Raw genomic sequence first — 69,813 nt, forward strand, 5'->3', positions numbered from 1 at the left:
TGTCCAGCACCTCAGTAATGCTGCTCTCTTGTTTATAACTCCACTTTCTTCGCAGATGAATAATTTAGTAGGGGTCCATTTAGTTTAGATGCTGTGTCAGCCTTTCACAAGGAACTAGCCAGGCATTGGCCCAGTTTGACTCATGGCATTAGAGCTTTGATTACTTGATGTTTCTCCTGCACTTCAGGATAATGGACGGAAAGCTGGACGATCAAGAGAGAAGCTGATGCACTGCGGTGCTAAAACAAACTGATGGACTGATGAATAGGTGTATTTGAAGAAGGTGCTTGGTTCTTAATGCTGCAGTTATTTGTATATCACAGCTCCTTTGTACCTTATTGTTCTCACAGAGGGAGTGTGAGTTATTGAGGCGGTGCAGGTCTATGGAGCAGCAGAGAGTTGTAGCTCCCTGTGGAGGGCTTATTCTAATGAAAGCTCTGTGCTAACTTTTTCATACCCTGCAGCTCAACTAGTTATACACTTATACTTATAATCAACGTCGGAAAGACTTCGAATACCTTCATGCTGATTTTGTTAATGTCATTTTTCTAAATTTCTGGCCATGTATTGATTTTAGGGCCCTGTCTGACGGTGTGATGTCCCTTGCGGATGCGTCGAGCATAAATCACGCTTTAGCCTGTGGTCTTACAACCTGGCACCCTCGCAAAATGTGGGTTCAAATATGTCATCAGATTGCATAGAATGTGCAAAAATGTAGATACATTTATGTTGTTTTCAAATGGTGATGGTGGCACTACAAGCATATTGTAAAGTAAGCTTACACATGTCTCTGTCTGGGTGACTGCAGGGAGACTTGTTAATTGGGACATGCGTTATGAGTTTTTATCAGATTTTCTTTTTGTATTTTACTGTTTTATTTGTGCTTATTTATTGTGTGCAAATTTAAATCGGATGAACTGATCTGAGGTGGACTGTAATTGTCTCTGGTTTAGTTGTGAAATCATGTAGAGCAGATGTCAACAACTTCACGTGGATGAAATGGTGTCTTTTGGTGTGACTGGTGAAGAAAAAGAGAATAGGTTATATACAGTATGTTGGTTTTAATGCAGCTACAGTAGCAAACAAAACAAGCAAATTTGGGTTTTATGCAAAAAGTCTTTTGATAGTGTTTGATGGCTACAGAAAGTGAGTTCCCTGATGCATTATATGATGTATTTTTATTCCATTCCATTCATTTTCTTAATGTTTCTCAAACTGGTCCGTTTCTCTGCGGAGCTCATCCGTGTCAACATACAACAAATGATGCTTGTGGCAAATGAAACACCAGGGAAGCCCTATGTTATGTCCTATTTCATCAGCGCCCCTTTCTCAGTGCATTACTCTCTAATCATTCTTCCACTCCTCTTTCTCACACTCCTTCTTTAATACGAGCCTTCCTTTGACTTGCACTCATTTCTCTTTTGACTCCTGTCCTCAGTTTTAACCTCAGCTCTGCCTCTGCAGCTGGTACTGTAAAGGATAAACTGCAAATGTGGAGAGGTCCAGAGTGACCCTGCCCTTTTCTTTTCTGCTGTACGTGACTCATATTGGTTGTCTTATGCTTGTCTTAGAGTTTGATGTAAAGTAAACCCAAATACCAAGAGGCTGCTAGTTAGTTGTCCAGAGACTGTTATCCCTTTATCCCTCTAATCTACAGCGTAACGGTTTGATTTCCTCTCTGTGTGTCTGTTCGCTGCCCTGAGGCTCCCAGAGGCTCAGCAGCAAATGGCCTGTTACTCTTATCAGCACCTCACTCTGCCTCCCCCCCATCTTCCTCCTCCTCTTCTTCCCCCTACACCCCTTCACCCTTCTCTCCCTGTCATCAGTAGCCGTCTGCTACTTAATCCAATTATTCTTTTAAGCTGACACGCTCTGTAACTCGCCACAAACTCTACGGATGACGCCGCTGTGCATCACGTACACACATCTACACAAAACACAGACACACGCTCTCCCCTCTACATGCACAGACAGTGTTACTGAGCATTTGATACTGCAAATATGTCTCACAGGTGAAAGTCATGCAAAGTGCACAATTATGCTTAGGAAGTAAAAAAAAACTCAAATGTAGCATAGTACTTTCTGGTTGTACATTGTAGTTGCCCCCGTCTGCTTGTTTTGTCTATTTCCAGGTGTCCCAACAGAGGACTTTGGCCTCTTCTGTCACCCTCTGATTCACTGTACCCTTGAGGTGACTGTTTCTGTGTCTGTGTGCTGTCCTCCACTTCCCTGCTATGTGTTTAGCAGCTAATGCATCTGTCTTCACATACTGACACAGAAGGTCCTGCTCTGTGTGTGTGTGTGTGTGTGTGTGTCTCTGTCCTTTTGGGGATCACTTGTTCTCACAAGCATATAGAAAGATGAGGAATTATTCCTCCCTTTTTTAAAGGCATGTAGAAGGTTCTTAATAGTACAGCATTACATAAACATGTGGGTGTGAATGGTTGGATGCCTGTACATCTACACATTTCTCTCATAGTGTTCTGTGTTAAAGAGGAAATCTACAGTTTTCTCCTTCGGTCAACAGTTGTGTGCTAAATGGCCCTTCAGTCTAAAATAAATGATATTTTGCCGTGTCATGATATGACAGCCTGCATCACTGCATCTTAAAAAAAACAACTCTGGTACCGTAAAATTGCTGGCGTAACGTAAATAGTAAATGTACAGTAGCAGCCATGACAGGATAATTAATTCCCTGCATTCTGCGATTTCACCCCAGTGTAAATCTTGACAAGTAATTCTGCCGCAAAGGGGTCGTGAGCGTCACAAAAGGAGCTGCGCTCGGTTGTTTTTTTGGTGCTGATGCGACAACAGTCAAGAGTAACAGATGGGGTTTGTTGTGTGTGTGTGTGTGTGTGTGTGTGTGTGTATGTGTGTTTCAGGGTGACCGGGATTAGAGCTGGCTACAGTATGTGTTTGATCTGAATCTCAACAGAGGGAGCGTGAGCAGGACTGATCTGCAACCTTCTCTCCGTCTGTTTGTCTGTCAGGAGGAAGACGTTTTGGAGATTTCTCTGTTTCCCTGAGAGGAGCAGACAGTCTTTGTGCTTTTTTTTGGGAAAGGAACAGGTGCTATCTGGTTACTGTGTGGAGATTGTTGAGTTTTTTATGAATTACTGTTTGAACCATTCTAGCTGTTTTTTCACACTATCTGGCAGTCTACATACATATTGTGAAGAATGTGTCTTTGCTATAAAAGAATGCTAAAATATAATATTATGCACACTGTTTCTCTCAGTCAGAGGCCAGACTTGGCCTTATTGTATGTTTTTCTCTGCCTGTGTTGTTATGTTCAACATATTTTTTGTGGTGTCTTTTGTACTGCACAAATGGGGTTGCACACTTATGTGAATTCTGGGTAAGTACACTACATTTAGTGTCCAGGTGCCACTTGCACAAGCGTGATTGTAAAGGAATCCCGGCCCCCTCCAATGTGTAGGTTGCAGCTGATCCATCTGTGAACCATAAACCATCAACACCCGATCCTCCTCCATCGCCATCAGTGTAGCGTTGTCCAGCGCTCATCACTGTATGTGTGATATCCTTGTGTGTCGTGCTTTTCACACTCATACCACTCATCTTAACCTGACCTGTTTCCCACGGGGAGAGTTTTTGTTTTTCGGGAGGGAGGGTTTGGGCAAGCAAGGTGGGATGGGACAGGGTGGGATGGGGTGGTTCCTCTTCCTGTTCTCTTCCTCCTATCCCTCCCGTCCTCCACCTTGTTTTCTACCTGTGTCTCAATATAATGTTCACCTGTTCCTCTTTGAATCCTTCTCATTTTCCTGCCATTGTTTTCTGTCCGCTCTGCTTCTCTTCTCTCCCTTCCCTCTCCTCTTCTGTCTCTCCGTCTCTCTGCTGCTCCCTGTTGCGATTAACTGGGCTCTGTCTTTATGTCGTATGTCCTTTTAGGCCCACGCCGTGCATCGCTGGCTAATCGATCAGGACAGTAGTGTGAGCTCTGAGATGCCGGATGGCCAAGGAGTATGGCACTTTGATGATGAAGTAAATATCTGCAACACGTATATCTGGTTTTTCCTATTTCTATATATCTATATGTATATATATCAATATATATATTCTGTATTTATGACCATCTTGTATCTGTCACTTAAAGTTTGTGTCACTGTTGTTGCTCTGCTGTTGTTGTTGTTTTTTATCTTTATCTTTGTTGTGTGTTGCTTATGGTATTGTAGTTCTGGTTCCTTTGACTTTCTAGTGTTGCTGTTGTGGTGTGAGCTGATTTACTCAGGTGTCGTGGGGTCAGGCTGGAGCTTTTTCTTTGTTCCCGTCCTTGCTTGACGTATTGTACTAACTTGCTGATTTTAATTTTTTCATTTGGTTGTTTTTCTTTTCTTTTAGTCTCACATATTGATATATAACATTAGTGTGTATCTGTTTCTATATTCACATCTATATCAGTGTCTGTGATTTCTCTGAAGTTAATGTTCTCAAGCAGCATATTACATGGCAAGAGTCCACGGGCAAAATATAGATTTGACTCATTTCCTATCAACTGGATACAAGTTTTTATTACGTCTGCTTGTGCTTCTACACAAAATACTACACACAACACAGATTCACAGTAGTGATAACAGAAAACAGTCCGAAGTATTTTTCCTGTGGGTTCTTCTGATTTATAGAATATGCTTGTGTCATTTGTACCACTGTGGTCGTCTTTAGGGTAAAATCAAAACACGTGCAGTGTTTGTGTGTGTGTGTGTGTGTGTGTGTGTGTGTGTGTGTGAGTGTGAGAGAGAGTGAGGGAAATAGAGGAAGTGTGTGAGGGATATGTGAGTGTGTTTTTAGGGGACGACCTCTTTATTCTTATCAGTGTGTTTGTGTGCATGCTTTATTTCCGTCTGTGCATGGCTTCAGACTGTGTATTAGTATTTGATTTGAATGTCCGTCTGTGTCCCCGTCTGTGTTGTGTCTGTGCTTCGGTCTGTGTGTTGTCCACTGTGGTGTTTCTGTTGAAGACATTGTGCCTGTCTTTACCGGTTCCTTTGATGTGTTGTGTTTGTGTATTGTGGCTGTTGTGTATTGGTCTTGTGCTGTGCCTGTGTTTTTTCAGGTTTTATCTGTTTTAAACAGTCAGGGACGGGTTTGCCAAAGGTTTTATTGCACCGATCTACTAGATGATCTTGAGTCCATTTCCACTCTCTGGAGGAGAGATCATCTAAGTGCAATACGGCTGCTGGGAAACTTGTTCCAGACGACCTTTGCCCATGATGATTTCCCTTCAAATCCTACCTCCCCCCCCTTGCTCTCACGTCAAATTCCCAAACCTACTCTCATGATCTCCATATTGATCCCAAACGCTCTGGCGCATTATTGGCTTGACATTTTAATGAACCTCAATAAGGCTGTTTTCAGCTGACAAAGTAAAACATTTGGACATAGGAAGGAAACACATTGGGTGAACACATTTAACACAGAACGGAGGAAACGCATAGTGTACTCTGGCCATTGGCCCAACCCACAACAATATGGAGTACTGTCTTTCCCTCGGTGATGCTCATGAATGCGTGTGCATTGGCCAGTTGCATTTTCCCTTTTTTCTTTCAAATTGTTTTTCACCTTTTGTGTGAATGAAGTGAGTGAAAGAAGATATTTCTATTTGTTTGTCTTTATCTGTCAGTTAGGACTATTTACAGCATCCTGTTGGAAGTAAAGACTAAATGCAGTTGAGACAATTTAATGCTCTGCAGGTTTCCAGACAATACCAACCCGGTAAGCAAGTGGGACTCACTGGTGGATTAAACATGACAAGAAGTGAGGAAAGGGAATATATGTTACAGTGCATACAGAGGGAGTATAGTGAAACATACATCTTGCATGTCCCAGAGTACAGAGACTGAGAAAAAGAGTGGCGCAGTGATACATCGTCCTGAAGAGCCATGCCCCCCTCACTGGCCCGTAGCCAACACAGCAGTGGAAAACAACAGCAGCTTAATCTAAATCCCTGCAACAGGGTGTCTGCTTCCTAAACTAGTGTTTACTAGAGAGTGATACAGTGCGCCTACCCTGCCCCAGTCCTGCATCTTAAAGGAAAACTGCAGTTTATTTCAACTTTTAAATTAGTAAAACAACTTTTAAATGTGTGTAATGTGTGTAATGTGTAGGTCCAGCGATCTGTTCAATCTATGAGAGCACATTGTAGACAGAAAATGTGTCAGAATAAGTAAAAATAGGTAAAGGATGGCAAAAAACACAGGTGTAAACTAGCTGATATTTAAACCTGATTATCTAAAGTAAAGCCACTATTAATTGCACAGGAAAACTGTCCATGCACAATTTATGATGACGCCAGTCAGTCCAGCTGTCTATTTCTCCCCAGTGGGTAACAACAACACTGCAACAAAAATATCCCCTATGGTCCAAAAGACATTTTTAGACCATTGTAAAAGAGACGTCTGTAAAACTTTCCGACAGGATACCAATACCAATTGCGACCAAGGTCAATTCCTATTTTTTATTTATTTTTTAAATATGCGTGACGGCATGTCAATGTAGTCTAGGAAGAGAGAGAGCTTCCTTTGGTTTATGCACTTGGCGAGCAATTGTCAATCAAATGAATAAGGCGCCGTCTTGGAGCCTGGTATGGTAGCTGTGATGGGTGTTTACAATGGACAGATTGATTCATTATTTTAACATAGCCTTTGTTTTCATTTTCAAATAAAACTGATTAACATGTTTACGTCCTGATTGTCTGACCACTCGTGTTTGTTCCCCTGCTGGACCTAGTTTTAGCAGGTTTAGCAGTTGCTGCCTTCTAAGATCTCAGCAATTAATGGAGGAAAAAACAGTCATAACTGATAGAAAATGGCGGAAGCAAGGAAAATAAAAAGGTTTTCTTTCAAAGTTCATAATTTTTTATTATTCTCAGCTGTCGGAGCCTGCTGAGTCGAAAAGCATTTAAAATAATGCAGTCAGCAGCTCGGTGAAATAGAACGCTCAAACTGGTCTCACAAACCACGACTCTTTCCCCGAGGGCTGATTCAATTTACAACAAAATCTAACGCCTCATTAAACACCCTGTCCCACCCCAACCCCTCCTTTAAGACAGAATTGTGAGATGTCAAAGGTCTGTGTAAAGGCCCTGTCCCCGTTGCCACCAGTAATAGTTGGTGGGACTGGAGAATATCCCTCATCATCCCACAGCTCTAATTACCCCCTCGGTGCGTCCTTAGGGACAGATGCTCGGGGAGCCAAGCCGCATTCGTCACAGTGCGGCTGCATGGCAGACTCCATATGAAAAAAAAGCAGACTTTCACACTCTACACTGTCACATAAATTCTCCCCCGTCTCAGTTTCTCTTCTCCAGCTGCTCCCCAGCCCACTGTAGATGCAGACTACATTAGGAAGCCCATTCATGTCCAGCCACCAGCAGTTGGCTGTAATTTGTTTCGGCTAGGGGGGCAGAGTTTAATTTACATGTGAAAGGCCATGGCGTATTCAAATATTGTAACCCTCATTTTTGTCCCAGGCTTGTTGATACAAGCTTCACATAATTCAGATTAAAGGTGGAGCGGGCTTTACTGCTATTGTGCAAAACTGCAGAAGTCGTGTAATAATGTCTCAGTTGGCCAGATACCAACTTTAGGAGGAAGACAGGAGAGCAGGATTCTCTTCGTCTTGTTGACCCATTAAGAACTGATCTTTTCTGGCTTTTTGCAACAGTGAGATGCCTCATGGGAATAATCTGGCCTCCAAAGTATGCTTTCAATGGAGCCATCCAAAGTAACTACAACCTAAATGGCTTTATAAACACCTACAGAACTGGTTCACTATACTGGGTTGAAAATTCCTTGAAGTTATTCTTTAAAAGTGGACATTTCAAACTGTCAACATGTTCTTTATCAACTGTAACTGAACACTGTTACACTATAGCTGCAAACCAGCAAAATTGTACAACCCCATACAAGACGTTATACACTAGTACGAGTAGAAATGGGGCCATAACAGGATAAACATAAAAGGAAAAATGTGATGCTTTTGCTATACGCAGGTCACTGTATCATGAAATATGGATATTACCATTTCAAACTGGACAGGAGAATACTTGTTTTAATTTTTTCAAAGCAATGTGAAGATATATTGAACTTCTGCCTCAATTGTATCTTGTCAAGCTTTAGCACAAAGATTCAAGGAAGCTTCACTTTTTCACTTTTCAAAATCTGATTAAACCTTTTTACTTTTTTCACCTGTGACCCTTCCTAAACTTCCTACACTTCAAATCTATTTTATTAATATTGATTCAACTTATTTGCCTTCAATTCATATTGTTTGACTTAACCCACTTTTTAAAAAAGTTATTACCTTTTCAACAGCACCATCGAAAATTTGGATTTTAGACACTTTAGTTATCATCGGTTTGAGTTTCTGTGTGACAAAACAAGAGAGAGAGAATCTGAGCGACAATCAATGTGCATGCATGCGTGCATGTGCATGTGTTTTAGGTGAATGCGCATGGTAAAGGTTGAAGTATACTCCAAAAGAAGTGCTGGTCGGAAAGTCTGAAAGCTGTAGAAAAGTCCTTCGCGATGGACAATCTTTCGTACCGCTGCTTTCCCACACAAACCACTAGAACAGCAAAGGTAAATATCTATGGGCCCGGTAGGTGCAACATTATGTCATTTTTATGTTTTAATTTGATTGTTGGCAACACCTATAAGGGGCAACAGATTGACTTTCTGCTTTTACTTTATAATGTCAAAGGTCATATGCAGGTTTCCTCTGGCATTCAAGCACATTTTGACGTGGCATAATAGTATTTTATCTTCATGCAGCCACAATTAAACCTAAAAAAAAGGTGTTTTGTTGGTCAATACCAGCGGTCTGTGATGCTATTATTATCATGTACTGTGGGGCAACTGGAAATCTTATACTGGATTAGAGTGCAGCCAACCATAACCAGGAGTTCAGAGTTAAATTCTCAAACAAATCTGTGAGATTTGAAGTTGGGGATTCAAAATGATTCTGCTGCAGAGCGGTGAGTGTATAAGACGAGGACAAAATGATCACTATGCATTGTAATCAATGTATGGTAAGAATTACATTTTTTTATGGTGGTAAATATGCTTAAGGCCCACCTCAACCTGAACCCTTATTAGGCATGCAAAAGGACCAGCCCAAACACTGTACATCACTTCCTCAGGCCCCGCCTGGCTCACATTGAGTTTCATACCATCTCTTCTTCAAGCCTCTGACTCATAATCTAAAAACTTCCCTATGACAGCCAGCTTTTCACACCTACTTAAAAAACAAAACGAAACACAACTTGGCTTCCTCACATGTTGCTCAGTTTGAGTATACTGCTGCTTGAACTGTACGCCTGCATTTGGAAGGTGGCTGTAAGCTGCATATGTGTGTTGAATGGGAGTAAGCGTGTGTGTTATGCATCTGCATGTACTGCACTGTGGGTGAATGCGTGTGCTGACATGAGCGTACATGAGTGTGTGTGGTGAGTGCATCTACATTTGAGTGTGTGTTTGAATCCGTATGTGTGAGGCAGCATCAAAGTAAGCAAACCGAGGCAGTGAAGTAATTGACTTCAGTTTTATAATCTCTCTTTTAACTGCCCTTGCAGTGACTGATGAGAGCATCTTCCTTAATTGCTTATATTTAATATTTATTAACACGTCAATCTTAGATGCACTTGGCAGCTCAGCATCTGGCCCCTGAGGCAGCGAATATGAAATATTTGAGTGGAAAGGAGCATCAAAAATGTATTTATTTGTATAAGAGCTGACTATGCATTGAAGACCGTACAGGTCCGTCTTTGCTGCAGACGGCCACTGAGCCTCTTCGGTCTAGATAGCATGATGATGGAAGGTGTGTGTGTGTGTGTGAGAGAGATGGGGGGGGGGGGGGAGGGAGGTGAGAGAGAAATCGGGGTCTGACTCAGCAATGCTGTGCAGATGAAGATGCCATCATACTTTCAACAAGACTGGGGAAGAAGATACTGTACAAACATCCACTGAGGCACAAGTTCAGTGAAGCACCCCAGGCACCATTATTTATCAGCACAGTTGTCACTGAGCCAGAGATGTCTCGCTCTTTCCATCAATCTCTTCTTTCATCTTTTCATTCCCGGCCTGTTTCCTCACCGCTTCCGCTCTTTATGGTCAGAAATGAGGCTGGCGCTGCACTGAGGCAAGCCCAAACAAATGTTTGCTACTGTCTCGGTATAAATGGTAATGACAGACTGTAGGCTGGCATATAGACAGATTTCAAATATAGTGCACAACAATATAATGCAGAGGGACACCCACAACATTTGTTAAGAAAAATACTATCTAATGGAATATATTCATGAGCCTGGCTGCGTCTCAAAATTATGACATTGAGCCGTCCGCTCAGCACGTTTGCCGTAGTTTGTACTGTAAGAGCTGTTAGCACTGTTAGCTACGAGCCACCGGCGTTGAGCTGTTGAGAGGCAATAAATATGCTCCCACCTATAACGGTTTAACTTGCTTCAGTATTTATTATAGTTAAGTACAGTTTGTACAGTGTGTTGAAGAAAATCTCTTAATTGTTACAATTCAGACGTTTTAAATGAAGTATTTTTTAAACCAGAATTTTATAAAGTGTGTTTATATTTGTTATTGATACTATTGTTTACTGTTTAAAACTTTCATTTACTGGTAGTATTATGATGTTTGACAAGTTCATTTTTTCAGTAAAATAATAATAAAATGTTGCGGCCACAACTATTCACTAACCTACTTATTAAATGGTTTATTCAAAAATCAATATTGGCCTCAAAAATCTGCATCGGTTTGGCTCTAATCTACATTTGAGCTGTAATCTATATTTTTCCGCTTTTTAAAACCAACCACCGAAAAGGTGTTTTTGTTCATCTGAACTGTTCACAGAACTGCATAAAGTCCCACTTTAACAAAGTCATGTTGACAGCAGGTAAAGTCCTTGTGAAGTTTGTATCTCGTAGTTTCAGGACAGTACATTAGGTCTCAATAGAGTCTGAAAACTTGGACCTCTTCAGTTCTGCGTCTATTAACCAGAAAGATTGAATTATGGTCTGGCTGCTGAGATCCTGTCTGATGCTGACTCTAGCCCGATTATGACTGATGGTTCACGTCTTTGTTTTTTTTAAATGATGGAGTCTGTGTTCTCTGCGAGTGCTCAGATACTGCATACACTCAAGAGAGGGAGACATGGAGAGTTGTGAGGACAGATTCTGTCCACAGCTTTCGCTCTCATCCTGCACATCTTCACTCTGTATTTCCTTCTCTGCTGTACCCATCCACTTATAAAGATGAATGGCATCCTGGCTCTGTGCTGACATATTGCGGCTGTCATTCTTCTCTGTTGCTTTCATCTTTTCTGCTCTCCTCCCTCATCCGAGTATTTCTAACTCCCTGTTTTTGTCTTCAACAGGTCAGTCTTGCTTTGTCACGTTGAGGAGCATGTGCAAACGTAGAGGTGCCTTTATGTACTGAGTATGTGATAACATGTATACATCGGGGTGAGCCGGTGAATGTGCTATGACGTGTGATGTGTAATCTGTCTGCAGAGGGAAGACAGTTTTAACCCCCGCCGTTAATGCTAAACCACTCCTCTGTCAGTTCAGAGGCCAGGCACGCTTAATGTAGCTTGTGAGGAGGAGCTGAAGCACAGGATAAGGAGTTGAAAGTGTGTGTCCGAGTTAGTGAATGGGTGTGGTTCCCCTGCATCCTTATCTCACCACACCACACACTCACTTCTTGACGCAAGCAGATGCACACAGAAACACGCAGGACTGACCACCAGGAAGTCTGTGGAGATTCTAGTGTGAGTCACGGTAGTCTTGTAAACTTCAGCAGGCTCTTTCTGGGGGGGCAGTGAACTGAGTCTTGGGGGGTGGGGGAATCCAGCAGAGGGGCCTCAGTCACGGTCACCATGGTTTTACCAAGCAACCATTTGCTGTGGGAGCATGTATATTGTGTGCCTTTGAATCAGCTGTATTTGCTCCTACTTTGATGAAAGGATTTTTCTTGCGTCACTATGGCAGAGTCTGCAAACAATGTACACGCCACTGCATTGTGTATACTTGCTGTGTGGGTCGTATATGGTCTTCCTATGATAAGCTCAATTTCTTTTTTCCTATAGATAGAGTACACTAGCTCTAGGTTTCAAGGATCAGTTATGAAACTTACTATGCATTGATGAATGAGATTCACAGAATATTTTTGTGTAACCCTTTCTAACATAACATAATTGCAAATAGCCTGACATAAAAACTGCACTATATACAAATCGTGTGTAACTCTTGTAATTTGTATTATTATTTTTAATGCTAAATGGATTCCCAAACACTCGCACAGACACATGTGTGTCCAACCATTCGCAAAGATTCATTTGTCAAAACAGTGCTTTTATGGGATGGTGATCGTAACTCCAGTGACAGGTGTGTGTGTGTGTGTGTGTGTGTGTGTGTGTGTGTGTGTGTGTGTGTGTGTGTGTGTGTGTGTGTGTGTGTGTGTGTGTGTGTGTGTGTGTGTGTGTGTGTGTGTATTTATGTATGTGTGTGTGTGTATTTATGTGTGTGTGTATTTATGTATGTGTAAGTGTTGAGTTTTGTGCCAGGGCTGCAGTAATCAGCCCGACCCAGCCCATACCCTCTGTGAAGCGGCTGCAGACTCATACTACAGCATCATGCTGCCACTAGAGGGCCGTTATGCCAAAATGAAAGCATACAATCTCACATATTGTCAAAGCGTACAGTATATTTTATTTTGACCATTGTTCTCTTTGGAAAACAGAATAGCTATGAATACAGAACCATTTTGTACCGGGAGTGTTTTTCTTTCTCCAAAATGAACTTGCTTGTTTCCAGCCAATTCTTTTAGAGGTCCTTGCCCAGCAGGGTGAAATGCACATGATATGTCCCCTCCCGGTTATCTTTACCTCCGCTGAACAGCAACGGCGGTAATGTCAGTGGTGAAACCTAGCCACCGCTAGCAATTTCTTGGTTAGGTGGTACCACACTTGAAGGCGTGCCGTCGACCTGGCTAACACACCTGAGATCGAGGTATCTTAACAACGAATCCCAAACGAATGTACTTGCTCCTTCAATAGTCTTCTCTTTTTCAACAAAGATAATCTCTCATTTAGACATGCTGCAGTATTTCCTTCTTCTCACATTGCATTTTTATTTTATTTTTTTAAGTTGGCCCACATTTCGCCACTCTTGCAAAAGTGCTGCCCTCGGCAATTGCCTAGTTCACATATATGGACGCGCCGAAAAAAGACAGCTGACACAGTATCAGCATTTATGTTAATTTCTCGCCTGCCTTTTCAACTCTAGTTTCTGTTCTCTGAGACATCAGGACACGGGCAATAAACCACCACCAGCAGCACACGTGGACAGCTGTAACCCATTATCCTGCCAACAACAGGGGCTCGACACAGGGTGCAGAGGGCACGTCTGTCCCAAACTTAAATAAACCCTGTTACAAGGAAAGGAGTGTGGCCTATGCTTCATTATGACCTGCAACCTCATTGAGCCCAAAGACCAACATTTCTCAAATTAAAGATCCCCTCCAGACATTATATATCACAAATATTCTGCTTTGAATAATAATTTGTGTTAAACGTTCTTAAGAACATCTACTCCTACTCTACTACTCATGTTGGACCACGACTGGCTGCCCTACGAGTTGCCAAGTCACAAAATCATGCTTACACATACATGCATGCGTTTGAGCTCACTTTCCCCATTCTGCAGATGAATATGAAAACAGCCTTCTGATGTCAAACTGCACATACATCATTCTGCACACTGAAGCTCAAACATCCAAGTCAAGTAACAAAAAGCAAAACACATTTTGATTGGAGGGTGACTTGAACTTTAGGTCATTAAGGTTTGACACGTCCAGAGAGAACCTCTGTCATCGCTAATGTGGTTGTGCCACCTTAAGGAGGTCTTATCAATTAGGACCTGATAAGTTATCTTTCTTCTCCTCAGATGAGTTAAGTTATGCTATGCAGGCTGAGCCAAAGGTGGTTACTGTCAAAGGGTAAGAATAGCAGTCCCTTTCGTCAAAAACCACGGGATAATTTGTCATTTCTTCATGGACATTATTGTCCGTAGTCCCCTGCCCAACATTCTTTGGCAGTGGAGCTCTCATCACTGTCCAAACTCAATACTGTGGACAGGAGAGACATCCCACGTGATGTTTTTGCACAGGTCACGGTCCAGTGGCGCTGAGAAGTGCGTAGCCTTTTTTCTACATTGTCCCCTCCTTCCCCTCTCCTACAAGCATTTATCTCTCTGCATGGTTTTTGGCAGCGATGTGCTTTTCCCAGCATTTAGCCAGGAGAGGGAGAGAGGAGGGGTGAGGTAGAGAAAAGGAGGCCTTTTCAACCAGGGAATGACAGACGCTTTATTAAAAGAGGCAGGACCTTTTGAGAGGCTGGCCCCTCCGTGCTCCCCCCCGCCCCATGTGTCTGGCCCATTGTCACGGGACGGTGGCAGCAACCCCCCCACCAGGCGCTTTGTCACTGTAAGTCACCTCACCGACTGAAACAGTCCCACTTTGAGAACTCACACCCATTCTCCACAGCAACTCTGCGCGTTTCTTGTATCGGCTGGTCCGTGAAAAAAAATCGATTGTCTGGCTGTCACGAAACATACAGGAGACACAGAGATGGGCGTGACGTGTGGGGAAGAAGGGACAGGAGAATGGAGGGATAAAGTTGGGGTGACGCAGAGTGTTTGTGGTGCAACCAAACCTGAAAGGTGGAAAGGATAGATGAGGTGGAGTGCAGAACATAGAGTGTGATGGAGACGGAAGAGGGGAAAAAATAAAGAGTTTGAAGTAAAGCTAGTGAGTAAAGCTTGTGAAATTGGAAAAAATAGCCAAAATGAGCCAGAATGTAGTCAGGAAACCCATGGTGAGAGTGTGGGGCACCCATTTGTTTTTGGCTGTGTGTGAAATGTGCGTCTTTAGATACAGGCAGCATTCCTCCAGAGATAAACCCCTGGGCCCCCCCGTCCCCTCGACCCACACCCTCCCAAGTCTCTCCACCCACCATGCTTACTCAAGTGTGTGTGTGTGTGTGTGTGTGTGTGTGTGTGTGTGTCTGGGCGTGTGCATATGTATGTACGTGTGTGTGTGTGTGTCTGTTCGTGTTTACGTTGGACGGGGGTCTGCGTGCCCTGTATCGCCGCACTCGCAGGGGGCAACAGAAAAGACAGCTGTGTGTTTGAGAGAAACAGAAAACGTAAGAAAGAGAGAGTGGAGGGCCAACAGGCATGCCAGTCAAGACCGTCACGTTTGGAGTGAGTACCACCTCCTCTTCTTCTAACTTCATTCTCTTCGTCACTCTCTCTCTGTCCCTTCATATTATCGCTTTCCACCTGTACGCTTCTCTACGACTCTTGTTGCATCGCTGTCTTTTTTTGCAATGTTTTCGTCTCTTAGAAAATCCTGTGTTGCACTTTCTCAGATGTAGTGCACCTGCAAGTGGTGCCTGTAGTTATCCTTTCACATCAGAAAGTGATGGGACAATACTTTTGGAACTGGCTTTGTTCCCATTTTCAGAATCCATTTATTTTATATTCACTTTGCCTGTAACACATGAATATTGATCTGTATGCTCTTTGTCCATTTTGTTCAAGCTCTTTTTTTTATTCAGCACATGCCTCTCTCTGCGTTTGCTCTGTGTTTGCTAAGTACCATTCCTGTTCTCTTCGTCCCTCCGCACAAACTTGTTTGGGAGGCTTCTCCCCAACTCCGCTTTCAATGCTTGTTCTTGTTTTCAGTCCTGAATATGCCCTCGGCTCTAATAGTGACAAAGGGGAATGAGAGACAGAAAGAGATGCAGGTCATGGAGGTGTAAACATTGATCCTGCTTGAAAAGACAGTGATCGCTGTAATCGAAGCTATAAGTGATGGAGCGTTAAAACGCATATCAAGTCATTGCTTACTGCCCCAAACATAACCTGTTCTGATCAAACTCAGTCGACCTCCCCAAGCAACATGGGCGGGAGATTGATTACCTGGGAGTTCCTTTTGAGGGTTGTGATGCGTGTGCGTCCAAGATTAGTGTAAGTGCGTACATGTGTGGGTGTGTATCGTATTCTGTTTTTCCTCCCTAATCTTGTTTTTGACTTAATTTGTTCCTCTGTTTGATGTTCAGATTGTATGATGTCAACCAGGATTAGCTGTGGTAAGTAAACTAGAGGTCAGTAAACTGATTAGTGGGTCAATTAATGAGATTCTTTCAGTGTGGCTTCACTAAAGACTATAGACTGTTTAATCTACTGAGCCAGCGGAGGTAATGGCAACACATGATGCACGCTCACAAGGCCCTACTGCCTGGATGTGTACGAGTGCTAATTTTGTATCAACCACAGTTTACCACATGATGCAACTTGTAGAAATGTGCCTATTGTGTTTATACTTTAATCTGCCTGAAGATGATCTGCAGTCAATTGTTCAATGCTGTCTGTAGTGGTTGTTTTTTTCACTTTTGTAACCTTTGTGTAACTGAGAATAACAGTGAGAAGTAGTGGAGGACGTAATCGCATCCCTTAGTTAAAGTAGAGATACAGCAGTTTAAAAATACAGTTACAGTCACAAGTTAAAGTCCTGCATTCAAATTCATTGTGTGTAAAAGTACAGAAGTATCAGACTAAAAGTATCAAAAGTATCAGTACTCATCATGCAGAATGGGTGTTATATACTGTAGGCCTATATGTATTATAATTGGATTAATATTACGGATGCTTTAACATGTAAATAGCATTTTTATGTTGTAGCTTGTCAATGAGGTGCTATTTTTACTACTTTCCTATACTGTTGGATATTTTAATCTATTACAAAACACATTTTATAAACTTATTCTATGTTTTGTTGTTAAAATCTTTTCTAGTCACTACAGCTGTCAAATACATAAAGTAAAAAAGTACAAATGTAGGGTGATGTAGCATACATTAGAAACACTCCAGTAAAAGTTTGAAGTACTTGTACTTTGCTTAAGTGCAGTACTTGAATGAATGTACTTGGTTACCTCCACCACTGCAAAAGCCAGCGAACACCTCTGAGCATTCACTGGGTTTTCTGTTGCTATTTTAATAGGCGCAAAGCTGAAGCTTCATCCAATTTACAGTGCAGATAAGATGGAGAGTGCATTTTAATGTTTACTTTTGCAGTGCTAGACTTAAAGCTTATAGATTTCACATCAGTCCATGATCTGGGCATATTATATTTTCTTTCTATTCCTCCAGACAGTTATATTTTGTGTAATTGTGTGCAGTAAGACACAGGATGTTTACCATATCTTGATCCTATCCTCCATAGGTTCCAGACCCTATCTCCTCCCTATGGCTTTCATCGTCTTTGTCCCCGCCACAAAAGATCACGCTAACCATGACAATCTCATCTACAGGCGCAGAGGCTGCAGCCGGGCCAGATATAAAGAGACAATCAATGAGTGCGGCAGGGACAAACAGTGGGATGTAGAGAGGGGGAGGCTGAGAGTGTGAGAAAGTAAATAGTAAAAATGGAACAGGACGCTTTGCCACATACAGGGAATAGAAGCAGGCAGACAGAGAGATTTACATACAGACGGACAGTGTTGAGTGGGGTAATGCAACAGCTTCATCCCAGTGACCCGTTCGCTTGCTTCCTGTAAATGTGTCCATAGCTGAACGGTCCCACTGGTCTCACTTACTACGTCTTTGTAGCCGTAAACAGCCGGCTGCCTGCTCAACCTCTTCGAGCAGCCCGAGAGATGAAGGCAGAGATGGAGGACTGGGAGAAAAAAAACAGGACAGAGAGAGAAAAATCAATTTCTAGGACAAATGCTAGTCAGCAGAAAAAGAGTGATGAAATGGCTGTTTAAGCACTCTGCAGTAATTTCCATATCCGTTGTTCAGTGTTATGTATAGAAACCGTTAGTTTAAATACATCAAGATATTGATATAAGCGTGGGGGGGGGGGGGGGTAGCAGACGTTATCCAGAGTCTGGTGTGCTTGCCACAATTTATGTTGTTTAAAGTTTAGAATGATTGCAAGTGAAGGAGCAGGACTTCTGAACATACATGGGCACATTATTTTCACCTTTCTTCTGGCTGTATAAATAGCTTTAGTGGCACTTAAAATATTTATGATTTGCACCTGGTGCTGTGTCTGCAAATTCATGTTGTTGGTGGTGTATATGTGTGTGTGTGTGTGGGAGAGAGAGAGGCACTGAGTCTGTGTTTTAATAGAAATGCTGAGATTCTCTTCAGCAGATAATAGTTTTATGTCAAAGTAAAATCACCCTGGATCTTTCGCAGAGAGATTATTTCTTTGACAGTCAGTGGAAGAGCTCCAGGGTTTGTCTCTGGATTGCGTTAGGCCCTCACCGGGACAAGAAGATATGGCTTTATTATAAGGGGTCACAAGTAATAATAAAGAAAAAGGTTAAGAACTTCTGACGAGCCTATTTCTGCTTGATCTATAAGGAAATAGTAATGGTAGTTGTGGTGAAGTATGTCAAGATATATATATAAAGCAATCATTTGTTGTGCTAGGAATGGTGGGTCATAGCAGTAGACTGCATCCAGAATCATAATGACATAATGATAAACAGTGAAACACATGCTCTGTTGCTGAGGCTACTGTGATTCCAGTGCATTATTACAGTATCTGTACCTCAGAGAGAGAAGAAGGGAAACGGTTTACACAAAGATTTACTTTAGATGGAGAGATGGCATCCCAAACAGCCATTTTTAAGCCCAATTTAGAAGCTTAACAGCGAGTTCTCAAATCCTGATCTTTGCAATTACATCACACAAACAGTTTTAAGACCGTGAGAGTCTTTCTACTCTCCCATTCATGCCTCGCATTGTCTTGCTTATCCCGTCTCACACACACACACACACACACACTCAATCGGATTCCATTCAGAACTGTCACAAACACACACACACACAATCAATCTCTTGGGAAAATGATGAGTTTTCAGGTCTAGTCGTCCCCTGCAGAGGATCTTGGTGGCCGGGATGTTGATCTCAGACATGCCTCCTCGTGCATACGTACACACGCACACATATACATTGAGTTTTCGAACACTGCAGTCCACCAGTGAGGGGGTGATGACGTCATTCTGTCTGCTGCAGCACCAGCAGAGGAGGCAAGCGAGGAGGAGGGGGAGAGAGAAATGTAAGAAGCAAAGGGAGAGGGAAGGGAAGGAAGGCAACAGGACAGAAAGGCTGGGATAAAGACGGGGACAGGGGAGTTCAGGGCAGAGGATTCTCTGTGAGGAGATGGGGGAATAATTTGACTTGGTAATTTTGAGCATCATTATGAGAAACTATGCGCCGTCTTAACCTGAGGACAGTTTCATGCACGTTGCACGACAGCGTGATTATATTGCTAATGTTAACCAGGAAGCTGCTGAGCAGGTTATTGTTAGTTTCTTTTGCTCCAAACAGTATGATTAATGTGCTCGCTTCTTTTTTGTCCACTCTCCATGGGAATAATCACAGAGGGACACATTCATCTAAATCGCCCAGCAAGACGCAGCAGAGGAATTACCACAGAACATATTTAGGCTGCTCCTTGTGCGTGTGTTTTTCCCCTGGTATATGCGTGTGCACTGTACCTGTTTATGTCCGAGTTAGTGAATGGGTGTGGTTCCCCTGCATCCTTATCTCACCACACCACACACTCACTTCTTGACGCAAGCAGATGCACACAGAAACACGCAGGACTGACCACCAGGAAGTCTGTGGAGATTCTAGTGTGAGTCACGGTAGTCTTGTAAACTTCAGCAGGCTCTTTCTGGGGGGGCAGTGAACTGAGTCTTGGGGGGTGGGGGAATCCAGCAGAGGGGCCTCAGTCACGGTCACCATGGTTTTACCAAGCAACCATTTGCTGTGGGAGCATGTATATTGTGTGCCTTTGAATCAGCTGTATTTGCTCCTACTTTGATGAAAGGATTTTTCTTGCGTCACTATGGCAGAGTCTGCAAACAATGTGCACGCCACTGCATTGTGTATACTTGCTGTGTGGGTCGTATATGGTCTTCCTATGATAAGCTCAATTTCTTTTTTCCTATAGATAGAGTACACTAGCTCTAGGTTTCAAGGATCAGTTATGAAACTTACTATGCATTGATGAATGAGATTCACAGAATATTTTTGTGTAACCCTTTCTAACATAACATAATTGCAAATAGCCTGACATAAAAACTGCACTATATACAAATCGTGTGTAACTCTTGTAATTTGTATTATTATTTTTAATGCTAAATGGATTCCCAAACACTCGCACAGACGCAAAGATTCATTTGTCAAAACAGTGCTTTTATGGGATGGTGATCGTAACTCCAGTGACAGGTGTGTGTGTGTGTGTGTGTGTGTGTGTGTGTGTGTGTGTGTGTGTGTGTGTGTGTGTGTGTGTGTGTGTGTGTGTGTGTGTGTGTGTGTGTGTGTGTGTGTGTGTGTGTGTGTGTGTGTGTGTGTGTGTGTGTGTGTGTGTGTGTGTGTGTGTGTGTGTGTGTGTGTGTGTGTGTGTGTGTGTGTGTGTGTGTGCAGGATGGCAGGTGTACTGGGGTCAGTATGTTGCTCTGCAGCAGTCTAGAGGGAGGAGGTTTGTGGGTTTTCTTCAAAGTGAAAGTGAATGAGAGAGTCTAATGGCAGTAAGAAAGTAAGCAGAGGGAGAGCATGGCCTACCAAGCTGGCTTGGCAATTGTGAGTAGATGCAACTGTTACCTGAGACACTGAACAGACCAAACTAGAGACAGTAGTCTGGAGACTTTTAAACTTGTTTACTGCATCTTCATATTGAAGCAATTATCTAAATATCATATGGTAGATTTTCTAATTCTAGAGTTTTGCTCTACAGTGTGTCTTTTTTATTTTGTGTGTGTGGGAATGTCTAATCAGCGTTTTGTTGGTCAGCATGTGTGAGTGTGACTCACAGACTTTGTACTGCAGAGTAGTATGCCTCTCAATTGTCTGTGAGCAAAAGCTAAAAACAAAAACATCTTTTGGAGAGAATGACAATGACTCCGAGGCGAGTGGCTCCGCATTAGTCGGTGTACTCGCGCAGAAGCCCAGGATTTATCACTTTACACACAGGATGCTGCATTCTGTAGGAAGTTCATCTGATAAGTAGAAACGTTGCCATTTCAAACATTTCATCTCTCTACCAGATGTGACCAGAATTACTGTTAGTTATTGTTTTGCTTCTTCAATCAGCTGGAAGCTCAAAATGTTCTGTTCCCTGCCTTGATCGCCCTTTTCTTCTTTAAAGTGAACTCTCTCTTTGCACAGCGCTGTGCCACTGGTGTGTTGTGTCATTTGTTGCTATGCCTCAACTTCAGGCATGTAGGTCCTTTTCTCTTTTTTATTTAATTTTTTACTAATGCTCACTCCATCTTTGTCAAAAGTATTTCTTTGGTGTGTGTGTGTGTGTGTGTGATGGCAGCATTTGGTGGTTTTCTTTTGGATCAGAAAGTGAGGTCTATACATGAATTTATTCTCCGCATTTGGGTTAAAACATACATTGAATTGTTTGACGGCTGAAGGTTTTCCTGACCAGCAATGTTGAGATAGCTGGTTAGATGGAGAGAGGGGGTGATGAAGGACGGGGATGGGCAAGGGGAGAGAGGAGATTATGTAAATGAAGTGGAAAAAAGTGCAGGGTTTGCCGCAGTCGAGCTTCTCCCTGTGGTTCTCCCTCAGTCGCTGGCCGCTTCTCCTCTCCCTCGCTCTCCCCCTGTGCCGCATGAGTGATCCTGTTTCAGCAGCACCCCTGCCTGCCTGGGAGGGGCACGAAGCCCTCAAACACAAACAAAACACAGACAAAAACACTAGACGTGCCATGTGCCGGCCCGTGAGCCGGTTCTCGCCAAACTCCCTCTCTCTCTTTCTCTCTCCTGCTCTCCTTTCTCCATTCACCTTGTGTCTCTTTCTCTCTCTCTCTCTCTCTCCCATTCACACACACATACACTCCAGACAAAGAGCCAACAGTCTGCTGGGCACAACAGACACTCCAGTAGCTGTCGGCATTTTCACAGTTTTCACCTGAGGACAGATGATAGTTTTAGACGTTTTGTTTAGCACAGGTGGTTTGTGTACTCCACTACTTCACCTGCGTGCCCACCGCACCCTCAATACACACATTTCAAGGTGCAGATGCAGATCGTCAAACTGCACTGTTCAAAATCTCAAGGGCGGAGTGACATGAGAGAAGAACTGAAGGATCACCACTGAGTGGTTTCAGTCCTTCAAATGCCCCTAAATGAAATATTAACCAGACTCTGTCTCCCTCTCCATTTCCCCTCTCTACTCCTCTACTTTATGTGTCTCTCTCTTTCTCTTATACCCCTTACCCCCTACTACTACCCCCCCCCCCCCCCCCCTCCCTCCCCCTTTTCCTCTCTCCGTTACGCTTGCAGGCAGATGCTGGCAACAGTTTTCTCCGAGCGGCCCGTTCTGGCAACCTGGACAAGGCCCTGGACCATATCAAAAATGGCATTGATATAAATACAGCCAATCAGGTGAGAGAGCTGCACATTCCCCAGATTTAATTGGTTAAAGTATTTGTGTGCCAGCGATGGACGACAGTCGCATCCTGCAAGGATTTAGTCTTCCCTAAATGCTTTCTAACGGATTAAATAAAAATTCAGGAGGTGGGTGGACTGCACACCTCTCATTCATAAAAAAAGAACAGTGTTTTTGAATGAAAATAGGCAGTTCAATTCAGCTAATGACATTTACCCAATTATATGATCAGTTATTTGTGTCCTGCAGTATTTATACATTTATCCTTCAGTTTACACGAAAGTACAAGTTATATGACGGATGTATAGTCTCATTTGGGATCTAATTCATAAAAGTTTGCATTATTTTCTTCTCAAATATTGTCCATGTATACCACTATACCTTGTATTATTATTTCTTTATACATGTGTCCGGTGTGCATGATGTGTCTGACTTGATCACTGTTATGTGCCTGTGCACTACTGTATGTGCATGCTCATGTAGACTGTTCATCAGGGGCTGAAGGTGGCAGGTGGAGTTTACAGGGTCTCCAGGGAAGGTGGTAAATGGGGCAGGGGCTTCTCCTTCACCTTGTCTCTTCCATCCTGCGTCCTTTATTCTGACGGTTGTTACCAGAGTGTCCAGGAAGAGGCAGCGTTATCGGTTCTAGGACTGCTGCCCTCAGGCTACTGTAACTTGGCCAAAATAGTGTATTTATGTGAGAAAGATTTCTCTGGCTCATTAATCTAACACAGTCATGGTTTCCCCTCCATTCACTTATGCTGTCCTGAACATTTTGTAATTACTGCTGGTAGTGCTCCTGTCAGGATTTCTATGAGGCCTATTTTTAGGGCCCCTATCAAACCCCACATAACAACAGATGTATTGTATGTAAAGTGACACTGTACACCGGCTTTTACTGGCAAACTCCTTCACTATGTTGAAGGGAGAACCCAAGGGAATAAAAATGTAATTACATGCAGATTTACAGTCTGTTACCAGAAAGTTTTTGACCTACCAGATTAATTCTCCTGAATTACACAATTTCATTTTTTGTGATATTTGTCATATGAAATTGTGATTTTATTTTTCACTGTTAACTGTCAACTGTGTTTGAGTTAAAGTGATAATCTACAACATTCTTGCTTCACTTTAATTAGGAGACACCTTTGCATATACATTGCTCTAAAGTGTTGCACTTAAAGCCCCTATATGTGGCATTTGTATGTAATTACAGCATGTTTATAATTAGTCTGGTGTTTTTTTGTTTGTAGAAAAATGTAATATTTCATGTGAAAATTGGTCTTTTTTAAGCTACCATCGGATGGCTGCAAATTTGACACATAGTGGCTTTAATGTTGGCCCGGGCTCAATGTAGTAATAATCAAGACACCTACGGAAGGCTACAGCCTCTTATATTTACTGACAGTATTCCATTTATTATTAACACAGGCCTCGGGTAAATCTACTGTTTTGCAAAACATGGTCACTGTATTTACCTTCAAAGTTCATACAATGATACAGAGTTGTAGATTTTCACTTTAACCACGGTGGGTGGTGAGAGCACCGTTGTTGTGGCTGTGTGACTGTTGGTCCTGATGCTGTATGTACAGTCTGATGGAGTCTGGCCAGGTGGAGGCTTGACTGTGGAAGCTGTGTTTCCTTGTCTGAGTGGATACCTCGCACCACCACACTGCCTCACTCCTGCTCTCCCCGTCTTGTGTTTTCCCTCCTCTTCTATCCCTCTCAACCTAACAACCTCTCCTCTATCTTCTCTCCTTCTCTGTTTGTATGCTGTTTTCTAACTCTCCTCCCTTTTTTTTCTCGCTTTTTGCCTTCCTCCCTCCCGACCCTCTCTCCTCTGTCTGCAGTAGAGTGATGGTGTGCTGTGGTCTCCCCACTCAGAGGAATAATATCAGTGGTGTGTGAAAGGTCCAACCTCACATGTCCTGTGCGGCTGAAGGAAGGCTGTGTGAGGTCAGACCTATCCCACACGGCTCGTATTCTTCCCAGCCACGAGACCAGCGGCCTGCCATCCCCCTCCCGTCCTCCTCCTCTACCTCCTCCTCCTCTCACCATCATTAATCAAATGAAAATGTTCACATCCTGATTTTCATCCCTGTAGACATTGTTTTCGCTAATGACTACTTTGATTCTGAGAGTACTGCATGCGTGGTGTCCAGTGTAAGTATTTGCTCGCTTTATTTTGTGAATGCGTCAGTCACTGTGATAAACAAACAACAACAGTTGTTTCAGTTGGCATGGCCTACATGTGTTTGTGTTTTACATGTGTGGTTATTTCTTTTAGATTAGGAAATATTTATGTTTATAGTTAGTTTAGGACCCTTCAGTATGAGGTTTACTCTGCTCTCTCACTCAGAATGGACTCAACGGGCTGCATCTGGCCTCGAAAGAAGGCCACGTTAAAATGGTGCTGGAGCTACTCCACAATGGCATCGTACTGGAGACCACCACAAAGGTAAAAACCCACTGTGAAAATGTCCCATCTTCTTATATGCTCAGAAATCACTTGTGTAAAAAGTCCCCTGGCCTTTGAATTCACTTGTAGGCTTTTCACACGCACATGTTCAGAAATAGTCCCGCATGTGAGCCCAGTAAAACCATAATGTGTTGCTTTCTGTAGGTGGATTTTAATGCCTTTGGTCTTAGCAAGGCTAGCTGTTTTCCTCTTTATGCTAAACTAAGTTAACTGTCTGCTGGCTGTAGCTTTATATTGAGTGTACAGATATGAGAGTGGTATTAATCTCCTTATCTGTCCCGCCACAAGAAAGAAAATAAGCGTATTTCCCAAAAATGAACTACTTCTTTAACCTTTTCTCATTACAACACCTGTTGAATTGTCTCTTTCTATTTTTTTTACATGTGGAATTATACTATTCGTTGACGGGTTAAACACATGTAAATAAGGCACACTTCATCTAGATCGCCAGAATCCAACATGAAACATCTGTCTGCATATGAAACCTAACATCTGCACATTTCACCTGTAATCTTTGTTGGTGCGCGTTATGACTGTGTGCTGTTCTCATGTATCTGTGTTTAAACAGAAAGGGAACACGGCCCTGCACATTGCAGCGCTGGCAGGGCAGGAGCAGGTGGTCACAGAGCTGGTTAACTACGGGGCCGATGTCAACGCTCAGTCCCAGGTGAGACTCAGTGCTGCTCTCACTGCATTGAGGCTACACCTACTTATTATGTCAACTTTACTGTGAAACCATTGTAGTAACTATTGCAATTCCATCTGTTAACAAGTGTCTTTGTCCCTATATATCTGTGTTTTGGTGTTTCCTCTCTCTGTACATGCTTGCCCATGCATCTGACTGTTACCGTCTTCCTGTCTTTCTTTTGCTGTGCTTGTGTCTCCTGTGCTGCTGCTGTGCGTTTGTGTGTGTGTACGCGTGTGTGTGCGCGTGTCTATTGTGCGTCTTTCTGAGACAGAAGGGTTTCACTCCACTCTACATGGCCGCACAAGAAAACCATCTAGAGGTTGTGAAGTTTCTTCTGGAGAACGGAGCCAATCAGAGCACTCCAACTGAGGTACTAAAGACTCAGGAACCGAGAGTCATTTTCAAAGAGTAATCTCCTAAATGACTCAGTCCCATCCTTGCTGATCCAGACCGCGCCGTGTTTCCATTCTGTTTCGTTCTCATAAGCCTCTCTCTTTAACCTCTCTCATTTTTTCTCCATGAGTCAACCAGTCTCCTAACTGTCTTCTGTGTGCTACAGGATGGATTCACTCCTCTCGCCGTGGCTCTTCAACAGGGACATGAGAATGTCGTAGCCCTGCTCATCAACTATGGCACCAAGGGAAAGGTCCGCCTCCCTGCGCTGCACATTGCAGCACGCAACGACGATACACGCACAGCCGCAGTGCTTCTGCAGAATGACCCCAACGCTGATGTACTCAGCAAGGTATATGTGTGTCTGTATTTGTGTTTGTGTCTGCATGGCTGCAGATATGATTACACACATGTGCAGTACATGCACAAGTGGTATGGACATCTGTGTTTGGTGTCAGTATTAGTGTTTCTAAAATGCAAAGGTAATGAGAGTGACATGTACTTACGCTGACGTGTCCCTGCAGACTGGATTCACACCCCTCCACATTGCTGCACACTATGAAAACTTGAACGTGGCTCAACTGCTGCTCAATAGAGGAGCCAATGTCAACTTCACCCCAAAGGTAGGGAATAATTGATGTTGGAAGGTTAATCTCTGTCCTTGCTTTCTGTTGTCCTTGTGTGTGCCCATCTAAGTGCAGCTGTTTGTCTCTGCAGAACGGCATCACTCCACTGCACATTGCAGCCAGACGGGGGAATGTGATCATGGTCCGACTCCTGCTGGACAGAGGGGCTCAGATTGATGCCAAGACCAAGGTGCAGTAGACATCCATCCTGCAATCTTTGATTCCTTTCCTGATTCTAATTTGATGCATCATTAACTAAATCTTTAACCATCCTCTCTCTCCAGGATGAGCTGACTCCTCTGCACTGTGCAGCCAGAAATGGTCATGTCAGGATTATAGAGATCCTGCTGGACCACGGAGCCCCCATCCAGGCAAAGACCAAGGTAATCCACATGGATAGAAATAAATTCTTCACTCCTTAGAAATGAACTGAACGCCATCTGGTTTGGTAATGAATGCAAATCACTCAGTTGTTTTTTAATATTTGTTTTGTACTCTAAAATTAAACATGTAAATAAAAGTAAAAGTGTGTGATCTATCAGCCAAACACAGCCATAGATCCCTCTTGCTGCTGCCTCTTGCTTCGATTGTTTGTTTTCACTACAAGACAAGTTGCTTCCTGTTTTACAAGGGATGAGAGAGTCAACATGTTTTTTTGGGTTTCTTTTTTTGCAGAATGGCCTGTCTCCAATCCACATGTCAGCACAGGGGGACCACATGGACTGTGTCAAGCAGCTGCTGCAGTACAATGCAGAGATAGACGATATCACAATGGACCACCTCACCCCTCTTCATGTGGCAGCACACTGTGGCCACCAACGCATGGCCAAAGTACTGCTGGACAAAGGGGCCAAACCCAACTCTCGGGCATTGGTCAGTGACAAGCACACAGTCAATGTATCAATTCAGACAAGGAAAAGTTACTTTTAATCTTTGTAGTCATGATAATCATTCCTTTTTTTTTTTTTTTTTACAGAATGGCTTTACTCCTTTGCATATTGCTTGTAAAAAGAACCACATGCGTGTGATGGATCTCCTGCTTAAACACTCTGCATCAATAGAGGCTGTGACTGAGGTGAGGGAATTAAAACGAGGGGTTGACAATAACAGCTCACAGCTCATTATATAGGATGTATATACTGTATATACTTTTATTTATCCAGGATAATCCCATTGAGAGTTTGAATCTCTTTTACGAGGCAAGTCCTAGTCAAGATGGCAGCGTAAAAGTCATTAATCGCATACAAGACCATTTGTAATATTCTTCTCCTCTTCTGAACAGTCTGGCCTGACGCCTTTGCATGTGGCATCGTTTATGGGTCGTCTCAACATTGTGAAGATCCTGCTGCAGAAAGGAGCTTCCCCCAGCGCCTCCAATGTGGTGAGTTCCCTTCTGGAATCTGATGAGCAGTGCAGATATCCAACTCACCTCTGCATTGATGATGATGTTGTTGTTGTAATACTGATGAATCTGAGTGGGCGGTTTGTCCTTCTCTGCATGAGTAGAAAGTGGAGACTCCTCTTCATATGGCGTCTCGGGCAGGACACTATGAGGTGGCAGAGTTTTTACTGAAGAACGCAGCACCTGTGGACGCTAAGGCTAAGGTAGAGATTTCACATACTACAGCACAATCCACATATTGTGTACTCGTGCATTAAGATTCCTCATATGATTAAATTATCTTAAATTGATACATAATAACCATTCATTTAGAAAGTTGGTTCAGCAACTAATTCCTGGCAGAGCATTCACATGCTAATTTTCCTCCTACGCACCACAGCCTCCTTTTACAGTTAATGTAACAAGTTGAGATCAAAGTGGAGACGCTGAGAAACGAAAACAGGATGATTAAGACACTAGAGAAGGCATTCTACTGCTGAAGTTTCATGCAGTACCTCATATTTTATAATTCCTTGCCCCACATTGGCCAGGATGACCAAACACCTCTGCATTGTGCCGCTCGGATGGGCCACAAGGAGCTAGTGAAGCTGCTGCTGGAGCACAAGGCCAACCCCAACTCCACCACCACGGCAGGCCACACACCCCTACACATCTCTGCTCGGGAAGGTCACGCACAAACCGTACGCATCCTACTGGACATGGCGGCTCAGCAGACCAAGATGACGAAGGTAAAATCCGCCTGCTTACCCTTCCTTGAAAGCATTTGGCCGCCTTAAAACTGTCAGCACTAATAACTATGTTACCCAACCGAATATTGTGTCCACTTCTTCGTTGGTGCCTCTGTAGAAAGGCTTCACTCCGCTCCATGTAGCCTCCAAGTACGGCAAGGTGGATGTAGCAGAGCTCTTGTTGGAGAGAGGAGCCAATCCTAATGCTGCTGGGAAGGTAAGAGCAACTTAAAGGGCTTGGCTGTATGGGAGAAGGATTCAAAAGATGGATAAAGAATTGTTTGATCTTCCAAAGTCTGAGGAACTTTTGATTCTGTTTGTGCAGAATGGTCTGACTCCACTGCACGTTGCTGTACATCACAACAACCTGGATGTTGTCAACTTGCTTGTCAGCAAGGGCGGGTCTCCGCATAGTGCAGCCAGGGTAATAAAAAAAAAAGAGATACACACAAGTCCACACATATTTCATGCTGAATGGCCCAGTATCAGGCATATACACATATTTGTCTAACCACTACTCATGTCTGTGCTCCAGAATGGCTACACCGCCCTCCACATAGCATCCAAGCAGAACCAGGTGGAGGTGGCTAACAGCCTGCTGCAGTACGGAGCTTCAGCCAATGCTGAGTCACTGCAGGGAGTCACACCTCTCCACCTGGCCTCGCAAGAAGGAAGGCCCGACATGGTCTCCCTGCTCATCTCCAAACAGGCCAATGTCAACCTTGGAAACAAGGCAAGAAACACATCGATGATTAAAGGATGACTGACATGGGGCAGGACGTTTATTTGGTCCATTTAATCGTAAAATAATATGTAACCTGGGCTTGATTTGTTCTGTGTTTGACTGTTTTCTTCTGAATCTGGTTGCCCCCAGAGTGGATTAACCCCACTCCATCTGGTCGGACAGGAAGGACATGTTGGCATCGCAGATATCTTGGTGAAGCAAGGGGCTTCAGTATACGCTGCCACACGGGTAAGACCCTTTCAGCCTCATGGCAAACCGTTGTGTGGTTATCAAAGCCTTATCCATGTAGAAGCTGCTTATGCCAGCTACTTTGAGCCATGGCAGATAGTGTTGTAGTGCTGTAGCATAAATAGTCGGATGTTATCATAGCAGAGGGTTACGTTACCATCAAAACATGTTCGACCTTTGAGGGGTTCAGACCCCGTAGACCTCAACGGCTTAAAGCTCTACAACGGTATTTTGACATGGAGTTGTATGTGCAGAAAATTGTTTGTAAGGTTTCATTTATGTGTAGAATAAATAATGTGGTCGGTATAACAGCACCACAAACCAAAGCTTGACACCTCTTTGACACAGTCTTGACAAGAATACAGCAGTTTAGGCTTTATATGGGTGGCAGCATTTGTTGTGGCCGGTGGTAGAAGAAGTATTCAGATATATACTGCTGGGTAGCTTGTGAATTTCATTTAAAAACAAATAAAAACATTTCAATAAAGTCTTATCTTTATCCATAATAATATGTTATAATGTATTTGTATTGGAGTAGCAAAAAATGGAACCACTCAAGTAAAGTTCAAGTACCTTAAAATCTTACTTAAGTACAGTACTTGACTAAATGCACTTAGTTACTTTCCACCACTGGTTGTGGGGCTCTTCTACTGGAATATATCATCATATCAAGGTGTTATTATTGAAATTATTGTTATTGTTCCCATCCCGTGCACAAGACATAACTGCGTCCTCTCTCGTTAATTCCTAAATTGCAGACTGAATGCGATGATAAAAATAAGGAATGATTCGACTGCGTCGATTTGATTCATTACTTATAATGTAATATTCATGAACCATTCAACCCTTAATAGGATAAAATCTACATAACGTATTTATATTAAAAGGTCATTAAGACACTAGAGTTATGCGTCTGGATTTGTGCTGAAGACGTTTCACTTTTCCTCTCTCTCTGTCAGATGGGTTACACGCCTCTCCATGTAGCGTGTCACTATGGCAACATCAAGATGGTGAAGTTCCTTGTGCAGCAACAGGCCGATGTCAACAGCAAAACAAGGGTGAGTGCCTCCCTCTGGTTTGAGATAAAACTACAGTTAGTCTGTGCATGAGTCACACGGTTACAGTGTGTCTGCTGTCTCTGTTCCATTCATCGGGAAATACAAATACGCAGCGCATTACACGGTTCAACGCACATTGTTGCAGGGATCTCCGAGGTGAAAGCTGTTAGCAATGGTTTATTGGAGTCGGGGCATTTAAGCTGACTAAAGTGAGATGCAGTATTTATATTTATATTATGATATATGCACAAATGTGTTTAAAGTTGACTGAGTATGGTTAGATGTAGGGCAGCAATTCAGAATTATCTTCATTACCGAGTAATCAGCAGATTGTTGTCTTGATGTAGATTGAAGTCTGTAAAAATAAGTCAAACATTTCCATAACAAGATCCCAGAGCTGACATGTTCAAATTGCTTGTTTTGTCTGAAGATATTCAGTTTATTATCCTTGAAGCATTTGAGAAGCCGGAACCAGTGGATATTTGCTTTTGTTGACTGAAATTATTAACCTATTGTATAAATTGATAAAATAATAATTGTAATTGTTTCAGATGACAATTGTCCATTGTACTGACTTGTTGTGATGCTTGCCCTACCAGCTTTACTAATTCAGGAATGATTCTGGTAAAATGTGTTTTTTTTTAATGTATCTTAGATGTAATTTGTACTTTCATGAGAAAGAATACATTTAATACCTCTTCCAGCTTAGTTACACTCCTCTGCACCAGGCGGCCCAGCAGGGACACACGGACATCGTGACACTGTTGCTGAAGCACGGAGCTCAGCCCAACGAGACTACAACAGTGAGCATGAACTCGCCTTGTCTTCTTCAAAATGACCGATAAAGTTTTGTTTGGAGATCTGATCAAACTGCTCCTCTCTGTCTGGTAGAACGGTACTTCAGCTCTGGCCATTGCTAAGAGGTTGGGCTACATCTCCGTGAGCGACGTCCTAAAGCTCGTCACTGAGGAGACGGTGTCCATGGTGAGAAGTTTAGAAACGCTACTCTGCCCTCTGGATACGAACTCTGGCAATAATAGGAAATAAGAAGTTTAAACGCACTGTTGTGTCTGTAATTGTTTTTTCCTCTTCCTTCTGTGCAGACGACCACTGAGAAACATCGCATGAGTTTCCCAGAAACAGTGGATGAAATACTGGACGTGTCTGAGGATGAAGGTAGAGAATGGAATTGTTATTAATCACATAAAACAGTCGGAAACGATGTTTAATCGACTACGCTGATGTTATCTAAACATTACTTCCTGTCTATGAGGCTGATTTTATGATGTTTTAACTCGTTACATAAATTTTCCAATTCCTTTTGCCCTTTTTTAGGAATTGCACAGCTAACATTAGGTATGAATGTCTCTTTCTTTCTTCGTGCGGCATTCATAGGTCGTTGTATTGAAGTGTGTGGCTCCATTTCAAGCTCACTCTCTCAATCTTTACCTCTCTGCCCCTCTCTCTCTCTCTCTCTCTCGTTCCCTCTGTAGTGGCGCTCACTGTGATGGTGGCTCTGGTTTCTCATCGGCATGCACCCATAGCACCCATGTCCGTAACCTGTATGAGTCCCTTCAATAACATTCTCATCCTCTAACTCCCCAGGTTTTTTTTCCGCTCCATGTTATGTTGGCAGTTACAGTCGTAGCCTACACACATATATCACCCCCATGGGTATCGGATCCATTATTCCTTCTATCGAAACAAGGATAATAAATCTTCAATATAATATTTTAAATCTTTTCTGTGAATGTTAGCAGTTAATAATTGAGTAGCGCTGTCATCGCTTTAGAAATGTGTGTGTCCTCAGTTCTGTCTGCATTTAAATCTGTCTTCATTGCGGTGTACCGCATCATTTTTGTTTTCCTGCCACGTCACCCGTATTTGTTAGCCGGGAGGTTTGAAATATGTTGCGAGTGTTTATACTCAACATGTTTGATCGTGTGACTATTTCTATCTGAAGGAGTCGCTTGTAGTGATAAACCCACAGAGAATTATCACCTGACTCCACAGTTGCCTTCAGCTCTACGGGGGCTCATAGAGGCTTCTACCTAATTGTTTTGGTTTTGCAGCCCGCAACTTTACTTTTATTGGTTCAGTCTCACCGCTCTCATAACATTTCAGCAGCAACAGGCAGCTGTTTCAGATAAAGTCCAAATAAAGAGCTGAAAGCAGAGTGAATACAGGGCTCATTCATCAGCACGGAGACATGACAATGATAACTGTGTCTTGTGGTTGTGTAACTGTTAGTCAACAAGTTCAACATATCCTCCTTGAGTGATATTTTAGCTCACAGCTTGTTTCTGCTAAAAAAAAACAGGTATCGCAGGTTTAACTCTTAATGCCTGACGTTAACAACCAACATTATGTCTTGTTATTTTTAGTCCCCTGATAATTCAACAGACAGTTTGTCACCTTTGCTCTAAAAATAGAAAGCAGCCGAGACGCCGTCTTAAAGACACATCTCATTTTAGAAATGGTGAAATGATTTTGGCAGGTTATCCGATGCACTCACCCGTAACACTTCGCCTACATGACGTGGCACACATGTACGGCACACAAGACAGAAAGTATCCAGGACACGAGCTGACTCATATTAACCTGTGAGAAATGCACTCGCAGAGTCAAACATAGCGTAATGGCTACCACATCACTTTGGCTCTCGAGCGCTGACAGACCGCCCACTCACACAAGCTGTGGTCACAAATTCATACACACGGGAGACTCTGTTCTGGTGAATTCTTGAAAATGACTGCGTGTTCTGGGGGGTAAGTAACCCACCTCTGCTCACGTGAAGATATACTGTAGTTTCAAAGCAGAACAGCGTGTACTTTGATCATCGTGTGTGTTGCAGTGGGCTGATGCTGTTCTGATTGTCTCTGCGTTTGCATTCTAGAGCAAATCTCCTCGTGCATTGCTCTCTGAGACAGTTGATGTCTAAATCTTCCAGTTTGAAAGCTGTTTATTCACTTGACATTTTTGGAATGAGATTATGCTGATGCATGCTCTCCCCAGAGAAAGTGCACTGTGCACATATATAATGCTGTCCAACTGAGAGTTTATGGGTTTTTAATACATCTGTAAGGTGTCCTCTCTTATTTCAATGTCGTAATGCTTTAGTGGTTCTTAATGGAAAGTGTTGGACTCAGCAGCCTGTGACTTCAGCTGATTACAGTGACCTGCTGTATTGATCCTGTCTTCGTACCTGGTTTTTAAGTGTTACTGGTGTTTGGTCAAGGGGCTGCATTTCATTTTTTGCCAGTGATTAGCGTGATGAAGATAAATGTACAGATCATCGTCACAATCGCCTCATCTCACCAGTCTACCGCCTGAATCACAGAGCCGTCTCCTAACGTCTAACCCTTCTAACCGCTGGTTAACAATCTTGTTCTCTTCTTTCTCTTTTTCTCTTGTGCTGTTTCACCAACCTGACCACGGTCTGTTCGCTCTCTTTGCCATGTTGTTCTCTGAAGGAGAGGAGCTCCTGGGGACAGAAGGGGCCAGGTACATGAAGATGGATGACATGAAAGACCATGATGACGATTTCCTCTCCCCCAAGAAATCACTGGAGTACGAGAGAGGGCTGGGCACAGCGTAAGGGGGGCTGGGCGGGGAAATAGCAGAGAGCCAAGCTGGTAGTCACAAGCTAATAGGTGGATGGATAAAGGGGGATGCACCATAGACACCCACTAAACACCAGGGATGAGAACTTGGGAGGAGATGTAAAGAAATGTCTTCATCTAACGTGTGTTTTTCTCTTTTCATACGACAGGAATTACTCGCCAGCCATTCCCAGGATCCCCAGAGTCTCTCCGGAGACCGTTATCCTGAAAGAACACGAGATGGATCAGGTACTGTTACTTTACACAGCAGCATGAGTAAGATACTGAAGGGATAGTTTGGGTGTTTTGAAGTTGGGTTGTAAGAGGTTATCCGTAGTCAGTGTATTACATACATTGGACAGCGGTCGGCATTCCCCCAGTTTGGAGAAACTGACAAGAGTACCGACATAAGAGCAACGTGATGTACTGTTGTGGACACTTGCAACATCAAAACATATTATAGACACCTAGAAGAAATGCTCACCTAAAATAATCAATATCAGTTTATGTATATGCTATATTTGAAATATTTTCACAGCTTCATCTTGCTGTCAGACAGCCCTCTTCAGAGTCAGTTTGTAACAATAGTGTTGATAAGTTACACTTTCAGTTCTACGTCAAAACATATTCTAATAGCGTGCACTTAAACTGATATTAAAGAAAAGACTGTTAGTCCCGAGCAAAGGCCAAACTGCAAAAACACAGGATCCTTCATTTCCTACAATGCAACTTTATAGTGTCTCTCATTAGACGTTCCTTAACGGGAATAATTACATCTTTTGAACTTGACCAGTTTGTGATGCATGGTTTCTGTTATGAATTTGTATTCTCAAAGCCAAAGCTGAAATGACTCAAGGGCTCAAAAATTGGTGGAGTGCCCCTTTTGCTCAAGGTCCACTTACTAACGTTTATCAAAGTCACCTTTTTTACAGTTTACGAGACCTCAAAGTCTTCCTCAGCAAAATATAGTTTGCCTAGTTTTCTACGATCTCCAAGACATCTGAGCAGCCTCCATCTGCTGAGGAGGTCTGAGATGCAGATGACAGCTCAGAAAGAAATATAGAAAGTGAACCTTGAGTTAAGGGTTGAGTTTTTAAGTCAAACTGCTATTTCCAAAGTCATCACTATGAAGGATTGTGTATCATGGACATGGACTTAACACACGGTTTTGATTAAAACTTCAAAATGTTGCAATTATTGTAGTTCCACCATTTCTGTTACATGAAAATCCTTCGTCAAAGGCCTTTTGAAGGTGAATGATGTACCCTCTACATATCCACCATAAAAATAGCACTTGAAAAATGAGCACATAAGCATAAGCTGTCATCATAGCCCTCTCAATATCATCTCCATTGAACAGTTGATGGTGAAAGTAATATATAAACATTATGCTAAACAGAGTTATTTTGCGAATGTCATGAACAGTTTGTCTTTTTGTCTGTCGTAGCAGCACACTCCACTTCCACTGCCCAAAGAATATGATGAGGACTCATTGATCCCCAGCAGCCCAGCGACTGAGACGTCAGACAATGTCAGCCCAGTCGCCAGTCCCATACACACAGGGTCAGCAAAACATTTCATTTCACTGAATCTCGATTGAATATCTGATCTGACAACTAAAGACCACATTTGTCCATTCACAGGTTCCTGGTCAGTTTCATGGTAGATGCTCGAGGCGGCTCAATGCGAGGCAGCAGGCATAACGGTCTGCGTGTTATCATACCTCCGCGGACCTGTGCGGCTCCCACCCGCATCACCTGCCGCCTGGTGAAGCCGCAGAAGCTGACCAGCCCCCCTCCGCTGGTGGAGGGAGAGGGGCTGGCCAGCAGGATCATCTCCCTGGGGCCAGCTGGGATGCAGTTCCTGGGGTGAGGAAGCAACTGAAACTGGAAATAGTCAAGATTTTTAGTACGTAATTGTCATTTGTTCTTGTATAATTCTTTGTGTGATTGTGTGACAGACCGGTGATAGTGGAGATCCCCCACTTTGCTGCTCTGGGTCGTGGTGACCGGGAGCTAGTGGTGCTGAGGAGCGAGAATGGCAATGTCTGGAAAGAGCATCGCAATCGCTACGGAGACGAGGTGCTAGAAACAATCCTCAACGGGATGGATGAGGGTAAGAGTTTAAATGCTCGATCTCTGGCTGACACTCGTACATTTCTCTGGGGCGTAATTATGAATCCAACTGCTTTTCTTGGCAAGACCCACCCTGTGTAGCTGGTTGAGGCAGAGATAATTGGTTAACGTTAGGCACTAACCTTGAGTAGTTGGTGTCAGCATAGCCCATTGGTCAGGACCTAAACAAATCAGGTTACCAGTACCTCAATTAGTATGGACTCCTGGCCAATCCTAGCTCTTGAATGCTACACAGGGCAGGAAAAGGAAAAGCGGAGGGATTCATAGTAATGCGTCACTGGGTGGCATCACTTCCTGAGAGTTTAACTCCCTCTTATCTCCTCAGAATTGGAAAGTCAAGAGGAGCTCGGGAAGAAGCGAATCCGTCGCATCATCTCCACCGACTTCCCTCTTTACTTTGCTGTTGTATCGCGAGTCCAGCAAGAGAGCGACCTGATTGGACCAGAAGGAGGTTCGCTGACAAGTAAACTGGTGCCGTTGGTCCAGGCCACGTTTCCTGAGACGGCAGTCACCAAACGAGTCCGCCTGGGGCTGCAGGTGAGATGGGACGATGAGGAGATGGAAGGAGAAGAAAGACAGAATCGCTAATGCCTGTGTTGCCTGAAAAAAAAGCATGTTCAATGTACTTTGATTGATCTTGGAATGACCAGATCATATCAGCACTACTGTCAAGTTTTCCTGATTTATTTGTCTTTTGTTTGTTTACTTAGCTTTTTCAAATTGTTAGAGGACCTTTTTATTTCACTTAGTGCATGCACTTGACACCTTTATATAACTGTGGACTGCTCATTTAGTGCTAATATGTCATTGTTTGTTTTATCTTGATGTCTTTCTCACTAATGTATTTATATCACACATATATCAAAGCCCTGAATTTACTATATTTACGAATTCATTTGAGATACAGTTTTTAAGTACAGTAAGTCAAACATTACTTGATGGGAATTGTTCTTGCAGAATAGCCAGGAAAGACTGTCAGTGGTTTTGGTATCATGGACGTCTGGAAATATGCTAATCTTCTTTCTAGATGAACTGGAGTGTTGTCCTGCATAAAAAGGGTGACAGTTGAGCACCTGATCTTCAAACCTTTTAAACTTAATCGACTTAAGTTTGTTCAAGCTTTTAACCCCCTTTTGTGTGTTTATAGCTCCACTTTTCAGGTCTTGATGTTTTATCAAACATTCACACCAAAGACAAGAGAAACTTTTTAAACTTACTTCACCAGGCTCAATTATAGCATCCACTTGTGATTTAGCCCTCACTGTGTAATGTCCTGCCCCAACATCCTGTTTTGAAATGAAACATCAATTCAGGGAATTAATGACACCGTCTCATTGGACTGAAGATAAAAATCTGATCATTTGAGAGTGGGATTTTTTGAGATGGTTAAATTGCAGATTACAATACAAAGATAACAACAATTTATTTTGGCCACAGTGCTACTTTTCTTTCTTCCTTCATAGTTACTTGCAGTGGATATGTTTGTTATATAAGTATGCACCATTTTCTCAGATTTGCTGATTCGGGATTTCAAGGCACCATTTGCATGGGATTTTATTTTGACAGGTTAAATATACTCACTGTATACAATCTGTTTTGCAATATATACTGTATATTGTATTGTAGTTCAAGAATGCGATTGCATTAATCTCTATATTTAACAAAATTGAAATTCTAATTCTAAATCTTTTATGATTATGTAGGTCAGCAATTTATGAATTTTGATTATCAGATGGAAAAGTGTAATTCCAATGTCAGAATATGTTTCAGTAAACCAAAATATAAGGTAGATACAGTATGAATGGACCTTATGCTGCGTGTTTTGGTTCAACAGCTGTCCTTCAGACGCATGAATGAATTTATGATGAGCTAAATATGTCTTGGAAACTAACCACACATGCCGTAACCTCCAAAATGAAAATAGTGAATGTAACTGAATGTAAGTAAAATAGGATATCATTTTTTATTAACATATTTTTAGGAACATATCTATTTAACTCAAATGTTGCTGTAGTAATAATGTCATGAATGGCCTTGTGAAAAACCACAGTGCCTTTTTCTTTGAAATCAATTTTGTAATAATGATTGTAAAAGCTTCATGTTAACACACATTGTTACATTTTACAATAAAAAAGTTATTAAGTCCTACCGATTTGTGCTGCAATTGTCTTTCCAAATGTGTTATTTAAATCATTAGCTATTTTATTCACTGTGGACTTCTCTCTCCCTTTCTCTTCACTTTTAATTTTTCCCTATTCGGTTGTCCTTTCTTCCTCATCCAATGCCCCATCATCCATCTCCTGTTGTCTCATTCTACCTGCTATCCTGTAATCTTTTTTGTATCTTCATTGCCTGTTCATATGTTTCTTTTGTCTAATTATCCTTTTTTTTTTTCACCACATCATCACACCCGTGTCCGTGTTACGTATACCCTCTCTCTCTCCATCATTTACTTTCAACCTCAGGCTCAGCCAGTTCCAGATGAGCTGGTTGCAAAGCTGCTCGGTAACCAGGCAAATTTTAGCCCCGTGGTCACTGTGGAGCCTCGGCGGCGCAAGTTCCACCGGCCCATTGGCCTGTGTATGCCCCTGCCCCCGTCCTGGAGAGACAGCCCCAGAGACTCTGGGGAGGGCGACACTACCAGTCTGCGTCTGCTTTGCTCTGTCATAGGTACTGCATGCCGCGACTGGGAGTTGTGTGGGTGGCGAGTAAGTGTGTGTGTGTGTGTGGAGCAGTATCTTCCATGGCGAGGAAGAAAGATGTCAGTGCCTTAGTTGGATGTAAAAAGTATTTGTTCTTATATTGTACAAACACTGTCACCGTGAGACTTCTTCTTTGTGACCTTTGCTAAAGCCAGATTAACCAGTTTGCCCTTTCTCATTCTGTATTATTTCCAGGCGGCACAGCCCCAGCCCAATGGGAAGACATTACTGGCACCACCAAGCTTATGTATGCTAAAGACTCTGCCAGTTTCACAACCAATGTTTCAGCACGGTAAGCTCAGTTGGCAACACGTACATATCCGCCATCGTACCATAACGTTTAATGTAAGCCTTTACCATCTAACGTCATTTTATCAAGCAACTAGACTTGACTTATGTTCAATACTGTGATTACATGTCATTGTTTCAGATTCTGGCTCGCAGACTGTCCACGTACAGCTGAGGCCGTCTCCTTTGCCAACCTGCTCTACAGAGAGCTGTCAGCTGTACCCTACATGGCCAAGTTTGTGGTGTTTGCAAAGATGAATGAGCAGCGTGAGGGCCGCCTGCGCTGCTACTGCATGACTGACGATAAGATGGATAAAACCCTGGAACAGCATGAGAACTTCACAGAGGTGGCTCGCAGCAGAGACATAGAGGTCAGTTTAAAGACGAGGGCAGTGCAACATACTAATGTAGTAAAATTCTAGTGTAGCGTAGGCTAATGCCTGTGTCTTGTCTTGCAGGTGATGGAGGGAATGCCACTTCACCTGGAGTGTTCAGGGAATCTGATACCCGTGAGGAAGGCCACCCAGCAGCCTCGCTGCTTCAGCTTCCAGGCCTTCAGAGATAACCGACTTCCTGTCTCTGTTAAGGTATTACCATTTGTCTTTCTCTCACAGATGTTTCTTCAGTTTTATGTTCTTTGTCTCCACGCTACATATGTATGTCTTCATTGCTCTCCTTGTGTCCGTGTGTCTCAGGTGAGAGACAGCAGTAAAGAGCACACTGGATTTCTGTCTTTCCTGCGCAAGTCCACTAAATATGAGGACAGCCAACATGTGCTCTGTAACCTCAACATCACCATGCCTCCATGTATCAAGGTAAAGCTCTCGAAGCTACAAGACACATGCAGTGTATTTAATTATAGTCATTTTCCCTGATATGGCAGACTTAAGTGTTGTTTGCTTGTGACTGGCAGATTATTGGGAGTGAAGACCGGAGGCGAACTCTGACCCCGCTGGCTTTAAGAGAAAGATACAGCGCCCTAAATGAACCTGCTATGGGTATGAGGTTCTCCCTCTCCCACTTGTAAATCATTGTACCTGCTTATTTTCTTGTGATGACATACTACTATAAGGCACAGTGTGACGGCAATTCAGTTTTTTTCATCATTTTACTTCATCTACAGTTGTGTTCCATATACAGAATTAATACGTGTTGCAATGCAGGGATAATCATTCAATTTAACAGGGTCAGATGTTAATTATCAGTTTTGGTCTGGTTTGTGCAGCATCTATGAATGCTATGGAGAGGACGGAGCTAAAGATGGCTGTGATTGCAGAACAGTTGGGACTGAGCTGGGCTGGTGAGTGAACAAGAATATACCGAATCTGCTTTTATTTGTTGTAAACCATCCATGTTTACCTTATGTCTGACAAGCTTGCCTAGCTCTCTGCTGATTAAGGTCTAACATGGCGACCAGCCAATGAAACTAATTATTTCCTGTGTTCCTGCCAAGAGCCATAGCTGTTTGTTCTGCCTCTTCTGGACAGAGCAACTGTGAAGCAGAGTGCCATTTCATGACTGCACACACTATAATAGCATGAAACAGGTGAAATTATGTGAATATTTGCTTCACTTCCGTGATCTTCGTCTTCTCCTTTTCTACACAGAGTTGGCGCGCGAGCTTCAGCTCAGCGTGGATGACATCAATAAGATCCGTGTGGAGAATCCCAACTCTCTGCTGGAGCAGAGCTCTGCGCTGCTCAACCTGTGGGCCACCCACGAGGGCAAGAGGGCCAAGAGTGAGTATATGAGATCTGAGATTGCTGTGAATTTCTCTCATCCCCTCATGTCTTTATTTACGTCTCTTTAACCCAGTTAAAGTCAGATTGTTGTTGTAATGGTTTTGCTGTCTGTCCTGGGAACCCCCTTCCCCTCCTTCTCTTTTTCCTTGTCTGCTTGTGTCTCTCCTTCACACGTCTTCCCTGCAGTGGAGAGCTTGTACGCAGCTCTGAAAAGTATTGACCGTATGGACATAGTCAACATGTTGGAGGGCCAGCCGCCTCAGCCTGCCAGAAAAGGCTCCCGCGATTTCAGCAGACGTCGACACGAGAGAGACAACGCCTCCCCTGGTATGACCAATGGTAAGTTCCCTCCCCAAATCCCACAATGCAGCCCCTTCCCCATGTCCCTCTTTCCTTGACCCTGAGCCATCTTTCCAATAAACATTCCTACTCGCTCCCTAAAATCCGCTGAAGGCAAAGTGTTTCCCTCTGAATTCTCTCTGTTGTTCCCGTATCTTTATTGTTTATCCCGCCGGGATGCTGTTGTGTATGAAAGCTGCCACAAACGTCAAACTTTTGCAGGACTTTGCCCAGGCAACATGCAGAGGGACTCAGGACACTCCTACTGTGCTACAACCTGTGTAGTGCTTTTGGTTATACGTACATTTCTCCATGTATTCGTTCAATGTGGTGGGAAGTAAAGTGAAGTATACAAAAAAGTATGATTTGAATGATGAATTATAGTTTACATCCCATTACTGAAAAGCCTTTCAGCAAAACACTCCACATAGATATAAGTAAAGTATCATATCATTAATCGTTTTATTAGTTATTATTGCTGTCATTGTTGTTATTTTGTGTTCTCTTGTCAAATAATTACATTAGTCAGTATTTGACTATATTAAGAGTTTTCCGCCCATTAAAAAGTTAGAGGGGCTACATTCTAGAGTGATATTTTGTCTATAAAACAACATATCGTCATACATGATCAGTCCACGTAGATCATACTATAAGTATAACCTAGCTTAACTGACTTCCTTACTAATTGTCAATCCTCAGTCTTTTACTCCTTTCGCTCATGGTTTCCTTCACACATGCATACCGTACATCTTATTGACTCCATTTTCACCTCTGGACTGGTGAGCTCCCCATCTCACTGGACTGGCTTCTTCTCTCTGTATCCAGTGCAGACGATGAGTCAGTCTGACAGGTGACAGGTCCTATTCTGTGAAAACTGGAGCAATACTCAGAGATGTAACAATGCATAGAGATACGACCATGAGGCTCAAAGGGTGAAAAGGGAGATGTTCAGATCACAGCTGCAGTGAATCTGATAACCATATATCTGTCATGTCTGTCTATCTGTCTGGCTACCTGCCTCCCAAAGGCCGTTCCTGCTTTGACGTTCTGCATAAAAACGTGGCGGCACTTTGAATACCTGAATATTGTGTCTTCTGGTAATCTCGCAATGATCACAGCGACGGGTCTCGAAGGTTTATGATTTACTATCCAGATTAAGTACGTCCTAACGGCACAGTGACCAAGTGGTGGACCAGAACTGACTTTTTAGGCAGTAAATACAACGAGTAAATGAGCCAAATGGTCAGTTGAATCGAAAAATCAGGCTTCATCTTCAAAATAAATAGTGTGGTAGACAGTGAAGGACTAAATGCATACATTTGTTTTTCACTTAGTTAATCTTTTTCACAGATTAATTTATTCATTCAATATTATACCAATAGTTTGACATTTTGGGAAATATGCAAATGTACTGTCTTGCTGAAGACTATCAATACCACTGTCATGTCTGTACGGTAAATATGAAGCTACTGCCACCGCAAGCAGCTGTTTAGCGTAGCTTAGCATTAAGACTGGGAACAGGCAGAAACAGCTTGCCTGTATCTGTCCAGGCTAGCTGTTTTAATCCTATAGTGGAGATGGAAAGAGTCACTGTGTTAATTTGTGTACTTAAGAGGTGCGGGTATGTGAATGTTTTAACTTTGGATGGAGCCAGGCTAGCTGTTTTCAGTCTTGATGCTAAGCTAAGCTAAACGGCTGCTAGCGGTAGCTTCATATTTACCGTACAAATATGAGAGCTGCTTCTCATCTAACCCTCTGCAACAAAAGCAAATTAGTGTATATCCCCAAATGTAGAACTACTCCTTTAATTCAGGTTCAGTCCTCCATAAACTAATTATCATTATTAGTGAAATAGTCTTTTATAGAACAAGCTGGCAGAATATTCGCTAGAGAGTAGAGGAATCAGTTATACTGCAGTCTTCATTCTCTCTCTCTCTGTCCTTACCTGTCTTCCCCTCTTTTTGTCAGAACACTGTAGGATTCTACTTATGCGTGTTCCTTCGTAGTTGTAGTGCACCTCTATTGTAGGTAAGCACATTTCGAAAGTTTGCTCAAGATAATTCCAGGTTAGGAAAGATAATATATACATTAGATCATTATAGATAGAACCTCTTGTTTTAGATATTTTTAAGAGGAAATTTAAATTCTCTCTGCCTGTGGCTGCATGGGGAGTAGTTTGAGTCTCTTTAGGGCTAATGTTGAATGTCCTTTTGGGAGCCCTGTTTTCATTCCCTGTGAATCTGTCCCTCTCTCTGTGTTTCTCTGGACATGTCATCTGCAGCCTAGCCGTCCTACTCTTCCTCCTTCTCACTCCTCTCCGAACTCTGACCTCATGCCAACTTCATGTTGACCTCTGACCCACATCTTTATCTTTTATCTTTTTTTTTTTTTGCGACTAGTCGTGCATTTTCTTTTTTTTTTGTGCTCTTGAAAACCCCACCTTTTTAAGTGTCCGCTCTGTGACCGATACCCCTCACACAGACTGTGTACTCAGCACCCACTGGGAGGGGGGAGGTGACCCTCGCTCTCTCTCGCGGTTTCTGTCTGTGACCATCACCCTATTTTATATTCCTCTTCCTCTCTTGCTGCTCTTCTTTTCTCTTTTTCCTATCTCTTCTTCCCCTGCCCTCCTGCCTGTCTGCATGTGCATGAGGCTGACTATCATCGCTCATCTCCCCCTGTGTTTGCATGGGATGAGGGGCAGGAGTAGCACTGGCTAGTTGGAGATGACGACTCAAACGCTGCATTGGCCCTTAATGCTGCTTGACCAACAGACGTGTTCGTGCATGGCATGCATACTGAGAATGGACCTACAATCTGTCTCTTCCTCCTCGGTGATCCGTCCCAAGGGGTGTAAAAAAGGCCACAAACCTTTTTTTGTGAACTGTGACTTGCGTCTGTTCTGTTCATGTATGAATGTTGTGGTTGTTTTGTATGTCACTGATTCTATGTAGACTGTGTCCATCTGATGGCTTATTTAATGTAAATATATGTTTTTACTGTCTTTGTCAGTGTTCTACGAGGCTCAATTTGATATTGGTCCTTCCCTATATGCAATTCTACTTATTGTTTAATGTCTGTGTGAGTGTATCAGTGTGAGTGTCTTTATGTGGGTTTTAAGTTGTATATTGTAAGTGTTTTGTGTCCTCCATATACATTTGACCAGTCTATTAGTGTTTAAGAGTATGGACAAAATTAGTATATTTCCTTTACATGTATTTTATGTGAGCTTTGCTGCTTTGTTTTTCTGTATTTGTGTCTTTTCCAATCAGCGGGGTCAGGCAATCATTTTTCATATTTCACACTTCCACATTCCTTCTATTTATTTTTTTCTCTTTCTTTCACCATCATTTCATTATCTTCTAACATGAAGAGAGAGGGCTGACAAACAATTTCACTCTAATTCATGGCAAACAAAAAACTAGTCGTAGTTTGTGTGGTGTCACAGAAAACTGACTCATAAAACAATAAGCGTGACTTCAGGTCTGGATACATTTCATAAACACACAGACTTCCACCATATTTCCAATACACACCTGATCCTGCACCTCATTTACTTGCAAGATACCTTTTTGTAGGTACTTACTTCAAAACAGACTTTGTCGTCTTCATTATATAAAGAATAGGCTTGTTATTATAGTACTCTGATTTAATGCAGCATTTAAAGTGAAGCCAAAGGACAATCAAGCATTTGTTAATGGGGCCCCTAATCTCGAAAGGAACCTTCCCCAATATTTTCTGTTGTAGCTCAAATAAACAAGGAATGAGGATTTGAAACTTATATTCAATTCTAAACTCATCATCTTCATTGTTACGGTAGGACAATAAGATATTTCATCAACAATGGATGTCAAAATACTTTTTTAGACTCTTTTAACTTCATAAGACAGAGCACGTTACAAAAATATATTATATATATATATATATATATATATATATATATATATATATGTATATATATATAATGATTGCTATTTTCTATAGACAACTGACAACAGCTGAGAGAAACAGCAGAAAGTAGGACAAGAGGTCCTTCTGGCCGCTTGGTGTCACAAATATATCCTGCACTCTCAGCAGTACTCGACAGCAGCACTGCCAACCATGAATCAAGTTACATCCTGCAGCTCTGCACATCTTCCTCATCACTATACAGTATAAACACACAGTCTCTCTCCCTCTCTCTCTCTCATGCAGAAGGTGAACCGCCTCCTCGTCTTGCTCTTATCTACATACTGCATGCTCTGCATTACATCTCCTATTTCATCCTCTGGGGAATGTACGTCCTGATAACTCACCCTGTAGAGTGGCAGCCATAGTGTCACTCACACTTTGTTTTACCTACATTGCCATTCATTGAAGGTTTTACATAAACTATTCACCTAATTTCCATGATAGTTTTTCATTTATAGAGTAATTCATTCCGTATGATCAAGATGGATACAAGGCACATTCTATGTATAGTAAAAGTGCATTCTTTGCAACGTAGTTTTCTTTCTTTTTGTGCAATACAAAGTAGTTATTTCAATTAAAAAAACATTCCTGCTGCCATGACATTGTGCTCTATCATGCCAGGTCTGCCTTTACAAAAAATTGATCGTTACAGAGGGTTTTCAAGACAGTTGAAGGAGTGACCTGAGTCCACCGCACATTAACAATGTGCAGTTTTTACTAATTTATATAATTGGACTTAAAATACTCATTCAAATCTATGTTTGAGACCATGTGAATTTCACAAGAGATGGAAAAACCAAGTCTCCTGTATATGTGTTTGCATAAATATCAGCAGTACTATATGTTTATATAGCTGTTTATATAGCTGTCTTATATTGACTGCATTATAATAATGTCAATGAGAGAGCAAGCAGCTGTGTGCAATGAGCTGGTTTATGTGTGTTTGTGTGTGTGTATGCACTTGTGTGTGAGGAGAGAATGAGATTGCCTGCGTGCATGCTATCCAGCCTGACAACGATATTAACCTGCCTGTTTTTTGAGTGGGTTTGAATGCATGCATATCTGAGTGTGAGTGTTTACGTGTGATGGTGTGAGACGGAGAGTGAGCGAGTGTGTTTATGGCATGTGTATATGTGACTAAGTGTGTGTCCCTGCTGGACAGGTGTGTGTCCCAGCCCCAGGTTGGGGGCAGAGGCAGTAATTCCTGTCCATCTCCCTGCAGGTGGCAGCCGGCAGAGCAGCATCAGTCACTGCTGGGTCCAAACCAAAGTGTCAGTCTCTCAGTCCGTCCGGCTGTGTCTGCTGCTGCTGCTGCTGCTCTCACAGTCAGCGCTGGCTGATCGAGCTTGACAAACCCTCTTCTTAAAGCTGCCCTTGCTCTCTTGTCTTAAGCTCCTTGCACCTTTATTCTAGCTCCTATTGTCTTGCCCCCCCCCCCCCTCTCTCCTTCCCCACTCCTTCCCCATTTGTTCCTTCAGCCTCCTCTACTCCCCCCCCTCCCCCCCCCCCCCCCCCTTGATGCCCAGCTCCTGGGCAGGGGCACTTACCCCCTCCCGGGGTCCCGGTGCTGTGGGGGTGAGGTGGGGAGCGAGGCGGGGGGCCGGGTGTCAGTGTGCCTCTCTCTGTCTCGCTCCAGGTTATGGGCTCGCGCAGGAAGAGCTTCTCTCACCGGCCTCCATGCAGTACAGCCTGCCCTCCCCGCTGGGCGCTGAGCCTTACTGGCAGGAAGTCTCCAGTCTGGACTGTGCACCCATTGCCACCACAGAAGAAGACACCCTCATGGAGATGTCTGATGTGCAGGTGTGGCCCTCAGGCAACAGCCCATCCCTGGTACCTGTGGAGGACTCCTCGCTTGAGTGCAGCAATGCTGACGATTCAGAAGGTCTTCTGGGCCTGCCGTATGGAAGTCTGGGTCGGCCGGCTAGTCAGGCCAGCGCAGCCAGCGGAGGGGGTGGGGTGCTGAGTGGCTCCATTGAGCTTCCCGAAGACGATTCAGAGATGGGCGTTGACTCACTCAGCACTGCCACGCCAGCCTCGCTTGGGGGCACCATCGCTGGGATCAATCTTAACAGGCTGAACAATTGTCAGAGGTCATGTGCAAGTTCGGAGGTATCAGCAGTCATCAGTACGACTGGTGGAGATGGAGCTGGAGGAGGAGGAAGAGGAGGAGGAGGGACGGGCTCAGAGGAAGGGCTTTCTCTTGTTGCAGGACAGCAAAGGGTGTATGCTCGGCTGAGTGAGTCACCTGGTCTGAGCTGTGTTGCAGACCGGAATGGAGACAGGTGAGTCAGACCTCTGTCTGCCTCTCAGGTGACAAGTCACAATCACACCAACAAAACAATAGATCTGTTTTAACATCTCATTAATCTTTATTGCATGTCAGTGGATGTCACTGGTGAACTGGAGTTATTTTTTCTTAGGGAGGAAGTGACCCTTAAGGGGAATGATGAGTTGTTTAACTTTCCTTGGAGAGAAGCATGTACAGTGTACCACCACCGCATTGATCCGTTCTCCCCTTCCAGGTCAGGAAATGGTGGAAACGGAGGTGGTGGAGGCTCTTTCCTTTCCTACCTGCAGGAGCAGACAGGCCCAGGGTGGATCCCTGTTACTGATCCTACGCAGGCCTGGGTGGGCAGTCAGGCTAAACCCAGGCAGGCCATGGACACCATGATATCATCCGTATGTAACGCTGTGGATGGAGACCAGTTACGAGTGTCCCAGGAGGCCCTGCTTCAGCCTGTGAGGGACATGGGGCACTCAGAGATCTTACGGGGGCACTTCAGAGGTACCCAGCCATTTGAGAAGGGTTTGGGCTTCCCGCACAGGGTACCAGAGCTGAGGGCCTGGGACGACGTGCGGCTGAAGGGCCAGGTGAGTGTGTCGCTGCTTCCATGCAAAATAAGAGGGATGTTTGTCCTTTATGACAACGAATCAGTTGTACAGATATTACACTTTGTATAATGATGAATGTTGCATAGGCTTTAACTGTTGTGATGCAAAGCCAACTAATTTATTTCAACTTTAGATTATTAATTAATGATAGGTCCTAGAAACATACGGCAAACATTCACACACACACACACACACACACACACACACACACACACAGAGTCTAGGGCCCAAGATGGGCACAAACAGTCGGGCCAGATATAGCAAGCATTCTCACTGTCCCGCTCATGTTACATGCCCCTCCCCCCCCCCCCCCCCCACCTCAATAATTTCTACGTGTTAACTTTCTGGCACAACGCCACCACACCACACTGTACAGGACAATCTCAGCCGTGAAACTGTAAGGGAGCAGAAATAGCTTTTAGAGCCTTTGATCGAGCTTTGATTTAGTATGTGGTTTACGCTGGTGAGAAAAGAGCCCTTTTGTTTGGCTCAGTCACACTTTAGCCCTTTAGTGTGTTGCAGTGCTGCATAATTGTGTCTGCATAGAGATAATTGTTGCTGTAATGTTTTGACTCGGCTTTGTGGATGTGAAAATAGTTTGCAATTCAAATCATTGAAGGAAGTCAGAGGACAGGTTTCTTAGAGGTCTTACCACAGCGTAGAGAGCCACAGTGGAGAAGCCATAGGTATTTAAAGCCCTCAGATCACATGGTCAGAAAGAGAGAGAGGTGGGAATAGAAGCCTCCCAAGGTTGCTTTTGCTTGGAATTGATGTCATTGAGTGGGTACTCCTGACCTGACCGTGGGAAGGAGAAGGAATAAAGACCAGAGGAAAGGGCCCACTGCCCACGGACATGAACTGAAAGACAAAGAAACAAACTGCAAACTGTACCAGTGACAGAAGGCCGCAGGCTGCAGCTGTTGCCTTTGTCCGTCAGCTGAGAGAGACGCTGCATTGGAAACAGGAGCCACTGAAGGCTGAGGGAGTGTATTATCGTGTGGTGCTGTGTTAATTTGCTGGGTTGATGTGGGCCCTGGTGACAGAACTCCTCTTCAGCTTCGTGCTGCTGGCCTTCCTGGTCATCAGCTGTCAGAATGTCCTCCACATAGCCAGCGGCTCCGTGCGGTCCGTGCTCACCTACATACACGCTCAGCTGGACCGTGAGCTCGGTGAGGTCGAGGGAGTGGCTGATGAAGAAGAGAACGTCACCACCAGAGTGGTCCGCCGCAGAGTCATCCTCAAGGTACAGAGAGAGGGACAGAGGACCGTCGAGCAGAAATTTGAAGACAGGATTAACAGGCAGGAAAGAGATGGTGAAAATACTGTTTGGTTAAAGGGTGAAGGAAGCGGTATGTTTGGAGTGATATAGGTTTGTGTTGATATGGGTAAATAATTTGACAGGGTTGTGTGAGAAAAGTGGCAGTGAGGATTGACTTAGGACAATGTGTATAACGATGACAAAAACTGATTTGAATCGATACAGAAATAATAATTTAGTTAAAATTATCATCAAATTGCTGTGAAAATGTGGCTAAATTTATCTTCTGCTGATATGGATGTAAATAGATTGTCTTGGCTCAACAAGTTTGGACTTTAATTCTGTTGAAAAGCCTTATGGACTCTTCCTCCTGGATCTCAGACTCTGTCAATGCTAACACGTGTGTTGACAAGTTTTATTCAGGTCTACACGGGCTGGACTGGCCCTTGTCCACGCATTCCGGCTGTCTTTGAGCTTATAAATAGCTCTGTGAAACGCTGCAAATAATTAGGAGCTATAACAGCATTGTCATGACCCTCATCAACTAATTATAAATGTCGCTAAGAAACTCAGAGAATCCCAACTGTTGGATGCACATGCTTCCGCAAACAACACGCTAACCCCTCTAACCCCTCACCCATCTGTTGTTCATCTGCTTCTGTCTTTCCAATAAGTGGAGGGGGTTTATGGTGTCCAAGTAAATTACACTGCAGTGACTGTATTTCAACATGCATTAGGGCCATCATTTACTCTTGAGTTTACTTAACTTTTTAAACTTTCGGAAATCATATCTTGTTTTCTGTCCGCAGGGCGATGAAGTTGAAGATGTTCCTGGGGAGCATGTAAGCGAGGAACAGTTTACCGATGAACATGGAAACATCGTCACAAAAAAGGTCAGCCACTGAAAGGTGTTTTTAATCTGTATTATTAAACTGGGGTCCGGTGATTGTTTTCACTTATGACAGTGTTATAATACTCATTCACCATCTCTCCACAGAATTATTATTAAACTAATAATCATTATAAAGTTATTCACATATGACATTACGCTATGGATACACTGAATGTCTCCAAAAAATAGATATTTTTTTATATCAGTTCTTTTATATTTCACCAACTCTGTCTTTTCACTGCCTTATTCCCACTCTCTGCCTCCATCCATTACTCTCTCCCACCCTCTTTTGTACATGTGTGTACGTGATAGATTGTGCGTAAGGTTGTGCGCAGAGGGAAGGGTTCAGGTGAGGAAGGTGTTCAGGAGGTGAGCCTGGAGGGTTCTCTGCAGGATGCCAACGAGCTGGAGGTTGATGCTGAGCAGTTCATGAGCTACGCCATCCTGGGCCGGGACAGCAGCAAGGTGGGCTTCTGATCTGCAGACAGCTGAACATCTGATCAGGGCCTGTTTGATTGAAATACATGTAGCAGCTAGTTCATAGTGAACAAGGGACTCTGTGCCGCAGTGAGCTTTAAAATGTCATATCATCATGGCTTTCCCGGGCATTTCCCGGCAGTCTTTGAGTAGCTAAACCTGCAGCAGCTTCAGTACGACAGGCTGAGGACACATTTTGTGCGTGTGTGTCCTCATTATCTTAGAAGCAATAGCCCTGTTTTATTGTGTCAGTCCTAAATCACTAACGAGGATTGAGTGCAAAGTTTGGTTAGTTAAATTGGTTGATTACTGACCTTCTGTCACATTAATCTCCACCTGAATATTATTCTTCTGCATGCAGGAGGAACAAATGAGTCCACTTTGCTCTGGTGCTGTTATTGCTCACAGTTCACCGGCCTATTCAGGGTCTCATTATTTTAGTCATCACTAAGCAGCAACCAAACTTATCATCGTTTGTTTCTTGCATATTAATGACTGAATGAATTGATTGTGGCTCCTTGTGTGTGGCTATATTTTCATTCTGTCCCTATCAATTATCTCAATGGCTGACTCTTGTCTTTTCTGCCTTCATTAAAGTTGATAGTCCTTCAACTGTGACTGTGTTCTGTATCACTCAAACCTGCAAGACTCTGAATCAGAGCTGGGTCAAATATTATTCACTATCTTTTACCTTTTGTTTACTTTACCTGCAGGAAGTAGCAGAGGATTGGGGTTTAACACATTGGGACACTTCAGAATATTAGGGTGTCACTTTGTGTATTGTCTTATGTGGTCAAATCCCATCCATCTGAATATCAGGAAATCAAAAATATATTTTTAAATATGATCTGGCCTAGGTCTACTCTGAATCCCAAAGACTGTCGATGCTTCTGATGCCCTCTTATCTTCAACTGTCTTTCCAACTGCCACCCATCTTTTCTGTCCTTGCTTGACTGTTTATGCATAATTTCTTTCTCCCCCCCCCCCCCTCTTTCCTCTCCCTTCACTTATTTGTTTCTCACATTTCATCTCATATCTGTTGTCTTTCCTGTTTTTCTGTCCTTTCTTTTCTTGTGGCACTATTTCCTTTCTCTGTTGATCCATTTCTGTTTCCCTTCCTCATCTTTTTCTTCCTGCCCCGTCTCGTTTGTTTCACCCTCCCTTACTAATGTTCCCTCAACCTCTTGTTCGGCTCCTGTTTTCCCACCTCTTCTCAATCCTTGCACCTCTTCTGCTGCCAACCCCTTCCCCCCTGATGTAGCCCGATACTGTGGATGTGAAGAAAGGTGCTCAGATAGTGAAATGTGCCAGTCTACGGAGAGTTAAGCAGTGAGGCAGACTGAGTGCTGCATCCCTGCAGGTACGGGACTGACCCACAGCGCCTCGTCTGACCTGTGGGCTAGACCATTTAATCCAGTCTCTCTGGATTAAATGCATGATGTACCTTTAATTCAATACTAATGACATGTAATGTGATGCTGCCACAGAAAAATGAAACTTCAGTTTAACAAATGGTTAAGATTCAGTCATTTAATAAAACAATACAATAAAAGTCTCAAAAAATGGGGACATTCGATGGCAAATCTGTTAAATCTGTCAAATATAGAATTGATTTTGATATACAGAGTTTCAGTCAGCATTAATGCAGAGGCGATACCAGTCCTTTTCTTTTCAAATATCTATTTCTTCCAGTTTTACAATCTTAACAATAGAAATGGCTCGCCTTCTGCAAAATGCTTTGTCATGTTAACTTCAGATGTATGGAGTTATATTGTGTGAGTAATAGCAAACATGCAACTAAATGCATTTGGGCACAGAATACATTTTTGTTTGCTTAAATTAAATCATTTCTTAAAATTATGTTTCTTTGCACTAAATATAATGCCATACAGACGAACAACGCTAGTTCAATGCAAATAGTTAATTATTGTTTTGCTTAAAGTTAAGTCAAGTCAATTCATTTCTTTATGCATGTTGTGACTAGCTGGAAAAGGGTTGGCACAGTGTGCACTCAGCAAAACAACCAACTAAAAAGGATCTTGTAAAGTGACAGCTCTCAGGGTCAAAGCTGTAAGGCCAGTTGTCCTGGGTATTGATATCTGGAGCCACTGCAGTGTGTGTGTGTGTGTGTGTGTGTGTGTGTGTGTGTGTGTGTGTGTGTGTGTGTGTGTGTGTGTGTGTGTGTGTGTGTGTGTGTGTGTGTGTGTGTGTGTGTGTGTGTGTGTGTGTGTGTGTGTGTGTGTGTGTGTGTGTGTGTGTGTGTGTGTGTATATGTGAGTGTGCGTGTGTGTGTGTATATGTGAGTGTGCACGTGTGACTTGCCCTTTCTAACGTAAAGGCCTTGACATTCCTGAGATTACTGATATTTCAAGCGACTCACTACTGAATTTTGAACCACTTTTGCCAACCATTTTTGCTTGAATGCTTCTGCAGAACTAATGTGCTGTTTTAGTGTTTGAGTGTTGCAAAGACTGATCAGAATAAGAAAGGAATTTAGGTGATACATGAGCTTCAATTGTAGGGAAAGATGGCACATAATCATATTTGCATTGACTTACTGCCGCTTGCATGTCACCTGCTCTGCAGATTGCTGATGAGTTGTGGCTGAATCAGCGTGTTTCCGTCTCTCCACAGAGTTCTCCACAGGATTCAACCCCTTCACCGAAACCATCCTACATGGACACATGACCAGCAGCAGTTGACAGGAGGAGGAACACAAAAAAAAAGCAGACAGACAGAAATGAACGGCAACGCCATGACAACCATAGCGGCTATGCCTACCATCAGCACGCACCGGAAGAGAAGGATATGGATTCACTTGTAGTTTTTATTACCTTTTTTTTTTTTTTTTAAAGACACCGTTGAAAAAAAAACATCTACTACTACGCTATAAGCATGATTTCATATAAAACAAAAACACAAACAAACAAAAAACTAGCAACCAAAACGTGCTTCCTGTTCTATGTATCAGCATGAGTGACTGCTGCCGCATGGCCTGTCTTTATCTACGAAAACTGAGGGAATATAGGGGTGGGGAGGGATGGGGAGGACACACTGCTGTATGGGACAGGCATGCAATGTAAGGTACTGGCCTGTTTTCCAAACAAACAGGGAAAAGTTCATCAGTCAAATTTAAGAAAAAGGGGAGAATAAAATACTGAGGATTACATAATCTCTAGGCAACGGGTTACTCCTTTCCTCCCTGCCACACTCTTCCAGCTAAGAGCATCACAAACTAGTTTTAAACCTGTCCCAGTGTTCTCAAAGTCCAGTAAAGCTACAATTATCCCCAAGGATATCAGTGTTGTACATAATATCGTATGCACTAAAATGCTCCACGTGACTGTGTGTTACGTGTGTTGTTTATGTTATAAGATCCCTATGCCATGCCACTGATGCTGCTGTTTCAGGTACATAAGAAATTCCCCCTTGTTTTTCTTGTTTGGTTGGTTCGATCTGAACCTATATATTATTCTATACATCTTGAGATCTTTGTGGGTAGGACATGCAATTGTTGTGTCGCTCTGCCTGTTTTTAAATGTCGGATTTTTGTGCGTCAGGTTGTTTGTTTCTTTGTGCTTTTCATGTGCTTTCCGCCTTTTGCTTTTGCCACGTCAAACTGTAGAGGGAAGACATAGTGTAAGTAATTTACTGTACTGTGGGTTTTTGAGCTTTGGGAGGGAGGTTTCTGCAGTGAACCTGCCTCCCTGACCATCCCTCAGAGTGGTTTGCCTTGTGGAGGGGGTGACAAAGAGATACATGAGTGACACATTATCAAGAGAGATTAACCTACTCTACCATCCCACTCCTCTGCATTTTCTTGTCCCCAGTGTGCCGTATGTCCTTGTGAGGTTTCTGTTAATCAGATGTCTGTCTGAGCCAAAAACCCAATGCCCTCACCTTCAATCTTGCCGTTATCGCCCTACCTCCTGCGTCTCACCCCCTCCTCACTCCTCCAGTCAGCCTCTGAGTAGATGTAGCAGTCCTGTCCACCTCCAGCAGGGGGCAGGATCCCACCGTCAGCTCGTAGCAGTGTCTGTTTGACCTCATAGTGCAGTATATGACACCACCCCACATAAGGTGCAGTTATAGACCGTCTCACCACCACCAGAAGATGTCACTTGATGAGAGTGCAGTAACTGAAATGCTGGTAATAATGTAGCACTGGTATGACTGGGTAAAAGATGAAGAGTCAGCTGGAGAAAGGAAAGTGTCGTGCCGAGGGTCGAGGACGTGTTGAGCTTTGATGTTTGTCTCCTTGGAAATAGTTTGAAGTGTAGCAAAGACAGTCAGTCACCAATCACTGTGATGAGAAACTGTAATACTGACCCGCAACTGTGAGCCTGACCCTTCCTGAAGCCTGTATCTTGTTTCACTCCTTTCTTTAGCGTTTTGTCTTTATTTGTCATGATTTACTTTCTGAACTGTATTTCAGAAGAAGCAATAATTGCTTACAAAAGGAAAGGATTGTTTGTGTGAATGTGTTTGTGAGGGAGAGAGAGAGAGAGAGGGAGGGAGAGGGATTTTAGAATCATAGTTCATATTCTTCCTCAGCTCGGGCTTTCAATCTGTTAAACACAGCTTTAGGCTACCACTCACTCCACTCAGAAATGATGTCAGTACATTAGTATCCCACTTTTCATCACTTTGCTTTGTCTGGAAAAAAATTTAAATTATGTTTTACACCAAGATTGGGAAAATAGTGGTATGCCCTCATACCAGCCACCCCCCATCTGCAAAGTGCCCAGTGTCTATTTTTGTTACTCGTCAGGGAATGTAGGTGTGTTTAGACTAGCTTTTAAACATTAATGGGATTCATATGCATCTTGAAAGAAATCCTAGTATGTGTGTGAGTGAGATTTAAATATCACAAATTGTCAGTCCTGGATATTGGACATGTCAACGTTGTGATAATATCACAGGAAGTAATATGTCAAATGGACAAAGAGCAGAGGCTCTCAGATTATAACTCTAATTCAAAGTTGATTTAACTCAGTAAGTGTGTCCTCTCACATGATATCAATTATCTACATGCATTCATTTCAAACATTATGTTAGACGTTGAATACTTTATTATGGAAAAATATGTCAGTCACAAGAACGCAATAATCACCCATCAATATGTGTTTGTTTTAGTTTGGCTTCACAGCCAGAGATGATGAATGTAAAGTCTTGGTATACTGTAAGTCTTGTTCTCAAGTAGTCATCTGTGTTGGCTCTGTACTTTAGTAGATGATGAGGCGTTCACTCTGTTGTATCAACTAAATACCATCACTCATTACAAAGATAAATAGAAATCATGTAAGAGGAGACATTTAAAGAGAGAAGCCTCAAATGGGTTTTGAACATTTTAACAAATATCCCTTCATCAGATATTATTTCTACTTAATTATATTTTTAATAACCACACAAAGTTGGATGTCAAAAAAGATTACACAGTAGTGTAATTGTGTACTACTTCTGTCATAGCATACGGTTTGCTCTCTAAGGGCTCATAATTATGGTATGCTTGGTTTGGTTTCTGAAGCAGGGGCCGTTTATGAATCCACTGCTGATGTCAGGGTTGGAGCGAGGCTGGAGTCTGATGAGGGGACAATAAGAAGGAGCACTTTGAAGTTAGAAGGAATTATTGTAGGGAGGCTTAGTGGCTCCGACGGCTAGTCTTTCAAGATGACAAGCATTTTTCCTCAACACAACCCTAATCTATTTCTGCCCCCTTTACCAAATATTGGACTGAGCCAATTCTAAGGCTTCCACATGGTGACAGTTTGAATGCGGTTTGAAAGGAGGAGTCCAACTAAGTGCAAGCAGAGGGAGGAGTCACAATAATGAACAATGTACAGCCCTGCACTGAGGGACCACTGAGATGATGCCATGCACCAAGTTCATGCAAAAATATTAACTGTTGCAAAAACTAGAGAACACATGTATATTCCTTTAGAATGGATTGAAGACATTATTAACGCAATAGCATATTACTCAATACTAAGGAATGCAACTGCGCACATGCACAGAAAATGTTTTTAACATAAAAGGCTATATATATATATATATATATATATATATATATGAAATATACGAAAATATATATATATTTACTTAGAATGCTATGCACCCTTACTTGTCAACTGGGATTCTAGTTATGTTATGGATGTACTTTTAGCATCATACAGCTGTAGCTACCAAGAGACTGTTGAGTTCTGGGTAATGCCTGCAACCTGGGGATAAAATAGGGGTCTTGTGGGTATTTTAACCTGTTTTATTTGCTTTTTTTTTATTGTTATGGAGATTCAAACATGAATTTAAAATATACATGTAAAAGCCTCCAATCAAATCCGAGGACATCTATTGACAATTTACTCTGTACACCAGCTCAACATTTACAAAATTAATAAAGAAATGAAATGTCTTTGTGTATAGTGTGTATACTTTTGTGTGAGACACTTGCACGTGATACAAGTGCACCCAACTGCTGATCATTCCGTAGTTTCGAACAAACCAAGTATTATAAACATGCTGAAGTGCCTCGGGCCTCTTTCTGTCTATACTGCTGTTATGAAAATGATTACATCTTATTCGACTTTCACCAAAGTACTGAATGTTTAACATAATGGTCTCTTTGAAACTCTGCAAACGCAAACATATAAATAGACAATGAGTCCACCACCAGTGGCTAAACCCTGTTTGACTGTATAAAAAAGGAAAAGAAGGTAATATTACATTTTTAATATCCATTGAATAAATTCAGTCCTGCAAAACCAGCAGCTATTGCTTGTGTATGCCACAGGTTAAGGTTATAACTAAACTGGTTGTAGTTCATCTAACAAGGTCAGAGGAAGTTCTGGATCTATTAAGATATAATATACGAGTTATACAGCCATTGCACAGGCATTGTATGCCAGTAGGGGGCGCAATCATTTTATTGTGTCCACGTCGAGTCTGGAGCATTCCCCTGCAGCCTGTCTGCGTGTTGTTTTGTGTGCATGTAGAGAGTGAGTGGAAGCAGAGAAACGAGTGCTCAGGTCATTTTAAAGACAGAACCTCAACACTTTGTATGCGAGACTGCGTGTTGTAATGTGACCAATTTAGATACATTTCATAATTTGCACTTTTGAAAAAGAGGTATTTAATTTTTATTTATGCGAAAGTGTGCATTCTGTTGAGCCAAACAGGCGCTGTGTTGTTTTGTAAAACCAAGACTTTTTGCCTGTTTCATACTGTTCAGTTAGCCCGTGTTAGTGTAATATAGTTCAGACAAGATGTCCACTGACTGCAAGAAGACCACTGCCACGGACATCCCGTCGACCAGGAGGGTGTCCATCAACGACGCGGCGCACATGCCCCTGGACTACTCCACTACTCCCGGTGGCACCCTGTTCAGCACGACCCCGGGTGGTGCGTACAGTAGTTATACATTATATTGACCTGTGTGTACCGAAGAGATATGCCGTTACCCACCGTCATATATGACTTATACTATTATCAACTAAACGGCTGTATTGTCGGCGAGTGCAGGAAACGCTCATGCTAATAACTCCATGAGGTCGGTTGCTGTCAAATGCCACTGTGCAGAACCAGCTGCTAGCTCTGTAGCTGCTAACGCTAGCTAGCAAGTGTTGGTTACATAACAGAGGAGTCACAAAAGAAGAAATGCTCTGACTCTGAGGCAATACGGTAAATGTGATCCAAGGCAGGTGGGTGGTATAGACTCATACATCGCTGCTTTGTCATTACATGAGACGTGTTACGGTGTTTGTGGGTTTTGTCAGCTGATCTTTGACCGTTAGCGACCACCCATGTGTCCTCTGCTGCTAATGAAGCTCGTGCTGGTCGTACGTCACCGACAACTAAAGCTGTGATTGGTTCTTTCCAGTTTGAGCCTGTGGTCCGTGACGATCAGTCTGACGTTTTATATACACGTTTTACTTTATCTGTAGCGCATCAAATCGCGGTAAACATACTCTTATGTAATACGTTGCCATCTTTGGATTGGTTCTCATTGGTCGTGTTGTGTCATGAGCGCCTCCCTCGCGGGTTGTGTGTTTATGTTATAAATGAATGCACAATGTAATGTACAAACCCAATATGACCTAACAAGTGATCCAATTGAAGCTTTATCGATTTTGGGATCAGTACCAACTCTCCTTTTCAATCAGAAGACTCTTACATCAAGGAATTGACCATTTATAGCTGGTTATATGGTTAGATTTGATGGAAATAAACACTGACGGACCATTATTGATTGTAATTGATAGTTTAATGTTAAATGTTACGCACCACCCGCCACGACAAATTCCTTGTAGGTGCAAACTTCCTTGGCAATAAACGGTTCTGATTAGATTTAAATAGCATTAACAATATGGCTGTTCAGCAGAGCAATGGTGAGAAGTGTGAAGGTGGACTTTAGTGGACACACCTGCGTGAATATGATGGATGGATGACTGAGCCGCTAATGCATGTGTGTTAAGTACTCTGTCTGAACTGAGTCAGTGCTCCATGTCTGATATTCATCGTTCTCTTTTCCTTCCTCTTCACACTCAAGGTACCAGAATCATCTACGACCGAAAGTTCCTGCTGGGGTGTCGCAGCTCTCCGGTGGCCAAGACTCCTCCGCGCGGTCTGCCCAAAATTCCAGGGGTGACCAGTCCTCCCTCCAAGGACACCGATGAGAAGGCCCATAATAGAGAACTACCGAACAACGTCACTGCAGCTGACAGCAGCAACACTGGTTTGTTCACACCTCAGACAAACATCACAGGGAGGCCCCTGCATTTGGAGGGAAGGAGTCAGAGCAATAGTCAGATGCATATTCATGTATCCATTAAACTACAGCACTGATGGATCCTCCACCTCAGTTATGTCATGTATATCACTATCTCACTCAGCTGCCATTATGTCTGTCATGGATGATGGCTTGAGGTTTCAACACAAGATACAAGGATGTCATTTCATTCCACTTTATGGTTCATCCTGAGATTGTGTCCCTGTTAGCTGATTTCTGTTTACTGTATGTCCGCCTCAACCAGTCAGTAGCTTAATGTGTATCCGTCCTGTCAACATCATTTTCATTTGATACAGAAGCTGAGGTTGCAGGTTTTAGAACTGCTATTTCTTTAAGTCGGCTGGCAGCAACCTGAACGGCTGCATCGATCTCATCGACGCTTGTCAACATTTTCTTTGCAAATTTTCTGTCGCCATTTTTCCACCTTCCAAGAAGAAGACTTCTACATTCTTAACTCCGCCTACCAAGCTCTGATTGGATCGGTTGCTTCTCCAGCGACCATCATTGAGCACACCACCAGACCTAATTTAATCGCTGAAAGAAATTTAAGACACGGGCGGCGTTTCAGAGGTCTGGAATCCAGCTACGGCCTGATATGTTTCCTGACGTGGTTTCTTATTTATTTGTGTGTTTTTAGCGGTCACTGACACGATAAGTTGCTGTGGGTCATAACTAAACATTCACTTTAAATGTATTCATATTTATTTTAGTTGTTTTTCAAAAGACAAAAAAACATATTTGAAGGCCTTTCAAGTTAGCTAACCGTGTTAAAATATTAGCTTCTGATTATTGGAGTAACTTGTCAAATTAAACATGCTTCATTGCTTCTTTGGGTATCAGTCACCCTGTAGTGCACTCTTGTAATGTTTACTGCCAGATGTTATTTAACAATATTTACCAGCTAGTGATTAAGTCCTCCAGTCTCCCTGAAATATGACTTATGATTAGTTATTACTTACGATTTAAATATGTTATGCAACTGTTAAAGACATAATGAAATGTAGAAAAACATGTTTTCATTTTATAAAATATTTCTTTTCTTTCTTTTTTTGTCCAGGTGATGACTCACAGTTCGAAATTGACATCTAGGTGGTCCTGGAGCGAGTCAGACTTACCAACACGATGCTGTGAAGAGAGGCTCAGGAAACTCCTTCTTATTTCCCATCATTCATTCCATGAAGACCGAGGTCCGCCTTCGTTATCTCCAGTGTCTTAGTGTTTTAAAGTCTGTCTTTATCGATCTCAATTGCTTACTATGACCAGAACAGATCTGTAATGATTTTCTGTCTGCCTCGAGGCTTACAGCTGATTTACGTGTGACAAAGTGTGCCTTCCTACAGTGGCTATACATTTCAAATCAAGACTGAGAAGTAAACGCCAACAAAGCCTCATCCCTGAGAACTGGGACAAGTTAATGGAATGGAAGATCAACAGGGAAAAGTAATAATTGTAATTTGCTGAATTTATCACCATTCCAGAAGGGTTTTTCTCTTGATATGCTTTTATCTCAACACAGTTCCTGATGCCTCTCATCAGCTGTTGCCTTGAAATGTTGAAGATACTGTATCATTTGTTTACTGTGCTCTCAAAAACGAGTTCTTCACCTGAAGTGTCATACAGAGAATGTAAAACATCATTTTGTTGATGAAAACAGATTTTCACACGGTTTGTAGGGTGACAAAGCATTAAAGCAAACACTTTCTTTGTCATGTATTTGACATCTTGTTCTGTCATGTCAGTGAATTGTATTTTTGTGATAATATATACAACGGCTCACTGGTCTGAATACACATGTCTCTTTCAACTGGAAGAGCAAAAAGCCATAAAAGCCGTTGGCGATATATAAGGAAAAGGAAAGATGTAATGACCACGATGAGTTATTGACAGTTTCCTTACTAAAAGCAAATATACATTTTGAAATGATAAATCTTCATCCTGTTGCTTCACAGACTTCCTGTGCTCCTCTGATTCAGCACCAGTCATATCAGAGGAATTCCTCAAGGAGCTCACTGGAAGCTGATAACCTCAGTCAGCGGGGTGTATAGAGAGAGGTCAATATACAACTGCACATAGCTGGGAGACACTCCCTCCTTCCTAACGTCTTCATGCAACATCTCCATTCCACCTCTGTTGCCGTCACCTTTCTTGCTTCACTGTGCCATCGTTGGGTTCATTGTGAAGTAGCTTACCAGGCTTTCCCTCTGATGGGTGTGTTATATAAGTGCTTCTAAATAATGGATGTCCCGGGACAACTGAGACATTATTGCACTGGACTGTTCGGTATTGCAAGGCCGCTGAGCCGAGTTAATGTGTTGTTCAAGTTCCTGTTGTGCAAAAGATGTGCAAGTAAAATGGAATTGGATAATTAACTATCAGATGTCCCGTCAGAGATACTTGTTCAGGTGAGCAGACGGCTCACCTGGTAGAGCGGTCGCCAAATCCTGACCGCAGCGGCCCGGTTAGTTGCATGTCGACCCCTTGCTTTCTCTCCCCTCTCATTAAGGCAAAATGGCCTGAAAATAAGTACTTGTGCATTGGTCTGTTCACTACTGACTTATAATTTTGAGGTATAAAAGTTTTTTGCAGTGCCCATTACATCAGTTTTAACTTTCCTGTAAAGTCAGAGTGCAGTTACCTGACCACCAGCGTGTTTTGGACAGAAAGGTTTGTTCAGGATGGAGTGTGAGAACTGACATGATTTGGAGGTGATGACATGTGACATGTGTTTCTCTGGACACTTGTCGAAGTACCACATCAGCTTCATTATTGCAAATAGGCTTGAACTGAATATGGTTATTGTATAACTCATAAGTATGAACAATAGAGTGGATCATTTACAGTTGTTTAAGTGAGCATAAATAAGCACATAATACCATTTGTGATAGTGTAAGCATGTAGCTCTCTGGCATCATCAGCTGGCCAGACCATTGTAGGACATTAGGGGAATTAGACTGAAAGTTGTGAGAGAACTGGTCTCGTCTGGTCTTGTCTGGTCTTGTTTGGGTGGAGGTGTGGATTGAACGGTTTCAGCTGATCAGTTCCAGTCCATCCTGTCTTTCCTCCACAGTAGCTTCACCATCCAGACGTGGACTCACTCCATTCCCTCACTGCTCTCTGTTTGTTTGGGGTCTGAATCTCCCCTTGTCACCTCTGCTTCCTGACACCCCCTGCCCCCTCCCCCAAATAAACAAGTGCTACTGCTTTTCTCTCCCCCATTGGCCCATCCGTCAGTATACTTGTGTGTTGTTACACTCGACCTGCCTGTTTGATCACAATCAGCAAAGGAAGCCTGGCCTGAAAGGACACTAATGACCTCTGATGATGTGTGTGTGCTGTAAAAGGCCCAAAGATGTGGATTGGAGGTGAAGAAGGCAAATACACTAAAATGTTAGCTGGTCACAAGTCAGAGAGGACAAGTGGGATTACGATGTGGATGAGTGTGTACGAATAGGTTGAGCCTCTGGTTACTGCTTTTTGTGTGTACTTCATTCGATAGAATAGCTGCTGAGACGTTCATTAGAAACCACGACAAATTAAATCCAGATAAAAAAACTGTCTTAAAGTTTCCTATCCTGCATACATTTATTAAAACATCGCTAATCATAGTTTAGTTTAGTTTATTTATTTTGCACAATTTAAACAATAAAATTAAAATAAACAAACATAACAGAAATAAATAAATATCACAGTACAGGAAGAGGCAAAAAGCCAACTGGGCTTATTTGAAGCCTCCACCTATATAATATTACAATCTTACAATATTACAGAGAACATAAAATTAATATTCATATGACTACGTAAAATATTAGTGACAAGATGTTTTTACAAGATATGAAATATAATATCAATACATTACAAACAAAAGAAAATGTAATTGCCGAGTGTGCGTGCACGTGTGTGCGTGTGAGAGTATAAAGTGGAACATGGAAGTTAACAATGGCCATAAAGATTTAAATCTCATAAGCAATGGAATACTTAATCGTGTATCAATAGCACTGATACATTTTACTTTGAAAACCTTCTAAATTTATGTGCAAGTTCCCCTCTTTAAAATTGTCTGTGGGCAATTTAAGCCAAGCTATGCAATTTGAAAGCTTTCAAAGAGTTCATATATTTTTAGAGTTAATAAATTTAATAGAAAATTAGAACCCAATATTCAAATACTATATTCAAACTTCTAAAATCCATGCAAAAGAACAAAACATCACAAACATATCAAAATATAATGTTTTAATATATGCTTTCATATTTTATGTACAAAGTATACATTATAATGTATAAATAGATACAACAAATAACATTTGCACAACAGGGCTTTTCATACTAAAGATATAAACCATTGTGTACCACCCAGTATGGATGAAATATATTGTCATTCAAACTTAACAGACATATCCCGTCATTTGTTGTAAGACAGAGAAGACGGTAGAGAAGCAGTTGAGTTAAAGTTGAAGATTATGCTCCGTCAACAGTTGCTCTTGTCGCTGCAGTGAAACCAGTGATGTGCAGGCCTTCAGTGACATCCACACTCTTCAACAATCATGTCCTCGTGATGCCGCAGGGCCAAGTCATCGTTCTCGTAGTACAGCATGGAGAGCGGGCTGAGGCGCGTTGGCACACAGGACAGGCAGGACGCTCTTTCTGGATGGTGATATTGCAAGAGGCTCTGAAAAACATGAGTAGTGGACATGAATAAGAAGAAGAAAATTACTGAATAAATTCCAGAGGGATTTTCGATTTTGTCACTCAGTTATTTACACACACAGGCCCGAAATACACACATGTACACACAGGACCCTTAGACATGCACTTAGACAGATGTTTGAGTGATGGAACTGGCCCCGAACTTTTGGGGGGTTCAATGCCTTGCTCAAGGGCAACTCGACAGTGCCCAGGAGGTGAACTCGCACCTCTCCAGCTACCAGTCCACAGGCCGTGCTGGACCGGAACCGGCTGTTTCCAAGCCCCCACAGACTGATGACAGTAAACCAGTGACTGTGCAAAAAAGCATTATTTAAATGAGAAAGTAAAAATGTAATTGTCATCTCACCTGCATGTATGCATGGTTGGTAGGGTTAAAGGACTCATCCAGTGGTGTGGGACACTCTCCCTCACAGCGGAATGCATTGTAGCGCTTAGGGTGCACAATCCACTCGTCCCAGCCGATGTGTTCAAAGTCCACCCACATGTCTACCTTCCGACACCGAGGCCTCTGGGCCGGCGCTGTTGCTGCTGCAGGCGTAGGTGAAGCTCCTGCAGCCACCCTCATCCTCTCCATTCTGTTCCTTTTGTGACGACGACTTTGACCGTCACTGCTGGCTCTGTCCATCGTCACATACTTGGAGTTCTCTACAGTGTGAATGAGACTGTAGGCTGTATGGCCTTCCTGGGGCAGGTTATGTTTGGAGAAGATCACCATCATGACCCTGTTCGTGGTTGTATGGTGCATTTTTCTTCGCCTCAATCCCGAATTCTTGAGGAGCGACTCGTCAGGGATCTCACCTCTACCCCCAGCACTGCTCCCATGGTCCGCCTCAGGTTCTCCTGAGGCCTCTTGGCTGGACACTCCTTCTCCCTGGTACAGCCAGTATTTTAACAGAGCCGTCACATTAAAAACCTTCCAACCTTTCTTTGTGCTGCTGGCTGGTGTGCCAAAACTCCCCAAGAACAGTTGCTCATCCTGGCACGATGCGCTGTCCAGGTCACAACTCTGCTTTCTGGAGTGATATAAATCCACAGTGGCACGCTTAGAGCCAGAGAAAGCAGGGAGTCTGATCCGAAGTTCTGCCAGCTGGACAAGCTCACTAGTAGAGATGGATGACATGTCAAACGTGACTGTCCATCTGTCTCCCACTTGATGGCAACCTAGAAATGAGACATTACATGTAAATGAGAACTCAGAGTCACACACAGCAGTCTAGAGGTTTCTGGTCAAACCAGACCCCTGGACAAATGTCAAAACACTGCAGTGGGAGGGTGAACAGAACAGGATGTGTATTGAACCCCCCTGTGCAAGGACGTCTGAGGGCTCATATACACACCCTCTCACATAAAACAGAGAAAGCCTTTAAAGTCGAATAAGCATTTTGACACTTGCTGGGTTGTAAAAAGGGAGGGTCTGATAACACTGATAACGCGCCAACCAAAGAGCTGCTGGAGAATAGAGTACACTGAGGAGAAACTGACACTATGTAACGTGCTGTATGCCCAGTGATGCAGATAATCATTGGGGGGAAAAAAACGTGAAAATTAAACAGCTTACTCACCTTTGGCCATCAGACTTAGGACGGAGTCAGAACTGTGCGCTGACGAGTTGTGACCTTGCATTGTAGCGGCGTTGACAGCTAATGAGGGTGAGAAATCGACGGTCCTGAAAGAGCGGTACAGCTGCATCATGTAAAGAGGATATCTGCTGCGATGATTAAATGAGAGATTTCTGAATGCTGAACTGGACTTGAGGTCTTTCAAATATCTGTGGCCCTGTGTGGATCCAAAAGAACAGACGAGGAATGTGCAGAAAACTGTCAGGACTCTGGCTTCCATTTTCACTGAAACAAACTAAATCTACTCCGACAATAATGAGAGAGAGGCAGAAGAGCTCCTTCCTTCCTGCAGCTGGTCTCGGGCTGAAATGATGCTATGTGCAGACGGAGCTCCAGACAGGCCCCTTTATAGTGGACAGCTGCCCTTTGATGACCCCTGATCACTCCAGGCATCTGAACAGCCCCTCTGATCATCAGAGCACACCGGAGGGGGAGATAAAGACAACATTTAGCCAAGGTCATTGTCCTGTCAAACCGCCCGGCCTTTTCTACTCACTCGGGAGCCAAATCCTTTTGAAATGTAAAAATCCATTAACAAATAACACTTTAAATGCTGTGCAGCCATTAGCACCTTTCTGTTTAGTAGCAATGGCAAAGGTAATGTCACACATACAGAAACTAGGAATAAAAGATGTAATTTAATTGATAATAAAATGGAAAATACATCACAACAATTAGATAAGGTTTTTATTTGTTAACAGACAACAAATGGAATACTTAAAATACGTATTTGCTTGTTCATTGTCAGTCAGGAGTGTGTAACTGTAAACTGTTTCCAAATGGTCATAGAAGTGACAGCACAGACAGTACAGTGTAACAACTAACTTTAACCACCCAGTGAATCTCAAAACATTAACATGCAAACAATAAAAGCAGAACAAATTTAACAATCGAACAGTTTATTTAGAGGTAAGACATTTGTATACAGAAAAAAACAAACACGTGGTCCTGCAACTTCTCAAAGAGAGAAAACCTTTAATATTACTTTATATTTCCTTCCCTCTATGAGAGGCTCATGTGTATTATATGTAAGTTACCACAGTTGACTGAGGTCTGACTGGTCCCATCTGTTTCCCACTGGTGATGGGAGCCGACTCTCATAAAGCAGCGAAGAACTTTTTCATCTGTGTACGAAAAAAGATATTTTAGGATCCCGATGGATCAGAGACACGAAACACATCCAACGTCGGATCAGAAAACGTAAATGATTCTCCTTGGATCAGAGACTGTGAGGATGAGGAATGAGATCTCAAACCTCAGGACGAGGCCCTCGTGTGGTTTAACCTGGTAGCAGCTATTATGTCAGTGCAATAAATAAACATACCTTTCGTATAAATTCCTCCTGCACCTCTGGGTCACTCTGAAACTCCACACTGGCATCCAGTTGCAACACAGGTATCTGTTTCAACTTCTCAAAATGTAATCTGAAAAGAGAGAGTTGAGCTGTGTTACACCGACCACGTCAGACCACACACTGCTGACCGTCATCTGTTCACGGCCGAGCAACAAACAGCTGCGAGGAAAGGCATTTAAAATGGTAATGGACAAACAGGCATCCGTAGAGCGTCCTGTAATACAGCGGGTGTACCACCACTGGTGCTGGTTGGATCATTTACTGATCACAATACCAATTTTAAGTGTAATGTCCTCCCGTTAAATCCTTTCATCTTCATAATTGCTGAGAAGAGAGTGACTTTACACTTTAAAAGACCTCGTGATTTCTTTACATTTCAGTGGTCACTGAAAATATTCAAAACATGCAAGTCTGCAGAGGACAACAGAGGGACATGCCCTCACAGAGGGACATGCCCTCATTAGCACTCACTCAGTGCTCTTCTCCACAAGCCACCTCTCATGTTGAACATGCAGCTTATCCAGATAGTCCAGTTTCACTCCTTTCTCTTCTGGCCTTCCCCGGCGCCCTAGACGCTCCATACATTTCTGACAAACAACAAAAGGGTACAATGCGTTTGTCTTTTTCAAGATGAAATTGATTAAAATGTCAATCAGGTAATTTTGTGATATCGTGGAACAGGACCGATAATACAAATACAAACACCAGTAACAATAATACAACACAGGCAACTACCACAAGATAAAAAGAAGGATGTGCTGCAAACATCTTTTTCCTCACAAGTTGATAAATGAATTGTATTTTGTTGAAGCCAACATGACATCTCTTGTGTTCATACCTTTGGTGGAGCTCTGAGGTAGATAATGCCCTCAAGCTCCACCTGGTGTCCAAACTGTTCCACCAGGAGGGAGTGCCAGTCCTGGTAGACTGCCCACTCGGTAGAGTTGATACAACCCAGCTCAAACATGTTCAGGGCAAAGATGTATCTGACAGGACACAGAGTCAAGTTCAAATCAAGGAGAATGCGTTTGATGAAGAAGTTAAGTAGCACATAAATGACATCTTCTCACTCATATGGGGTCTCGCGGGTCTTCTCAAAACTACTTCCGCTGACCTGATTTCATTTTCACTAGCCGGTCCTACCCTGACTCGCTCACCCACCTGTCGCTGTAGATGGAGCGCTCGTACACCTGGACAGGTGTTCGCTCTGAGCTGAGCAGGCGAGCCCGAGGAGGCTGCAGCTGCGTCCTCAGACGGCTCATGCAGGAAAATGTCTGAAATGTGTACGACCAGCGCTGAGGGTCCTGGTACATCATCTGCAGCAGGTTGCTGACGGTCGTCTGGGGGGACGCGTCTGTCCCCTGTCAAAGACACGAGACGGTCAGCTCGGCTTCCCTTTGGTTTTTGTTGGGAAAGGATGTTAAAGGTCGGTAAGTGTGCGCGCACCTTCACGGTCCCACTGTCAATGTTCTGCCACTTGCTCACAGGTTCTGCCACCACCTCCCAGTCTGGACAAGCGGACTGCAGGAGTCTTGCAAAGGTCGACTTTCCCACAGCTGGAGACCACATATCAGCATATCATTAGCGTGGGACAAAAGAAGATCTTACTTTGAAATAAGGGTTAATATAACGTCACTGATTTTACCGATGTTGCCCTCGATAGAAACCCTCTTCACTCGAGTTGCTGCATCCTCAGCTGAACTTGACAGGCACCTCGAACAAGAAACACTGCGCTTCCTCGACTTATTAGCCATCGTAACGTTACTTAGGTTAGTTGTCCGTGTTATGGCTGCGTTTCCACCTTGCGTGAGGATCCTGTCCGGTGTCACCCACTGAGGAGGAGGCACATTGTACCCAAATCTCAAGACCTGTATCCAACTAGTGTTAAACTTAGAGACACGGTTGAACAGAACGCATCGATAGATGGCAGACATTGTGACAGACATCCGTACAACTACAAAACAACTTGTATACAGTCTATGGTGCTTACTAATGGAAGTGAATGGTTAAGACTTTACATTAGCGCTGTGTTAAGCTCATAGCAGGGTAGCTAACGTTAGCGCCTCCTCTCCATGATGTAACGTTAAGCTAACACGAGTTTTAGTTTGTGATTATAGATTTACGGCTAAATGTGCTTCCAATGTACGCCGATACATCGGCGAAGTGTTCCCATAGCGCTCACCCTATCGTTTCACACATTAGATGCTGGGGAGTAAAATTAT

At 42.9% G+C, this 69,813-nt stretch overlaps 5 protein-coding genes across 16 annotated transcripts in view; 3 read left to right on the forward strand and 2 right to left on the reverse strand.

Annotated features, from left to right (window-relative positions):
* The first annotated feature begins 15,121 nt into the window (after positions 1-15,121).
* On the forward strand, positions 15,122-38,739 carry LOC142957480 (uncharacterized). Of its 10 annotated transcripts, none has more exons than XM_076099350.1 (30): positions 15,144-15,286; positions 16,147-16,176; positions 22,402-22,503; positions 24,867-24,965; positions 25,555-25,653; positions 25,946-26,044; positions 26,234-26,419; positions 26,592-26,690; positions 26,785-26,883; positions 26,978-27,076; positions 27,369-27,566; positions 27,670-27,768; positions 27,976-28,074; positions 28,200-28,298; positions 28,626-28,823; positions 28,942-29,040; positions 29,149-29,247; positions 29,359-29,556; positions 29,698-29,796; positions 30,756-30,854; positions 31,559-31,657; positions 31,746-31,838; positions 31,958-32,030; positions 32,190-32,210; positions 34,328-34,448; positions 34,627-34,705; positions 35,904-36,019; positions 36,100-36,324; positions 36,417-36,571; positions 36,917-38,739. In XM_076099350.1, exons 4-30 carry the CDS (start codon positions 24,915-24,917, stop codon positions 37,177-37,179), a joined length of 3,264 nt encoding a protein of 1,087 aa, XP_075955465.1. In that variant the 5' UTR covers positions 15,144-15,286; positions 16,147-16,176; positions 22,402-22,503; positions 24,867-24,914; the 3' UTR covers positions 37,180-38,739. The 10 variants fall into 10 exon arrangements, with proteins under 10 accessions (XP_075955463.1, XP_075955459.1, XP_075955462.1 ...); XM_076099351.1 differs by lacking the exon at positions 15,144-15,286 and adding an exon at positions 15,310-16,054; XM_076099348.1 differs by lacking the exon at positions 16,147-16,176 and having other exon boundaries at positions 15,122-15,286; positions 34,328-34,424; positions 35,907-36,019.
* Positions 38,740-38,814: 75 nt separating this feature from the next.
* LOC142957691 (ankyrin-1-like) lies at positions 38,815-57,541 on the forward strand. The gene is made up of 15 exons (XM_076099640.1): positions 38,815-39,261; positions 39,489-39,585; positions 39,724-39,952; positions 40,040-40,168; positions 40,277-40,396; positions 40,495-40,579; positions 40,807-40,881; positions 41,189-41,320; positions 41,510-41,662; positions 47,250-47,895; positions 48,136-48,484; positions 49,518-49,748; positions 50,573-50,656; positions 50,968-51,120; positions 53,767-57,541. The coding sequence occupies exons 1-15, from the start codon at positions 38,952-38,954 to the stop codon at positions 53,818-53,820; spliced, it is 2,847 nt and encodes a 948-aa protein (XP_075955755.1). The 5' UTR covers positions 38,815-38,951; the 3' UTR covers positions 53,821-57,541.
* Positions 57,542-58,085: 544 nt separating this feature from the next.
* Positions 58,086-61,632, forward strand: LOC142957482 (eukaryotic translation initiation factor 4E-binding protein 1-like). 2 transcript variants are annotated; one of them, XM_076099355.1, is made up of 4 exons: positions 58,086-58,254; positions 58,358-58,527; positions 59,675-59,860; positions 60,972-61,632. In XM_076099355.1, the coding sequence occupies exons 2-4, from the start codon at positions 58,392-58,394 to the stop codon at positions 61,001-61,003; spliced, it is 354 nt and encodes a 117-aa protein (XP_075955470.1). In that variant the 5' UTR covers positions 58,086-58,254; positions 58,358-58,391; the 3' UTR covers positions 61,004-61,632. The 2 variants fall into 2 exon arrangements, with proteins under 2 accessions (XP_075955470.1, XP_075955469.1); XM_076099354.1 differs by having other exon boundaries at positions 58,087-58,527.
* A 2,497-nt stretch (positions 61,633-64,129) lies between these two features.
* On the reverse strand, positions 64,130-66,790 carry spaw (southpaw). Its single transcript, XM_076099027.1, has 3 exons — positions 66,181-66,790; positions 64,965-65,779; positions 64,130-64,580 (listed from the first exon to the last, which is right to left on the reverse strand). The coding sequence occupies exons 1-3, from the start codon at positions 66,455-66,457 to the stop codon at positions 64,428-64,430; spliced, it is 1,245 nt and encodes a 414-aa protein (XP_075955142.1). The 5' UTR covers positions 66,458-66,790; the 3' UTR covers positions 64,130-64,427.
* A 117-nt stretch (positions 66,791-66,907) lies between these two features.
* The window catches only part of dguok (deoxyguanosine kinase), a 3,114-nt gene continuing 208 nt past the window's right edge, over positions 66,908-69,813 (reverse strand). The window contains exons 1-8 of one of the 2 annotated variants that reach the window (XM_076099030.1): positions 69,774-69,813; positions 69,237-69,423; positions 69,038-69,147; positions 68,753-68,952; positions 68,430-68,577; positions 68,063-68,178; positions 67,562-67,661; positions 66,908-67,361 (exon numbers count right to left, since the gene is read on the reverse strand). The exon at positions 69,774-69,813 is cut by the window's right edge and continues 68 nt beyond it. In XM_076099030.1, coding sequence (XP_075955145.1) covers positions 67,335-67,361; positions 67,562-67,661; positions 68,063-68,178; positions 68,430-68,577; positions 68,753-68,952; positions 69,038-69,147; positions 69,237-69,345 — 810 coding nt within the window. In that variant the 5' untranslated portion in view covers positions 69,346-69,423; positions 69,774-69,813 and the 3' untranslated portion in view covers positions 66,908-67,334. Of the gene's footprint in view, positions 67,362-67,561; positions 67,662-68,062; positions 68,179-68,429; positions 68,578-68,752; positions 68,953-69,037; positions 69,148-69,236 lie in introns of both variants that reach the window. The other variant, XM_076099029.1, reaches the window with a different exon arrangement.

Source organism: Anarhichas minor, unplaced genomic scaffold, assembly GCF_050575085.1.
Source record: "Anarhichas minor isolate MPS153535 unplaced genomic scaffold, ASM5057508v1 ptg000025l, whole genome shotgun sequence".
NCBI lineage: Eukaryota > Metazoa > Chordata > Actinopteri > Perciformes > Anarhichadidae > Anarhichas > Anarhichas minor.

Coding starts and splice junctions, on each gene's coding strand:
- LOC142957480 (XM_076099343.1), top strand. CDS start 15,260: ATGCCAGTCAAGACCGTCACGTTTGGA. Junction 15,287..22,401: donor TCAAGACCGTCACGTTTGGA/GTGAGTACCACC, acceptor TTACGCTTGCAG/GCAGATGCTGGCAACAGTTT. Junction 36,325..36,416: donor GCTGGGATGCAGTTCCTGGG/GTGAGGAAGCAA, acceptor ATTGTGTGACAG/ACCGGTGATAGTGGAGATCC.
- LOC142957691 (XM_076099640.1), top strand. CDS start 38,952: ATGTTTCTTTTGTCTAATTATCCTTTTTTTTTTTCACCACATCATCAC. Junction 40,397..40,494: donor CCATGCCTCCATGTATCAAG/GTAAAGCTCTCG, acceptor TGTGACTGGCAG/ATTATTGGGAGTGAAGACCG. Junction 51,121..53,766: donor TGGGCCGGGACAGCAGCAAG/GTGGGCTTCTGA, acceptor GTCTCTCCACAG/AGTTCTCCACAGGATTCAAC.
- LOC142957482 (XM_076099355.1), top strand. CDS start 58,392: ATGTCCACTGACTGCAAGAAGACCACTGCCACGGACATCCCGTCGACC. Junction 58,528..59,674: donor GTTCAGCACGACCCCGGGTG/GTGCGTACAGTA, acceptor TTCACACTCAAG/GTACCAGAATCATCTACGAC. Junction 59,861..60,971: donor AGCTGACAGCAGCAACACTG/GTTTGTTCACAC, acceptor TTTTTTGTCCAG/GTGATGACTCACAGTTCGAA.
- spaw (XM_076099027.1), bottom strand. CDS start 66,457: ATGGAAGCCAGAGTCCTGACAGTTTTCTGCACATTCCTCGTCTGTTCT. Junction 65,780..66,180: donor CCTAAGTCTGATGGCCAAAG/GTGAGTAAGCTG, acceptor TCTCATTTCTAG/GTTGCCATCAAGTGGGAGAC. Junction 64,581..64,964: donor CCAACCATGCATACATGCAG/GTGAGATGACAA, acceptor CATGTTTTTCAG/AGCCTCTTGCAATATCACCA.